The sequence below is a fragment of the Borostomias antarcticus genome (genome assembly GCF_949987555.1).
Source record: "Borostomias antarcticus genome assembly, chromosome: 10".
Classification (NCBI taxonomy): domain Eukaryota; kingdom Metazoa; phylum Chordata; class Actinopteri; order Stomiiformes; family Stomiidae; genus Borostomias; species Borostomias antarcticus.
Genome location: NC_140243.1, coordinates 17,803,979 through 17,857,662, shown reverse-complemented (window position 1 = coordinate 17,857,662; position 53,684 = coordinate 17,803,979). Strand labels below are relative to the sequence as shown.

The window sequence follows — 53,684 nt, the reverse complement described above, 5'->3', positions numbered from 1 at the left end:
AAGGGATTACTTTCAATTACTTTTGGATTAATTTTAAATAAAACACGTTATTTAGCCAGATAAAACATGTTTTTGGTTGATGGTAAATGGTGCTTATGAGATTTTTTTTTTTTTTAAAGACCTGCTACTCGTGAACTACGGACCATTTCACACAAAAAGCAACCATACTTAATAGGCAACATCCGTGGCTCTGAGGTGAGTCGTTTATATTTGAGATTGGTGCATTTATGAAGAAGTATTTTTGTGCAGTGTTAGCCCGAAAACGGGGGGCATGAGCACTGTGTGTTACGGGTACAGACTGGCTAGCTAACGTTCGGCTAGCCAAGTCCACTTTCTTGACATCAAGCAAGCTAGCTAGCTAGCCACAAGCTATCTAGAAACAACGAGTGATGCCCTCTCTTACGTTAGATCAAATGTAATATATGCGAGGGCAAACTATTCGGCAACATTACAGGGCTTATGTCTATTATTAGCTAACTGGAGCTAAACAGCAGTTGCTCAGCGCTCAGAGGAGAATGTAGTGCTAGACTTCTTACGTTAAGTGTTAACGCACTCACTGTTTTCCCAGTGCTAGCTCATATATGGAATAACGCTGAAGGGCACTATTGAGTGAGTGAATATATGCTGAATGAGCGCTTAGGTCTGGTTTTCTGGCTGAACATTAGTGCTATGCTATAGCGCTAGCTGTCAGCTACGGTGGAAATAGCTAGTGCTAGCTTAACGTTTGACATTACCTGCAAATGCTTTTTCAAGTTCGACGCAGAGTCCTTGGTCGTCGAGAGGGCTGCTGGCATGCATAGCTTGCACTTCACTATGATGTTGTTGTCCTTCTCAGATTGAAAAATAAAACATTTTCGGAATGTCCAGCCTTTGAAGGCACACTCTGGTGATGCTGCTGGCATGCTGCTCTGGCAGCAGTGGAGCACGTGCACGTGGTTACTTAGGGGAGAATCGTTGGCGCGCAGTATGCGCATACACGTTTCCGGCATGCCCTGGGTGGGAATCGAACCGTAGGCTATATGTAGTTATTTTTTTTACAATTGATGAGGGGGCAGGGGGTGATTGTAATCACGCCTGTAATCTCCGTTACTAAGCAAATGTAACTTTAATCTAGATACAGTTTCTGCTTTTTGTAGTCTGATTACGTAACAACGTTACATGTAGGCCTAATTCGTTAGGCTACTCCCCAACCCTGGCTGCCATACATACACGCTTACAGTATGTGGCAGGCAGCACCAGAGCTGGGATGGGGTTGGCTGGATAGGGACAGCTGGTGACACAGAGTGGGAAGGAGCTTAACACTAGGAAGACAGGGGGCCTCTCCAGGAGTCATGGGGAGCCATATGGAAGACATTAGCTGAGGAGCTATTCTCCGGGACCTGATACAGGGTGGCCTGCAGGAGAGTGGATTCGCCTCTGTCTAAACAGCGCCTTTCCCAATGGATATGTGAGGGCATCTCCCAGCCTTATGAGACTGTGGGTCATCCTCTGCCTGGGGATGTTCAGGCACACTCTACGAGGGGTGTGGCGTTGTCCTTGTCATCTGTCTCATGGCATCTTCTTTGCTGGGCATGCCAGCGGGAGTCAGTGTCGGACATGATGGGTCTTTTGGCCTGAGACGAGACCGTTGGGTGAGTGAGGTCCGTCTCTGTCCCTTTTTGGGTGTGGGTGAGGCTCGGACGGGTTTTCCGGGCTGAGTGCAGCAAGTTAGGGCCAGTGCTTGGGATGTTTTATGTTAACAAAAACAGAGTAACCTTTAGAACCTTCCCCGGGTAACACATCAACATCAACCACACTTGCTCGTGCAACATACTAGCAAAATAATGACCTCAAGTTTTAAAGTAATTTGACCTGGATCTTGATCTAAATGTGCTATACTTTTCTCATATACTGTATAACATTACATCACATTAGCCTACTGCATTTATTGTAGGCCTACTCTAATAAATATTTTCAATAATATGCATTTGTGTAGGCTGTTTTTATGAGGATGGGATATCTTTAGCAGGGTACTTGAGAATTATCCTTACTTCCCCTATGAAACACTATATTCAAAACACTCATCTTTTAGAGGTTCACACAACTGCATCTCAAATGGGTTTTGTATTCAGACTGACGTTCCACAGCTTTGAACCCTCCTTTTTGCCTAGTTGCCCACTGTATGTAATGACGTATCTACACCAGTAGACGGCACTACAGCATCACATCAGACAGAGTGCCAGGTCTATTACACAGCCACTGCTCATATCCCATACACTTCATGAATATGGCCAATAGGATTTTTGGGGGTCATCCCTATGTTCCCTGGGTCCTATGTTCCCCGGCTCCTATGTTCCCCCCGAAAAAGGTCCCATGTTCCCTCGGTCATATGTTCCCCCGAAAAAGGGTCCTCTGTTCCCCGGGTCCTATGTTCCCAGGTCCAAAAAAGGGTCCTATGTTCCCCAGTCCAAAAAAGGGTCCTGTGTTCCCCGTTTGTGACTTTATTATTATTATTATTATTATTGGCCTATTTTAGTATTATTTGTGTTAATATTTCTGTTGTTATTATAGGCCTAATTTATTTTTACTGCTCGACTTTAATGTGTGCATATGAACCATAGTTTAATTAAGAGATGAGTTTGGTTACAATAAAAGCCTATATTTTGGATTGATTATTGACAGATAGCCTATCTCTCCTGTATTTCTTTGATTTGTTTGAAAAAAAAAAAATCATGTGTACAGTAGACACAGATATGCAATATGTATGTCTCATTGAAGATGCACATATCATGGCATGATGATGATAGATTTACTGAAACTTTTTGGTAAAGTGGTAAGTTGTCAGAATGTTTGGAAATGATGTACACTTTAAAATAAATACAATTACAATTAACAAAGTACAATTGCAGAAACAATGGCATTTCATCGGTAGGATAGCATCAAAATCAATTAATTTACACCAAAGTAGGAAGTAAATGGCAATACACTTGAAAACCAAACATCTCTCCTTTTTTTAAGCAAAAGAAAAAAAAAAGTCTGTGTTGCGAATCGCGTCCTTCCTTTATAGTATGCCAAAAATGGATGTAGTGGTTCCCAATCATGGATGTATTGGTCCCAATACATAGTATGCCACATGCAGTATGACAAAAACACCAGGATGTCCTCTCAGTGGAGGGCATTATGTGCTGCAGTCTGCTCTTGTCTTTGTCTGTTGCAGCGGAGGAGCAGGTGGTGATGGAGGAGGTGAGGATGGACTCGATGAAGGTGTAGAAGAGTACCATCATTGCCACAAACTTCAGGAGCTTGACAGACTGGTGGCTGGAGGTGCAGCTGTTCGTGTGCAGGGAGAAGAGTAGAGAGGAAAAAACACAGCCTTGAGGGCAGCCTGTGCTGATGGTCCTGGAGTCAGAACACGTGCTTACCCAGTTCCGCGTGCTGCTTCCTGTCAGACAGGAAGTCTGTGATCCACCTGCAGGTGGGGTCAGGACACGCAGCTGGGAGAGCAGGCCCTCCAGAGTGTGCGGGAGGATGGTGTTGAAAGCAGAGCTGAAGTCCACAAACAGGATCCTGGCGTAGGTGCCTGCCGACTCCAGGTGCTGGAGAATGTAGTGAAGGGTCATGTTTACTGCATCGTCCACTGACCTGTTAGCTCTGAAGGTGAACTGCAGGGGGTCCAGGAGAGGGTCTGTGATGGATTTGAGATGCCACAGAACAAGGCACCCAAAAACCTTCATTGCTATAGAGATTAGGGTGACGGTTCTGTAGTCGTTGAGGCCAGTGATCCTTGCTTTCTTGGGGACGGGGATGATGGTGGAGATCTTGAAGCAGGGTGGAACATGACACATGCTAACAGTCGGGTAGGTAGCGATGACAAAAAGTAGATATGCACGTTTGATGAATGTTACTGCCCATGTCATTTTATTGGTGAGATTTGAATGTTAGAGGAGGTAGCACTTGCATTCATAGAAACATTGATATTGATACAGTGTATTCAGTGTGCGGGTTGTGGGTACTGAATGATTAATGAAAACAAAAAAGCAGCAATATTAAGACTACCCACAAGAGCGTGCCATTTCATATACAATAGTTCCGGTCCATGGACAGATACTGAAACATTTAAAGTTGAAAAGGTGTGTAAAGTGAAGGGGGAGGGGGGTCTATTTTGGTATAATTTAATATTTATTAAAGTTTCCTTTAACATGACTATATTAAGTGATTTGATAAAAGTGTGTGTGCTTTGAAAACCTGGATGCGTTTTCCAAAGTGTTGATGGAATGAATGTACTGATCTTTACAAACATACTTTAAAATTAAGTTTGTCTGTATTACCATTCAGTTAGCATGATGGTAAAACCTATTTTAAAAGGAGAGAATGTTTTAAAGTTGATACCATATCTTTAAGCTGCTATGGAAAAACAGTCTCTGCAAGGGTATTGTAGTTAATTTTACACACTCTGGTCATTTTGCTGTTTATAGTAGGCTAATCACATCCAAAGGTAAACACTGATGTACAGAATGCTCTGGGTATGTCTGTGTATCTATGTGTATTTCCGAGGCATAGTTTAGTTTATAGCCTATGGGGGAAGGGTGTGCTTTACGTCAGTGAGTTTGGACTAGTGACATCCTGTGGACCTGAAGCCGTGCCTGGCTGGCTGCTGTTCACTTTTTTTTTCTCAGGACCTTAAGGGTCTTTTTATTCACCCCACAGTGAGACACACAGTAGAGCACGAGTGAGCGGCAAGCACAACACACACATGCTTTTCTTTAGGTGTCGCCAGTGGAAATTGTTCCCTGTGTTTCCCCCCCCCCCCCACCCTAGCTGTCCTCCTCCAGGGGCAGCCAGGAGCAGTGGACCGCCATCGTTCATGGAGCCCGGGGACCAAGTCCAAGTGCTCAGTCCAAGTCCTGGTCAGGGGCCGGACTGAAGAGCGTCTGTTCTTCTGTATGTTTTTCGTATTGGATTCTTTGGGAGAAAACCCTTGCAAACACGGGGAGAACATGTAAACTGCACAGAAAGTCCTGGAGACCTTGCTGTGAAGCGACAGTTCTAGGTACTGCGCCACCGTGCCGCACCTGAGTGATTTTGGGGTTCAGTGCCCTGCTCAAGGACACTTCAGCACACTGCCGGGAGCGGGGACCGAAACGGGGACCTTACGATCCCCGGCCGACCGCTCTACCTCCCGAGCTACGTGCCACATACCTGCAGTTTGAACCATAATACTGTGTGGAAATCAAGAAGCTTGCGTAAGGGAAGTGCACTTAAGTGAACTGAATATGACCTTGAGGAACCGCCTGACTGATGGTAAAACGAGCCTACTGTATATAATATTATTTTCTCTCCCCCTGATAAGGCTGTCTCATACTGGCTCAGGATGCCTCAGTGAGACAGGCCAAATCTCCCATTTCTCTGCAAAAAGGCACTGTGCACATACAGTGTTGTCTTAAAAGCCCAGCAATAAGCATAATAATAGGCAGACTTTTAACTCATCTCTCCCAAACTGTAACGTTGCTGCTGCTGCTTCAGGTTTCCGTGACACCCACCCAAAAAGTTCAAACAAGTCTTAAAGCTACATGAGATATCTCGGCACTTTGGCGGCCCCTCTGGTCGTGATAAAATCGGCACTGCGTTTTAAGAACCACACTTCCCACAATTCCCCACTCACTCGCTGTAATGATGGGGGAAAAAATGTACTTGCGCACTGGATCGGTATTGGGATTGATCAAGGGCGAGTGTGAAATAGGAGCCACGAACTCAGCGGGTTATCCGAGATGCGGCAGCAGCGGCCAAAGCTCCTGCTGGCGGGGAGTGAAGCTTTTCAACTCGCCTGTCACTGGCTCCCTGGAGGAATTTAGCCTGGCTGCAATAACGTTATCGCGAACGGAATGAATACCATCTACTAGCAAACAAAACATGTTCAGCTATAATTAACCTGTTAAAACTAAGATGCCTGGATAAAAAAAAATGTCTCCAATGGATATATTTGACAAAAACAGGTTAATATGCAAGCCGGTTTTCATTGCTAAATCAAAAGCCGGCCCCTAGGCCTCCTCTCTGTACAGTACCTGGTATGTGAGCAATTTCTCATGACTGATGCAGGACAAGTGAGAAAAGCACGTGATCAGCGGGTTGCCTGGTGGTTCAGCTATGGGGCTGTGGACCTGCTTTCCCTCTCCCTAGTGCCTCTCTCTCTCTCCCTTCTATCTTCTAACCAGGTCCAGTGGATCCCCCACTGTCACCAGCAGACCTCCCGAAGTCCGATAGATACCCCCGTGTCTGCTGTGGATGTCGTAGCATGTCCGTAGAATGTTCTGTCTCCTATGATGCTTTTAGCCTCTCTTACTCTGAAATGTAATTTAATGTAATGTATTGCTTTATAAATGTTCTTACCCGGTAGACAAACATACTCCTGGAGCTTGCTCGATCGCCTTGTTGAGAGGGGTCAGGGAAGAATTTTTACAGCTCACTTATCTGGCCCCCGGGTGATACTGTTTTTTTGCTTCCCTCTGGAATATGTAGAGAGTGGGTCGTATGCCCACCTCCCTTGTTCTCTGGAAAGCGCATTGTGTTGCCTCTGGGTATGAAATGCGCTATACAAATAAAGCTTTGATTGATTGATTGATTGACATACTGTATCACACCCCATCTTTTTTGTCCCTGACTTAGGAAAAAAAAAAAAATCCTTGTTTTCCATCTGAGACAACTTGCTGTTACCGGACAGTGTGGGGGCTTTCCTCCATAATGCCGCAACAGTACCCACAAGGAGTCTCCACTTCTTGACCTTGGGCCGGGAGTCAGGAACGGAGGCCAGGCCACAGGCACGGACTCCAAACCTCAGCCTTCGAACACCAGGCCTGAGAGAGTCAGGTTGGGACACAGATGCATGTGTTTTGTCCATACAACTACCAGTCTGCAGTCTTCTCTGTGGTGCTTATTTTAGGTATTAACAAGTTAACTATTAGTCGACAAAGCTTACTGAGGATCTTCATTAGATGCTCAAATCGCCCTGTGCACAATTTTTCATTTAAAATGTTGATGTTGTATTTAGATAGATATATTCTTTATTGTCCTTTACAGGAAATTCATTTTCATGTCTGTAGAGCGCTACACAATATATCTGTCTGATATGTCCGAGGTTTGGTTCCCACCTCTAACCAGGCTTGTGATGAATAGTATTACCAAATTGGTACCACACTGTATCTCTGTTTCGGGAGCGATCAGCAGTCATAACACTATTGGTTCACAAGCCTTGTTAAAGTTTTTTTTTTTCTTAAATTTTTTAATGATTCATCTACATAAATATGTTTTCTATAGCACATTAATTCGTGGTTTTGATAGAATCCACAGGAAAAAACCATCATAGAAGTGTAAATTATTCATGTTGAAGTCAGCAGAACCTACATTTTTGTAAATTCCTCCTCCAGAGCCAAACATGCAGTGACTCCTCAGTGAGGCATGAGGAGTGATCCGGGAGAAGCTCTCCTCACACATGCCTGGGTCGGCCCACGTCTGAGAAGGTTCCGCGCTGGAGTCGTGACTGCGGCAGAGGGTAAGCCAGAGCTCTATGTCAAGTGGACACCCAGGCTAAACCAAGCCCCGACACAGACCAGAGGAGTGCCTCGCTGGGATTATGACTAAACCATCGGAATGCATACCCTGGTGTTACACCACTCTCTTTTACTCGTGAGCATGACTGTCTGGTGCCACGTTTTCCCTAGGAAACGCTCACATGTCACTCAAGCCTTTTTACATTTTTTACCCCAAGCCTAAAAAAACCCTGGTTGCAACAACGCACTGTATATTTTGTTTACCAGTTGCGTGCGGTATAATCATGATGTATGGAGTCCGGTCGGAGACGAGCAGCATCTACATTCCACCAGATAACACAAGACAAATCCCTAAACTGTTACTTTGGTTTTGCGTCTGTCGGCCACTCAGCCATTCACAGCATGATCTTCTTCTTCGGTGACTCCTTTTTTTCAGATCTCCCTCTGTAGTTACTGTCATTTCCACACAAATAATCAGACCTGTACTGTACTCTCCTTTTTACATTTCACCGCATTAAATACCTGTATGATGTGTAGGCCTACATGGCGGCTAAATCTGACTTGACTTCCTACTCTCTTTCTCTGTTCTTAACTGTTTGTCCAGGGGTTAGATCTTTCTTTCTCTGGTCTTATGTTCTTAACTGTTTGTCCAGGGGTTTGATCAGGGAGAACGTACAGTAGGTGACCACTGTTTGCCGAGGTGACAGGAGAGCGAGAGAGAGAGAGAAAGAGAGAGAGAGAGAGAGAGAGAGCGAGAGAGGGATAGAGAGAGAGAGAGAGAGAGAGAGAGCGAGAGAGAGAGAGAGAGAGAGAGAGAGAGAGAGAGAGAGAGAGAGAGAAGGCCAGACGGGAGTTCCTGCCAACCCAGGGTTTCCCACAAGCCAACTTCCCTTGTCTTCCCCGAGCCTGACCCATTCTTTATTGTCCTCAGTGGAACATTGGCTTGGCAACCAACGCGGCCAAAACCCCACGGTAATCTCTGTGCCATCGCTCACCGTGATGTATGAATCCATCTGCAGAACACATCCACTGTGGAAAGAAAGAACGCGCTTTCTGATTGGCCATACATCAGCCACTGACAGTGCAGCGTCATTGCTGATGACTTAGCTGCAGACTCATGCCTTCCTAGTCACACTCACTCTGTCTTTGTGGTTTTACCTGAGCTCTCTATGGGACAAAAGAAGGGATTGTGCTAGAGTGGGCTGGATGCCCCCCATGAAGCCTCGCTTATAAGGTCACGATGATGAACAAGCTGTCACTCACCATTCAAGTTTGGATAAAGTTCAGGAAGAGTCGTCTTGTGTGACTCAACATAGCTCTTCTCTCACTTGACCTTTTTTCAGTCATAATCATTAGATTTCTTAGATTTGGCAAAAAAAAAAAAAGTAAGACATTGCTGATAACACTGCATTGCTTACAAGTATCTGATAACAACATGACATCTTGTCTGTTGGTCTCAGTTTCAGAGACCTGATGTAGTTCACCCATATAATGCTTGTGTGTGCATGCTGAGTGAGTCACACATTGGGTGTTGTTACCCACCCCATGCGTTCTGACCGGTGTGTGTGTGTGTGTGTGTGTGTGTGAGAGAGAAATGACAGCTGTCCTCAAAGCACCGCTAGCCTGCCAAATCTCTCTTTGCTTGCGTCGCACAAGTCTGTCAGCTGGTGTCATCACAGCAGATTCCGTGCCCGGCCCCTTGGCCTGGCTTCAGGAGCCTTCAGGGCCTACGTTATGACCCCTGCATTCATTGGTTTGTTTTGAGGGTCCTGTAACGCCATCTGCCTGACTAATCCTGAGGTGTGCTGGTCTAGACGCCGCAGTGGGCGTGGCAGGGCATGGATTTGCTGTGAGCCTCGGAGGCAGCTGTTTGAGACCTGATCACGTTACTCAGATTGTGTCACTCACCACTGGTCGTTTGGCATTAGGGAGGAGGGAAAAGTACTGTTTTGGTTTCACCGACTGGTCACGATGACGCCGGTCATGCGCAGAATGACGCGCATGTCCTCAATGACAGGTTCAAAGCTAGCGTCAGTCTTTGCCCCATGGTGTTTTTCTGAAAGTGTTGTGGTATTGATGCAATTCATTTAATGACAATGTAGATGCTGTACCACTATAATACAGTGGCCAGCCAGGTTATTAGCATTAGCGGTAAATGGCTTATGATATTACTGTAGCAAGAGGCACCGTCTTGAGTTTGTGGTCAATTCTGAGTCTCTCCACCTGACTTATACATCTTTGACATTTGACTAAGCTCTATGACTGCTTCATGCCCAGCAGTGTATATATCTGTCTCAAACTAGTTATGTAGAGGCATAGAAATGCATCAGTGTAGTTTTATGCATTACTGTGTGACTTCAATTAAGTGACTCCAGAATAGACCTTTGCTTGAAGTAGAAAGTTCCAGTGAAAACAAGAAAAAAAATTAAGCTTAGAATCGGGAAACTAAAATAAAACATATTAAATTGTGACATTCAACAAACAACCAAGCTCTGAGAATCAAATTAGGGTATACATTTGACAAGGTTTAATTGCTTAATTGATGCCTGGAGGGCTGCATATGTACCGTTGTACCCTTGAGCAAGGCACTTGACCTCAACGCTATCTCACAACATCCAGAGGGGAGCCAGTCATGCTCGACTTCAGACTTAGACTTAGACTCGGGAGATTCTCCCCGCCCCAATCAGTGGCAAAGAGACACTCTCCCTCACAGCGTCCGGGGCTTGGCGCTGCCCAAGACGACTGTGATTGGCTTAAAGAAATACAACGTCTCCCATATCTCCAAATGCAATGAGTGCAGCCAGACCTTTCTCCAGCACTGGCACAGTGCAAACAAAGTGTGGAGACACAGTAGGTCTGACTATGCAAGACAACGCACGACTGAACCGATGGTTGAGATGGAAGCGCAGAAGACAATTCCACCCTGGGGGGATTAATACAGTAGAACAAAACAAACAGAAACAAAGAAAGGGCCCTGTAAAAGTTTTTCTTAGGTTTATAGGTGTTTTAAAAGGCTGCTATAAAATCAATACGTGCATTTTAGAATCAACGTAAAAGTGTTCAACCTCGCATGATCTGTATTACCATCGGTGGCACGTCACCTTAGTTATAGGGTTAGGGTTAGGCTTTTTCTTTCAGTCGTTTTAACCGGCGTTAACTGTATGGAGTTTGATAGCTCTCTCAGTAACCAGGGCTCCTAATGCTCCTGGACAAGCCTGTCTGTGGGTGCAGAGAAGACATGTGGGAACAATATGGAGTCTATGATCCTCGCCCCTCACTGCTGCCTTTATGGACCCCGCTTCCTGCAAGACCTCAGGATCCCAGCTGGAATTAGTGTTATTCTACACCAGCCCTCCCTCTCACTCCCGCCCACTTTTATGAGCTTTATAGCAGTTATAACCTTTAATGATGAGGCAATTATTTATTTTGTGCCACGCACGTGAAGTGTGATGAGTGTAGTGTAACTATTTAGTGGGATTCATTTTATATGTGTGGGAGTGGGGAATTAACCGGTCTATAAAACAGGCCGCTGACCTCTTCAGTTTGTTTTTTGAACAAAGATACAGTGTGTCCAGTAACTTTTATTAACATACCAGATTCAGGACTATTGATAAATATATAAAAAGAAAAACAAACGTATTTTAGGCTGCTCTTTTGCAAAGGAATTCTGTTTCTGGGGAAAGTACAGTACATGTGGTGGTGCAGTATGACGAAAAACTAACATCCAGATTTGTCCCATCTGAGCTGCCATTCCTTTCCTCCACATCAGCGCAAATTAGAGATTAGGACAACAAACTGGCAGGCAGCCTGAATGACACAGTCTTGCGTTTGAATAAGAGAGAAACTGATGTCCAGTAACGCCATGGTTACTTTTGTTATTCTAGTTAACCTCACTGCCTAAATATGCATCAGTAACTAGCTGGCTGTCATGTTATCTTAACATTCAGCCAAACTGTATATGTAAAGTCAAAATGTTGATGTCTTTTGTCCGAGTAGAAATATTATTGGTCCTTTTAGCATGAATGAGTGTGTGAGAACTGAGTTTTGATGCTATTTGTAAATGTTTAGCGATTAAGCTAGCCGAACACGTCACTTGAGTATGAAGCCAATGAAAATGTGTTTTCTTCTCTGGCTGAGTTTTCCCAGGCTGATTCGGCTTGGCAGAGAGAAAAACGTCTACAAATTCAAGGAAAGTGAGAGTAGCAGGAGCGAGTTAAACTCTTCATGTTGTGGTAAGAACATAGGATGGGATGTTCAGTTTGCACTTGCAGGTTGTGGCTGGACTCGACTGGCATTCAGGTTTGTCCCCTTTGATGGGGCCAAATCCCATTTCATACACCTCCAACACTGATGGCGAGAACAGCTGATGTTCATGTTAGATGTGAGGTCATGAAAGATGGCAGTTGTCACAAGGGGATTGACTTTTCAGACCCAGGATTAATGAGGTTATCAACCCTGAATCTTTCATTGTTTGTCTCAATGTGTAAACATTTCTAAACAGTATTTGGGTAGTAGCATCTGGCTAGTTGAACATTCTGTTCAGATAAGTGCTTGAAAAATGTTTTAATGGCAGAACGTCCGTGATTCTGCAGTGCACGTGTTACAGTACAGCGCAGCGTGCACAGTGGGCTACGTGCGCCTCTGTGTCTCTTGTGGCGCCGAACCAAAACCTCCTCGTCTTTGTGAGATGGCTCATATGGGCCTGTGCTAACCCTTCCTGGCACCCCTCACCTCCCTAACGGACTCCGTTTCCCATAAATCTGAGGGGCCGTGTGTGCAACTGACCCCCCAGTGAAAGTGCCATGGAGCAGCTCCAGATGTTCAGATCCTCCTCCCTCTTCTTTCGCTCTCTCTCTCTCTATCCCACACTCTTTCTCTCCTACTTCCACTAGTCCTCCCCTCCCCCCCTCCATGTGCGACTTTTCCATTTCCTTTTTTGGTGAAAAAATCCGAAAGGCAGGGGGAGGGGGGGGAAGACATAGAGCGATGCCGGCAGGAGAGCGTATTTGGCGGTCTGTTTGTTATTGGCCTTCATCAGGGCGATGAAATGCTCCAGTCAGCATAAACACACACGTACACCCCCACACACTCATATATATATATATATATATATATATATATGTGTGTGTGTGTGTGTATACACACACACACACACACACACACACATACTGTACACACACACACACACACACACACACACACACACGTGCTGTACACACACACACACACACACACACAAAAGTCTGCATAGCTTAAGTAAGAGAGCTTGAGGGATGCACCATGGCTACTATAAGAATAGCATTCACAGTAATTAGATTTACTACAGACTAGAGGATATTCACTAGAGGATATTCATTTTGTTGTCTGAACATACTGATTTTCTAAGTATAGTCAAATAAATGCACTTTAATACAGAACAACATACTGTACATACATTCAAATTAGATTTATTTGGTAAGACTTCTTAAACAAATATGAATGCACAATTTAAGATAATCAATTTTAAACTGATTTGATTTTTTTTTTCCATCACATGAATGGCCTACTGTTTCTCTCTACATATTTCTTAATATCATAAAAAGCACATTCGCCAACTCTGACTTGCCAGCATCAAAGCTCAAATAATGATAGAACAGCATTTTTTTTAGAGTTTTCATATAGTGTATGTGACATCCTATAATAACAATAAAAAACAAGAACATAAATTGCAACAATCAAAATATTTGAGACGAGATATAAAAGACACACATGCATAGACCATGGCTTAAAGCTGTTCTGCTTCTTTGGGGCTAGCCCATTCATTCTCACACATCTGAGAAGCTCTACTAACATAAAGATTAAATATAACAACAGAAGAGATCAGGGTGTGAATACGTTCTGAAGATGTCATTAATTCATGGGTAAGTGTCAACATGGAAAAGGTAAACAAAAGGTTTTAGGAGTGGTTGGTGTGTTGCTGTATTGCCCTGTGTGTGATACTGTACACGCTTGACCTTGGTGTAATGTACTGTACTGTAGTGAGGTATGTGTAGTATAACGATAGAAGGGATTATTTATATCCATAGTGCAAACGATTATGCTATGTTTATGCTACATAAACATAATGGTTTTCCCAAGTATAAACTACAGGACCGGACATTTCCATTCTCTGGTTGTCTTTTTCTCTGTTTGTTTTGTGGTTTATTTCAGGCTTCTTTCGGGTTATTTTTAAGGTTTTTCTTCCCTTTTGGAAGCCAGTTCTTTCTGGAGCAACGTCTGGAAGCTTAATACATTTTATATGACAAAACCTAAAGCGTGAAGCAAATAGTGATTTGAAACAAGTAAGGGCAAACAATAAGGATAAAGGCAACATTCAATATGCACAATGCAGATAAAACAGGATTTTTACGCACTCAACCATTCTATACTTTCCACAACATGCAAACAATGCAGTAAATATCAGTTTTCTGTGGCTGATCTTAAAAGATTCACTTTCATTAGTAGTGATTCATTCATACACAATGTAAGGGTTTGCAAGCAGTTAGCGTGTATTTTTTCTTTTGTTTGATATTACATACAGTACCGTATACTGTGTGTATATTATCTTGAAGGCACTATTTTGGCAAGAGAAAGAAACAATGTCCTTTATATAAATCTTTGAAGTACAGTTTGTAGGTGTTCAATGGTCCCCACACGTTTCAATCCCTGCCTCTTAAATCCATTCATCTATGGTAGCCAAGTGGAAACTCAGGGACATTGAATCTTCAAATTTCCATGATTGGACAACGTTTTCTTTGACAGATCCCAATCTTTGACTGCTCCCGAAATGACCCCTCTAAGTCGCAAATAATCGTTTTCCTAAAACAATTTGACCCAAATGAAGGCTACAGGTGAAGGAGGTGTGTGTCTGTTGGGTAATGGGAATGGAGGGCTCATGATGACTGTTCTTTGGCTGGAGTAGCCTGATACCTAGATCTCGACTTTACAGAAAAAAGAAAACACTATGGAGAATGAGGGCCAACGGGTAAGCAGTGTGTGTGTGTGTGTGTGTGTGTGTGTGTGTGTGTGTGTGTGTGTGTGTATGTGTATGTGTGTGTGTGTGTGTGTGTTTGTCTGTCTGGCTTTGTGTAGACATGACTTGAGAGGGCCAATGATAACAGCCTTAACATTAATGGGGCTCCTGCAGTTGTTAGGCGAAGAAGTCAGATGAGGGAGCTGGGGGGGGGGGGGGGGACAGGTGAAGGGCGTGTACAGGGGGGAGAGGAAGGGGCACTCCTATAGGCTGTTGCATTCGCGGCACAGGATCTTGTCGCCGTTGGGGAAGAAGCCGGCGCCCACCAGAGACACGGAGCACTGTGTGCAGGCGAAGCACGTCTGGTGCCACTGACGCTCCTCAAAAGAGATGTACTTCCCCCCGCCAAAACCTGGAACACACAAGGGGACACATCCCTCAACAGGAGCTCACAGCTGACAGCTTCCAAGAGAGCAACTACAGTCACTATCCTTAGCTCACCTTTCTGGCCCCCGGGTGAAAAGTTTTTTTTGCTTCCCGATGGAATATGTAGGGGCTGGGCCTATTGCTCTCTGTAAAGCGCATTGTGTTGCCTCTGTGTATGAAATGTGCTATACAAATAAAGTTTGATTTGATTTGACTATTCAAACTCTTTTTCTAGGATCAAACTGAGAAACAGAGTCTCTCGGTCGGCAAACTGATGCCGATGAATTCACTTCACAAGATTCTACTCAAAAAAGTAAAAAGGCGAAAAATCCATATTAAACAACAAAAGACAACGAATCGCCCTGTCCCCTTGGAGGACGATAAGATAAGACGATAGGATGATAGGAAAATCTAAATCAACAAACATGGTTCAACGTTTCCACTCAAGTGACGTGGCGAGTAGCGGTGGCGTCGGCCTACCTGTGATGGGCTTGCTGCAGGCCTCGCACTTCTTGGCGTAGAGGCTGCCGAAGCACTTGAGGCAGTAGGGGCTGTCGTCACGCGAGGTGAAATGCTGGCCGGCGAGCTGCACCTTGCAGCCGGTGCACACAAAACACTCCTTGTGCCAGGGCTCGTCCCGATAGGTCACCCCGCCTTTAGCCAAGGCCTGAGGAGTAGGAGCGGGAAGGGTCAAAGGTTATCGAAACACCTGTCTTGTTCAAAGCAACGATTCCCCGAAAAAAAACATCAATTCGTCTCAAGATCTTCCTGCCAAGGAAGACGCCCTGCACAACATGTTCTCTGAACCTGATGTGGTTCTGTGAAAATTGTTGACATTTCAACCCCTCCTCCCCCCCCTCTCTCTCCCTCGTTCTGCCGTGCTGACCTGTTTGCAGCGCGTGCAACGCGGGGCGAACTTGTTCTCGTAGCAGGGCACGCAGTAGTGTTCGTCTTTATCGGGGATGAAGGACTTGGAGCCGATGGGCTGCTCACAGCTGTGGCAAATGAAGCAGCCCTCATGCCACGTGGAACCGCCGTACTCCAACTTCCTGGTGCCTGGGTGGGTGAGGTGGATGTGTGTGTGTGTGTGTGTGGGGGGGGGGAGGTGGTGGGTGGGGGTCATAATAACGTGGGTAGAAAATAAGTTTGGGGAAGAAAAAGAGAGAAACAGAAGTCTGAGGACGAGAAATAACAGAACGGGCTGAAGTGTGTGTTGAATGACAACAGACGGCGATAACAGCAACAGAATGTCACCGTTGAGGAAAATAATTGCTGAGGGGAAAAACCGAGTGAGAACAAATCCAAGATCCCGCCTCTCAACAGAGCACAACACTTCAACGCCTGGATGGATATCCCTGGCAACTGGTGCCATTTCAGCACCCTATCAGATCAGTTCTGGATAAGCAAGAGAGCTGCTGAGGCTTCCATTGAAATTGGCGAGAGAAACACTGTGGCCTTTCCCAACATGGCTGTGTGCAGCTTGGTAAACTACTTGAGCTTATCACCTGATTATAAACTGAGAAGACAGTGAGTGATTGAGTGTGTGTGTGTGTGTGTGTGTGTGTGTGTGTGTGTGTGTGTGTGTGTGTGAAGGAGGCAGGGAGATGGGCGTGGTGAGACAATGCTTTAAGGTTGGGGAAAACTTCAAAGAACTAGAAACCTGAGCCTTACCAAGTTGAGCTTGATAGCACACAACCTACTTGGAGACATTGCTGACAGGGCACATGCTTAGCACATCACTGTTACTGATAGCTGTGTCCTACTGCCCTAGTGTCCTACTGCCCTAGAACATGCAATTAGGGCAGGCAGTTTTCCTGACTATGTAGTCTCGCGATGCCAGACTTTGATATCTCCGCCACCGAAAGTCTGGAGACATCTCCATTGAATATTGTTGCTAGAACAGCACCAAAAACCGACGCTACCAATCAGAGACACTGCCTACACACCCTCCAATAGAGTGAAGGACCCGCCTTATCAGAAATGATGTCCTCCAAACAGACTGGAATGGAGAATCAAATCAAAACAAAACATTTTAGCGACCACTTTTAGCGACAAAATCTGGACGAATGTCTTCAGCAGTTGAGCGCAGTGTTTAGAGACTTTGTGAGTCTACTGGCCATGTGACCTCACCAGGAAAAACCCTCAACTTTGATCTGCTCTGACATAGGCGATTCTTAAGGCCAATTTTTACTTTGTCGCCGACACTTTTGTTGCACAGCTGTGATTGGATAGCTAGATAGAAGGCACGTTCATTGCCATGGATCAATCAGCCACCCGTCTGCAAGTTACCATGGAGGTGATCAGACACCTTGCTGAAGTAAAAAGAGCACCGAGTCCAAGGCACTCTTCTTAGTCAAATTAAAAGAAGCTTTAATAAAGTGACTTACATATTAAATAAAGTATAAGTATAAATGCTAAATGTCGGTCAACATTTTTTTTCTTCTGTCGACAGACATTTGTCGTATGACACTTGTCGACTGAGTATAAATTAAGCTTTACACTTTATCACGCCGCCTTCTCACATATGAGGAGGACCACGTCTGTACAAGGCACACCATGCCTTTCCTGGAATCATTTGCTCAGTTTACGACTTCGTTTTTTGGCCGCTGCAGCGGTGCTGAAATAGTTTACGGGCTTATCACTTATTATCATCAGACAGCTGGCGGACGGCCAGCTCGGAGGATCTGGCTCACAGACAACAAGTCAGGCAGACTGGCAATTACTCTGTCACATTCAGACCTGGCACTGACTCACTGACTATCTCTCTCTCTCTCTCTCTCTCTCTCTCTCTCTCTCTCTCTCCTGCTCTCACTCTTACTCTCTCCCTCTCAATCTGTCTCTTGTTCTCTCTTTGACACTTTCTCTATTTCTTTCTTCCTTAACTCTCCCTCTCTCTCCATCTTTCTGTCTCTCCCTCTGCCTTCTATTATCTCACTCTCTCTCCCTTTTTTTTCCGTCAGGTCCATTTTACTCTTGAGCCTAGCGGCGCATCTTGTTCACGCGTGTCCCGCATGGAGAAAGAAGGGGCGTGTCCTCCGTTACCTGGCATGACGGTCTTATCGCAGGCCACGCACTTGGAGGAGAACTCGTTGCAGTAGCAGTCGTTGCACAGCAGCGCCTCCTCCTGGCTGGTGAAGGGCTCGTCCGCCAGCGAGCGGTCACAGCGGAAGCAGCGGAAGCAGTGCTCGTGGTAGTGGCGGTCCTCGTAGAATAGCTCCTGGTAGAGTAGCACACAGGGGGTGGGTCAGCGTGCTGTCTGTATATCACGCGCATGCAGAGTATTACGCTACGTATTTAGGTCATTGAGATCTGTGACATGTCTTGTCGGCCATCCGGGGATTTTCGTTGATGACTGTAGGTTCATTACAGCCACATGGGGGTCTGGAGAGGGAGAGAGAGAGTGTATGTGTGTGTGTATGTGTGTGTGTGTGTGTGTGTGTGTGTGAGAGAGTGAGTGAGTCCAATCTATCTATCTATCTATCTATCTACAGTATCCATCCATCCATCCATCCATCCACCCACCCATCATCCATCCATCCATCCATCCATCCATCCATCCATCCATCCATCCATCCATCCATCCATCCATCCATCCATCCACCCACCCACCCATCCATCCATCCATCCATCCATCCATCCATCCATCCATCCATCCATCCATCCATCCACCCACCCACCCACCCATCCATCCATCCATCCATCCATCCATCCATCCATCCATCCATCCACCCACCCACCCATCCATCCATCCATCCATCCCTCCATCCATCTGGGTGTGTACAGTCTTAGACTCTAGCCTGGTCTATCCTACAGTCCCCTCCCGTCCCTGCGCTCTGCCAGCTAACGCCCGTCTTAAATGATCCACCCCGTGTTTGTGTTTTTCATCAAGGGGAGATTAAAACTAACTTGATTGTGGTGAAGAGGGAGACGTTTCCTCATGGAGCATTTTGAGGTTTGAGACAAATTATTGCCCAATGTAGATCTGGTGGAAATCATCTGTAATTGTGTGTTAAATTATCCCATGCTGTGAGCTACCTCACAGATTAGATTGGCTACGCCTCATTTAACTTACAAAGTACAACATTAAGAAGACAGAGTGGCTGTAACATTCATTTTACCTCACACTATACAGTATATACACACATATATCATATCCATTATTTAGATGTTAGTTAATCCACTATTGTCCTCCCAATTGGCTGCCTTACCCGGGCATCATGAGCAATGAGCTCCTTGCACTCATCGCAGGTGTTGGCGAACAGAGTGTCATAGCAGGGGATGCAGTAGGGGCTGTCATCTGCTTGGATGTACTTCCTGCCGTACAGGGACTCCTTGCAGTTGTCACAGTCGAAGCGATCGTTCATGGTGACTTTTTCTAGGCCTGCGATAGGAGAAAGGAGCGGATGTAAGCATTCAGTCATCACTGGAGGTCTCGGCAGATCAAATTCGCAAAAATGCGAAGGGTCTGGAAGTTATCGGTTCATTTTTTATTTCCAGTGGCCGTTATCGACAGTTGGAGACCAAAAGGCCTCTGGATGCAATTGGATAGACCTGCAACCAATCAGCAACGAAACATGGGGTAGTCATCATATCAAGTGGGTACAATCATATTAAAACCTCCCCGTGTTAGATTAACGGTTATGATTGGCTCGGTCGGGAACAGACCGGGTGGAAATCTGTCTGAACAGGAGCGTTACCAGACTGATCTGTGGAGAGAGACAGAATGTGAGCTCATGTGATCAGGACGGCGATGCCAGGCCAGAAAAAAGGCAGGAGGAGAGAATAAATATCCACCCCTCTCTGTCAAACCCAGAGCGAAGGTTTTCCTGCAGGTTTATGTTAACGTACGTTAATACCCACAGCTTGTTTGACGTGCGGCGCTCTACCGCTGTAAGTAGAGCTGGAGTGGAGCTCAGACACAAAGTGAGACAGACAGGGAGAGGGAGGGACAGGGGGAGAGACGTGACTTTCATGAGTGGTCGTACAAAACGCCTATTAACTTTTATAGCCGTTCAATGAAAGCGAGATGCAGAGAAAGAGAGAGAGTGAGACAGAGAGAGAGGGAGAGGGAGAGAAAGACAGTGTGTGTGTGAGAGAGAGAGAGAGAGAGAGAGAGGAAAAGTGTGTGTAAGGAAGAAAGCGAAAGAGAGAGCAGGCAAGAGAGGAAGAAAGAGAGAGAGAGAGAGAGTGAGAGAGAGAGAGAGAGAGAGAGCGAGCACTAGATTAATCTGTCACTTCGGGGCTTTATTTACAACACTATCAACCCCTCCAAATCTACACGCTCAGATGAAAGAGATCAGACAGAATCAAACACCCAGAGGCAAGCGACCCCCCCCCCCCCCCCAAACCCCCATGCCCAAGTGGAAAGATGGCATCACGGCGCTGGAAGCACAGACATTTGCACGCTTCTCCTGTAAATATTTATGAGGTAAATATTTATGTATGTGTGAGGTGCACAGACCACCAACGGAGACGGCGAGCTCAGCAGCAGAGAACAGGGAGACGGAGACCGACCACAGAGCTGCCAAAGCATTCTAACAGACGTACGCGTTGTCAAACAGTACATACTACGAACATGCTTGAATTAAACATTATGGACACATGCAAACCTACTCTACTGTAAGTATCCTTTTTTTTTTACAGCGACACTGGGATTGTACCCTTTATCTAACACCATAACGTAAACAAGAGGACACAATAATATTGTCAGACCATTATGGCAACAATATCAAGTTCCCAAAACATTACAGCGTGACTGGAGGAAAGGACTGTGATAAGTGATCTTGCCTTCCTTCTGGCAGAGCAAACAGCAGCCCGCCATTCCCACCTCCGAGGAATAATAATCATATCGGATGAAATAATGAACCAGCTATCAGACTTTAGACTCTGATTGTGCTGCCTGTCTTACATGAACGCACATGTTATGCGCGCTCGCTCGCACACACGCACACACACAGGCACACACACATACACAGGCATGCGCACGCACACACACACACACACACACACACACACAGCGTAATCACACAGGAAACATGATCAAAGTAAACAGCAGCCCTAGACGCTCATATTTCACGTCTCTCGGCTCTTTGTGAGAAAATGCTCTTAATCAGCTGGGGTGTGAGAGGCTGAAGATAAAAAGAGCTCACCTGCTTCCAGCGTTCATAAATAACCTGCCACCCTGCCTCTGCTAAGACCACACCACTTACTCTTGTTTAGGAGATCCACTTTCAACCCTCCCTTTAATTGAGTCGAGACATAAATTAGGGAGTGTAACTGCTAGGGAGACCTGTGGCCCTTATGTTTGCCCTGGCTCACATCACCATAGCTCTTCGTCTGATGAGGGAAGCGATACCAGCATCCGCCAAGGAGACCAGAGACTCCCCTCGCGTCGCATCCGCCACCGGAGGCTGGCTGTCAGCACAGGACAACCAGAGACCGGCTGGCTGTCGGCGTAGAACACCTTATATGGCAGAGGATTTCACCTGGCAAACTTCCAGGGTCCAATGCTCCTCCGTCGTATTAGTCAAGGTAAATGCTCGGCCCTTAACGAGAGCCTGCCTTGGACCCCGTCTTACCTCAAGAGCCAGGTATGTGTTATGCTCGGGTTGCCAGGTTGGTAAAGGGGAAGAGACATGACTCACATTCACTCAAGGCAAAGGTTCATAGCTACGATGTCAGTCATGACAGAAAAGTACAACATGGAACAGCTGTTTATTGCCCTTTGCTGGCTCATTTGTATTGGCTTGCAAACAAACTATAAAAAACGATGACTAAACAGCACTTAAGGGTAGATTAAAAACATGCACAGCTGAAGAAAAGCCCAAACAATATTGTGTGTGATATGTCAAAACATCCCATGGAGACTATCGGTTTCTGTACCTGGATTGGATCATCCAGGGAGTTCAAACGGCCCTCTCCGTTCCTCTCAGCTCAGACCGTGCCAGCCCTGGCGTTGCCTTCCTTCCTAACTACAAGTGTATTTATGGTCTCTGGAGAGCCGTGGGCTGCAGCTAGAATAACTAGCTTGCCGGCAATCACTTACAGTACCATTAGGTAGCAGCTAGCTAGCCTGGGATGGGAACATTACACTAGCGAGGACTCCAAAGCCTGATAATAAACATGTACTGCTTTGAAAGGAAAAGTTCCCTGTTTCGACTTTCGGTCTCGTAGCATTTCGGATGTCAGATGTGATCATGTTGAGCGGTCTGCTGTAGACGGCGTGAATGGGGAAATGAGGTCCCGATGGCAGGCGCAGGAACCACGCTCTCACAGAGACCAGCGTGACGTCAGCGTGCCTGACCCCCAAACCTTGGCGGAGAGACCTGGCTGAACTCAGAAACAGAGAACACGTAGGTCGACCGTCCCTTCCCAGACAAGCCCCTCCTCCCTAAAAGAGGTGAAACAGTGGTCAATGGAGAGGAGAAGGGAGCTGAGAGAGAGAGAGACGGAAAGAAAGACAGAGAGGTTGTGTTTAGAGGGGTAAGGTTCGGAACTGTCTCTCAGTGAACCACACTCGACCCACAGGGGTCCATTCCACAGTGCTTTTCTCCCGGTGTATCCTGAGTTCCCAGACGAGATCCACCTCTTCATGCTCAAGGATCCAGACCCAGTGACTAAGAACCCCAGCTCTCTGTTAACAACATTCACAAATATTGGAGTAGTGACCGACCCACAATCCCCTGGGAGCGCGTGGGCTTCAAGGAAAGCGTACAACACCCATTCAAGGACAATGACCCTACAAGTCTGTTTACAACCCCCTATTCTTAGGATAGGACGGATTCTCTGGTATCTTCATGTAATCTGCACTATAACAATCCTCTGGGAATTCTTAACTGCCTGAAAAGATATCTAGCTAGCTGAATGGAATTGTATCCCGATACCGTAATTGCTTCACTATGTACAGTAGGTCAAACTGAGTGACTTCTCAGAAATGTCTCTCTCCCTTGCTCTTTTACTGTAACTCCTTCGAGCCTGTCAGTTGGCAAAGTGTGATTCTTCGCAGCCGGTGAGACCGCAGAGAGACATAGAGGTCAGTGAGGCCAGCGTCGTCGTCACAAGCCTCCCTCTTGGCACATACTGAGGACACTAAGCAGAGGGACGACCCTGGGTAGGCCAGCTCCCGCGGGCTGGTCCCACAGGCCCGTTAATCCCCTTGCCCAAACTGGGCTCACGCTCCGGTTCACTCCAAATGAACTGACTGCACTCCCCGCTGGGAACCGAGCTCGCTCCTCTTCCCCCCCTGTCCCGCCGGCCAATCAGAAGATAGATAGGCTTGTAAAATGTCTGTTTTGGTAAAGCCAGACAAAGCTGTAGACAGTAGGTTACATCAGCATAGGAGACAGCCCCCTTGACTGTAGCAAGTAGCGGCCGGCAATGCTGCGCCAGCGAATTATGACGTAACCCGTCCATGCTAATACACTCCCAGCCGCTGGCACGCCAAATACCGAGAGAAAGACTGTTGTGCAGAATCGTCAACGAGAAGCCATTTGAAAGTCAAGGGGAAAGGGTGAAACATCATACTATGTTACAAGAGTTGTGTTAAAACCCCCCAAAAAGACATCTCTTCGGGGCGGAAAAATGAGCCGCTGCTTGTCATTTCTCCTCAGCTGTAATCGTCTGTTGGAGATTACTGTGGATCAGAGCCTGGGTGAGTCAGTGCTATAGTCAGTACTACTGGAGCTGAGCTGAGGCAAACACGACAGGGCCGCTCAGGAGAATTAGACATAGACACCGCCCTGCACTGTGTACTTTACCCAACAGGTGTTCAGTGTAGGGCTCAGGCTTTTGTTAGCCTCTGTATACTTTGCGACTGAGCACACAAACACACACTGATACGAGACAGACTGCAACACACACACACGCATGCACGCACACAAACACACACAAACAGATATGCACACCTGGTCAGCACCCTCAGCACCCTACTATGGAATAGCCGATGGACCTCGATCGGCAGGAAGGTGGCGTTCTTAGTCGGTAACTCTGGCCTATGGTGAAGTTTGAAAGTAGGTCTGAAGAAGGGCTTGTAGCCCAGAATGTCACCTTGGTGTCAATAAAAAATCCTGGGAGCATATTTCTGGTGTTCAGACTCTACTTTTCCTGATGAGTTTGTTTTTCTGTCTAGCGCCCAGTTTTAAACATTTTGGATGTGCGTGCCTTGGTCCATTTTCTGAAGTTTGAAAGTCACACAAGCACACGCACTCTCTCTCACACACACACACACACACACACACACACACACACACACACACACACACACACACACACACACACACACACACACACACACACACACACACACACACACACACACACACACACACAAGGTGCTCCTACTGCCAGCTGTTACTAGTCCTCTACCCGGACCATTCCTCTGTTCTTCTATTGTACTTCAACCAACCAACAGAAACCACAAAAACTGGTCCAACAGTGTCCACCCTGATAAGAAGACCACTGAACCCAGGAGTGGAAAACGTTGCATCACACTGCCAAAGGTGCCTGTGGAAAATGGACATTCAAATATTTTTGCATAGTGAATTGTAGGCTTACAAGCACAGTGCAAACTATGTTTAGAACGTTTCCATCCGACCATGTAGAATTAAGATGATAAGGATCGGAAAATAAACTACTGTCAAAACGTCAAAATGCACTTGCGTGTTACAAGAGCCCTTTTGGAACCTAGCCACCGGTTACCGTGCCGTGTTTTGGTCAGCAGACAGCGTATTAATACCTCATGGCAGTTCTGCTGCATCTATATATACACTGTGTTTATAGGGTTGACGCATCAACAGACGCCTATCTACACATGTTTATAAGGGCACAGGCTTTCATTGTGGATGCCTGAATGTACCATGTGTGTGCTTCATGCAAAGCAGAGGCACTGAGACCTACAGTACAGGCACATCTTCTGCACCAGGGTTCATCCAGCCTGGGAGGAGCTTCGGATGGCCTGTTCCGCTGAATCCCAGTAGGAGCTCCACAGCTCCCCTCCCTCTCACTGTAGTGCCGACACCTCTCCAGCTGGTGGTGTGAGTGGTTGAGACGGGGAATGCAACCACAGCAGTTCCCTAGAACGTTGTACCGGTACGCTACAGTATGTATGTCTGCTAGTGTGTGTGTGTGTGTGGGGGCGGGGGGACACTAGGGCAACAGAGGTGACAGAAAGAGAGAGATAAGAAAACGAGACCAAATCAAACAGGGAGACAAAGGGAGAGAGAGAGAGTGAGAGAGGTGACATTTAGAGGGAAAATGAAATTTGGAGTGGGTTCTGAAACCTAGGACATGTCTTAAATCAAAGCGGGGGGAAAGTGAAACGCTGGGTTTGGGATAAACACATACCACCACATTGTGCTCTGTCTGCTGTCTGGACGTCTTCCAGACAGAGTAAAGCTCCCTGGCTGGCTACGAGACAGGGGAAAATACAGCGCTGGACACTCGAGTATATCATTTGAGGCATGGCCCGGTTGAGCACATCAAAAATAAAGCACGGTGTCAAAAAAGCACTTGAGAAAAGTTAATTTGTGTTCTTACCCAATGGGAGTTTGTGGGGGGAGAGGGTATCCCTGTCTTATTTACCTTATGTCTCAGGCTTTGTCCACTGAACAAGACTTTCCACTCAGTGACTAATGCAAATGTCAGTGGCCCAGAGTTGCACAAGACTGTTTCAGTGGTCCAGAACCCCTGTTTGTGTCAGAATGTTATAGGGATGCCATTCCCTTTAGTTTAGCGATGTCAAACAAGGGCAACGTCCGTTGATAGGAAGACATGCTGGATCAACATTCTCAAGGGCTAGACACTCCATAAAATAAACATGACATGACAAAACACAGCATGGGGTCAGGGTGGCTGGATATGTTCCTGGCCACAGCCATGACCCAGGACATCGTGAAGCGCTCGGTTGAACATTCTGGACTAGATGGGTTCAGGATGAAGCCAAAATACGATCAAACTAGGATAAAGTCTACTTGTTACATCTGTTTGCACTCATTGGTTGCTGTTCTTGTGGGCTTCGATCGCATCAGATAAGGAACCTCCAGTAACATGAGGGAAAGGAGTGAGCCAATGAGTGTTATCAGCAGAGGCAAAGGAAATGGTTCATGAAACACCCTCTTCCACAAACACACAGTCTCACTGTAACAAGCTGGAATCAACACAAACCATCAGACCACAAGGATCCTTTCTGTATCTGATTGGCAATTGGCATGTATATGCACTATGTCATAGGCTTGTGTTCCAGTGAGCATGCTAGCATAGCATAAACAATGAATGACTATGCTTTCTACGTACTGCGCTATGTTGGCCACTGGAGCTCAGTGACTGTGCAATACTCAGTACTCTACAGTGCAGATGCTAGCCTGGCTAAGTACAATGCCATGTCCTTAAACATGAGCCTCTAACCCTCGCCCAGCACGGCATCGTTTTTAAGGGTCAGGGCAGCGTCGAGTGACCTGTGGCCAAGCAGCGCCGTTTACACCCGCCAGGGTCGGCGTGAGGGGCGCCACGGATCGTACGCTAAATAAAAGCAGGTTTCGGTCTGAGCATTGCCACTTCCTTGAGCTTGAGTAGGAGCAGGAGGGGGGTCCAGGCGGGGGAGCTACGGTGCCCGAGGGTGATGGACCCTCCTGGGGGCTCGCACATGTACACAAGTCTGGAGGTGTGTAGCCTCTCGGCCTCACACAGACTGGGGCTGGACTTGGGCAGGGAGGGCTGTGGGCTGCGGACCAGACACCGGGGGACCTAACCCGTCATTGTCCCTGAGCACTTAATCACAGTCTGGGCCGGAGTGGGAGGTGACAGCGAGCTCCACTGAAAGCCAGCGTCGTAAAGATGAAGGAAGCCAAATGAGTACCTGTGTTGGAAAACGTCACGTGGACTTTGTAATTTGTCCCTTCTTGCGGCTTTTAATAAGCACAAGTGTGTAAAGATGTGATTTTAGCTTCTTTTGATATTAGCGTTGATGTTGCGTCTAGTTAAGCTATGCTAGTGCTAATGCCACTCCACAACACTGAGAGGAAAGTCAAGAGGGAAGAGATGCCAGCTCTACAAAACAACTAGAGGAAAATGTCAAAGTAGTGTTAGCTTAAGCGCTAAGGAGGGGTGGGAGACAAACCAGCTGGCTTTTCAAGTCAAAAGTGGAGCTTAACTGTATTTCTGATAGATTTTGTGGTGATTTAGTGCATATCAATGCACCTCAGTGAAAAGGCAAAACACAGGTCTCATAGATAATTATAGACTTACTGACCTCTGCGAAGGCCAAAGAGACAATTGCCTGATGTAATCATATTCAGATGATTCTTGGCAGGCAGGAAGAGGACACAGCTTCTCGAGAGGGTGTTCGTGAATGATAAGCTAAAGAAAAGCCAAAATGCATCTAGCTCCCTGCCCCCCCCCCTCCTCCCCCCTCCTCCTCCCCCCCCTCTGCGATCATGACTCTACCCCAACTTGCCATAACGCTCCATCCGACTCAAAACAATAACATCACAATTACGCAAAATCATATACACAGCTTTTTTTTAACCACCACGAAGGACAATTTTGGATTTGGAAAATAAATCTGGGTCATCACTGTGGATGGTCAAAAGACTACATTTTTGGCCTACATTCGTCTTCCTTTGACTTGAAAAAAAAAATGGCTGCCATACATTATAGTTCCACATCTGGTTTGCATCGGGAGAAGTATGCGGTCAACTGCAGCATGCCAGTGGAGGTTTGAGAGAGTCACCGCCTGGAGAATGCAGGAAGGCCTGCCTTTTCTTCCCTGCGCTGGTATTTGCCGGTAAATGTTTAGATGGTAGTGGGATCAGCAGGGAGGGAGAGGGAGAGAGAGGCTGATACATTTGCTGATGAAAAGTCAGGTTTAGAACGGTCAGCACCGTGGGGGGGGGGGGGGGGGGTATGGGAGGTAAAGGAGTATAAAGACACCGGAGATGAGAAAATGTGATATTTAGACATCTGATTCAACGGGAGGATAAACATATTGGTTTCACAGCTTGAGACAGAGCGAGGGTAAAGACCAAGGGGTAAGAAAGAGAGACGGTCACTGCAAGAGGTCTCCATCGAAACCCTGAGAGACATGACTGGTGGGGGGTTGGTGTATGTGAGGTGTGTCTGGGGGGTATGGGCGGGGGGGGGGGCACTGTATACGTGAGAGGCGGAGTGTATTATTCCTCTTTGAACAAACAAACATGGCCCTAAATCCCGGGAGCCCTGACGCTCCCCCGCTTCCCACTGACCGCAAACGGCAGATTTATGACCAAATATGGTCGTCCTCGTCACTGTCCTCCCCTCTTCCTGTCGCGATCTGCCTTGTGATCCAAGGGACCCTGCATCTCTTTGAAAACCGATCCCCAGTAAACTCTACAGGCACTGCAGAGTGAAGACTCGGCTCAACGCTGCCCTATTCTCTTCGCTGAGGTGGAATCGGAAAGAAGAACCCTCTAGCAAACAACAGTGTCAGCTGGGGGAGAGGTACGACCTAGGCAGAGTTGATATTGTCACCCCGCCAGTGTAGATATTCAACATCCGTTGAACTCCCTCTGCGACCCCCCCCCCCCGAAGACTAGTGTAACAGTCCCCTAAAGAAAGAATTTTCAGCTCAATAAGGTGCTGTTTGGAACACCCAAGGGTTCTTTCTGACCTGAAAACATTGGAACCTTTCTTCAGAGGGTTATTATATTCTTAGACACGGCCCCATATACTGTAGCACCCCTTTTTTTTTTTTTAAGAGTGTATGTCCCAACATGAACCTGAAAATATACAGAGTTCCTATATTGTCTCTAATCTCACCGGAAGAGAATGTGCGGTATGTTCAGTCAGGTCGGAGTGCTCTCACTCGCTTGGCGAATGATTCAAAGGCTCAACCTTGCAACTGTGGAGGGATGACCGTGTTTGCAGAACACAAGTCCTCAGAGGGAGTTCTACGGATGTTGAATATCTACACTGGCGGGGTGACAATATCAACTTTCTGCCTTGGTTGTACCTCTCCCCCAGCTGACACTGTTGTTTGCACCCACATCCAGACGCAACAACCGCGGAGGTCAGCCCTGTTATGTCTGCAGCCGTTACAAAAAAAACCAATGATTTCTGAGACGCAAACGGATTAAAATGACAGTGGATTGAAAATAAGCATGGAGCGGTTTTGGCTGTTCTCAAGGATGGGAGACAGTGCAACTCCATTCATCAGTAGCCAGTCCATTATGGAAGGTGGTGAAAGAATCATGGTGTCTCTTATCCTTCTTTTCCAGAACTGTGGACTTCCTTTCTCCGGCGACAGACAATGCCAACACCGTTCATCCTGGTTTCTAGGGATCTGAGTGAGCCCATGCTACTGCAAACCTATTTGCCTACAAAATCACAGTATAGTCTTTAAAGCAATATCTAGTTCCCGAAGAGATCAAACATTACATAAATGGACTGCACTTATATAGCGCTTTTCCACCTGAGCGGCACTCAAAGCGCTTTACAAGGGCCTCTCATTCACCCATTCACACACCAATGGCGGCAGCTGCCATGCAAGGTGCTAACCTGCTCATTGGGAGCAATTTGGCGTTAGGTGTCTTGCTCAAGGACACTTCGACATGTGGACAGTCGGAGCTGGGATCCGAACCACTGACCCTTCGATCACTGAACGACCCACTCTACCAACTGAGCTACAGTCGCCCGACAACATAGACCAGACAAAATTCTATACTACAGAGCATTAGAGTGGATAGCCGAGTAAGCGTAATCCTTATGGAAAAAAAAAAAGGAAAAAAAAATAATCGGCAGTGGGTTTGAAGTCCTCTGGTGCCCTAACCACCGTCTGCATTGGGTTAATGGCTATGTCCAGCCCACAGGAAGCAGACGACCAAGGCTGGGCCCACAGATCCAACATGGCCGCTCTAGACCGGCTGGTCTCCTGCAGGTGGTCTCTCCCGGTGCTGCTGACTCAGCGCCGCTACGCGCGGGCATTGAGGAGCCGGGCTTGGGTTTCAGCGGCCGCACACTCAGCGATCTGAGCACCCCTTGATGACCACACACACACACACACACACACACACACACACAGACAGACACACACACACGTTTTGCACACCACAACTGCAAGCAATTATTCCCCATGCACACATGGCCACTCGCTCGTGGCTGCTGTGGTGCCATCTGATCCGTAGGGTAATACACCAGTTCATTCAGTTCATCTGCTGGTGCCCGATGGTGCCAGTTCACTCAGTTCATCTGTGGGTCACTCACAGATCAGACTTCTACGCAGATCTTTGTGGCAAACCAGGTATAATTTTAGGGTATTTCTTGAACATCACAACTGGCCCAGGTTTCTCACTGTATCCCTATATTCTCTCTAGCCAAGAAACCTTTGAAGATAATCTTTCTCTCTCTCTGGCTCTGCGCTCGGCGACTGGCGGGGTGGAGGATATATTTTCAGTTGGGTGTGTTATTGTGTTCGTTTGTTCGTTATTTAGCAGGATTATACAAAAATTACCAGAGTGATTTTCACAAAACTCGGTGGAGGGTTGTAGCATGGGCCAACTTAGAACCCATTACATTTTGGAGAGGATCAGAATCACCAGGTGGATACACGAAGTCAAAGGAAACAAAATTTGGCCATAGTTGTACCATTTCCCTTGACTTCATCCTTACGTCTTCTGACAGGTTTGCCGTATGTAGTGATCTGTAGTCCCGGGTTTGCATCCTCATGAAGATGTTTTTGGTTTTTTTAGAGAATGTTGGCTCTTTTTTACAATAAGGAGTCAAATCGGCTTTAGATATCAACTTAGTTTATTTGCTGTTTAAGCAATCAATATTAGGCTATCATGTTTCTATGCATCTAACTTACCTACAGTACAGTAGACTAGTTTAAGAAGTGGTGTTGACAAGAGCTAAGTGGGTTTGCTTACCTACCGAGCTAACGTTAGCACTACTTGGCTCATGACAGTCATTTTATCATTTTGCTGTCAGGTCAACTTAAGTCAGCACGGTAGCAATCAAGTTAACTTCAGTTATCTGTGTAGTTTGCCACACCAATATACGCTACCCTGTAAAGTTTAGAAATGACTAAATGCAAACGATGTCAATTGCAGCCTATAAGCCAATGTTTAGCCAGTGTATACTGTACTGTGTATTAGTGAACCACATATGGAACTGCGTCCTATGCGCGCTCCGTGCGTAATGGTGAGCTTCTCGGAGTTAGCTAGATGGATGCGGTGTAAAGTGGGCTAATGCCTTTTATTAGGTTGCACAATAGAAAGCAATATTTTACCCCACCTGAAGCCTAGATAAGAATGACAGCTGTTAATGGTTGTAGATATAGCCATGTCATTACTGTATCTGAATGCAATATATATATATATATATATATATATATATATATATATATTACACCATGTTTATGCTGTCATACTGTACATAGTTGTAACTATTGTTATTCTTAATATTTTCATGTTATCTTTAAATGAGTACTAACCATAAGAACCACAAGGCCCACTGTGTCAACACCAACAGCCTTAAGGTGTTTGGCTGGGCGTGTGTGCCAACCTTCAGGTCACCTGCCAAATACACTGGTATGTATATTTGATATCTGACTACATAATACTTTTTGTTTGTGGCTTTATTTGTATCATTTCCACTATCAAAGCAAACCATACACTCATAAGAGAGGGTGCAGATATAAGTGATAATAAAATCAGACTTCATGATGTAATAACAGGTAATGAACTTTGAATGCAACTAACAGGGCATTATATGTGTGTGTGTGTGTGTGTGTGTGTGTGTGTGTGTGTGTGTGTGTGTGTGTGTGTGTGTGTGTGTGTGCATGCGTGTATGTGTTAGCTGCTTGGTGTTGACTCCCTACTAAGTCAGACTGGACAGCCCTTGAAGAAGGTGAACCCCGACTCAGAGGAGACAGAGGACATGCTGGAGGATGTGGATGAGGGCGAGGAAGAAGACGAGGGCTTTGAGGAACACCTGACCTTACTGGGTCAAGTCTGCTCCATGACCCGAGCTTCCCTGTCTCCTCCCTGCCTGGTCCCTCTGAACCCCTCTCCTCCTCCCTGCCTGGTCCCTCCTCTGAACCCCTCTCCTCCTCCCTGCCTGGTCCCTCTGAACCCCTCTCCTCCTCCCTGCCTGGTCCCTCTGAACCCCTCTCCTCCTCCCTGCCTGGTCCCTCCTCTAAACCCCTCTCCTCCTCCTCCCTGCCTGGTCCCTCCTCTAAACCCCTCTCCTCCTCCTCCCTGCCTGGTCCCTCCTCTGAACCCCTCTCCTCCTCCCTGCCTGGTCCCTCCTCTGAACCCCTCTCCTCCTCCCTGCCTGGTCCCTCTGAACCCCTCTCCTCCTCCTCCCTGCCTGGTCCCTCCTCTGAACCCCTCTCCTCCTCCCTGCCTGGTCCCTCTGAACCCCTCTCCTCCTCCTCCCTGCCTGGTCCCTCCTCTGAACCCCTCCTCCTCCCTGCCTGGTCCCTCCTCTGAACTCCTCCTCCTCCCTGCCTGGTCCCTCCTCTGAACCCCTCTCCTCCTCCCTGCCTGGTCCCTCCTCTGAACCCCTCCTCCTCCCTGGCTGGTCCCTCCTCTGAACTCCTCCTCCTCCCTGCGTGGTCCCTCCTCTGAACCCCTCCTCCTCCCTGGCTGCTGCGCTATGGAAATACATAATTATGTGTAAAGAAACAAAATCAGTGTATTTGCATTTCGTCCCATTGTTCACCGTCCTCAAATGTTGTTTCCTATCTCTGTTTTTTTCAGGCTGTGGATGATTTCTGGTGTACCAGGCTTGAGTTGACGACTTGGTAGAGTATCTGGTGGAGTGGGGAAACCAGACCCCTCTGGCCCTAACTAACCCCTCTGGCCCTATCTAACCCCTCTGGTCCTAACTAACCCCTCTGGCCCTAACTAACCCCTCTGGCCCTAACTAACCCCTCTGGCCCTAACTAACCCCTCTGGTCCTAACTAACCCCTCTGGCCCTAACTAACCCCTCTGGCCCTAACTAACCTCTCTGACGTGTTGTTAAAAACAAATTATTTTAGTTTTACTACAATAATGGCTGATTGAAAATACAAGTTTGGTCATATAAAACATAGAGGGGCGAATTCACTAAAGGATTGCGCAGCTTTTCCTGACGCAAAGCCTGTGCAAATAAGTCAAAAATGATGTTTGCTATTCACAAAGCCCTCGCAAAGGGTGAAATACGGTGTTAACTGCGTTGCGTTCGTCATTGCGTTTCTCTGCGCCGGTGTTATTAGCTCATATTTAAATTAGGTAATATGGGTGGAGAATGTTCCCCTTTCTATGCAAATGAACATTATTGCAAAACCCGCCCAATTCACAAAGATCGGCGCAAATTGCCTCACGCAGTTAAAGTGAAATTATTTGCGTTTTCAGAGACGTGGTGGTATTTAAGCGCAAGGGGTGTCATGGCCAGCCTTTCCATTGATCATGGCAGCAGTGATTGTTGCGAGGCGAATTCGGAATCGCAATGCCAGGCATGTTGTTCGTGAGAGAATATTTAGAAGAAGGTCACTTTTTGATTTAACACTAGAACCACCGCGGTAGCTGTTTGGACACCAGAGCGCGCAGCTCTTCAGCCAACTGGAGGATGAAGTCGCGTCTGGGGAGGCTCAGTTGACTATGCGTCTCTCCACCCGTCCCCAGCGAGTCCAAGCTCCCCCAATGAATAATTCGATTAATACATCACTAATATAATGTTCAACAATCAGTAATGTAAACACATTTCTGGCAACAATGGGACTCGATCCGGGACTCTTGGATTCAACTTTACTGTCATATAAATGTGACAGGTAGGGCACTAGCCTCTCCTAACTAGGGCTCCCTGTGGGTCCTAGCACCCTAGCCGTCATATAAATATATATAGAAATAGAAGTAAACTTTTAAAAATAATTTATGATATACGTCAACATTTAAAAACTTTGGTGACGGAGGATGAGGCCATAAAAATCCCATTTCCCCTTTTCTTCTCCTCCCTTCTCTCTGAGCAGCTCCTTTCTAGTTAACCTTGCGAGAGACAGCGACAGAGAGACAAGGAGAGACCAAAAAAAAACATTATGCATGTCTGAAAAAGGCTATAGGGAGCCTGCCAAGTGGGAAAGGACTGGATGAATCACTGTTAGAAGTTATTTCCAGTATATATATGCAGATTTCAGTCTGTTAGAAGTTATTTCCAGTATATATATGCAGATTTCAGTCTGTTAGAAGTTATTTTCAGTATATATATGCAGATTTCAGTCTGTTAGAAGTTATTTCCAGTATATATATGCAGATTTCAGTCTGTTAGAAGTTATTTCCAGTATATATACGCAGATTTCAGTCTGTTAGAAGTTATTTCCAGTATATATACGCAGATTTCAGTCTGTTAGAAGTTATTTCCAGTATATATATGCAGATTTCAGTCTGTTAGAAGTTATTTCCAGTATATATACGCAGATTTCAATCTGTTAGAAGTTATTTCCAGTATATATACGCAGATTTCAGTCTGTTAGAAGTTATTTCCAGTATATATACGCAGATTTCAGTCTGTTAGAAGTTATTTCCAGTATATATACGCAGATTTCAATCTGTTAGAAGTTATTTCCAGTATATATACGCAGATTTCAGTCTGTTAGAAGTTATTTCCAGTATATATACGCAGGTTTCAAATTTCCCTTCTCAGGCACATCTCCCTGGCAACGTGTAAACAGTGCCCTCGTTCCCCGGCACCATAAAACATTTGGCGCTGACATGTACCTCTCTGGCTCCATCCCTCCCCCTCGGGTTCAAGGAGGGCCCATCTCAGTGATCACGAGGGGATGTTGTGACAATGACAGATATGTTGACAGAGTCACTCTTCCAATATGCTACACCCAGAAGAGGGGGTGGTGGGCTGTCAAGACATTCAAACGTGAACTTGGGATCAATATGTCATCCTAAATGATGACGCAAATGATCCTAGGCTGACTATTTCCCAACGAGGAAGGGGTAATTGCAGGCTGCTTTGCCTCAGTGTCAGTGGTGAGATTCAGCTGGAAGTCGGGCTGTTACTGCCCAGAATAAAACTCATGCTCTACTTTTTGGGAAAGTGAGCGAACCACAAAGCACTGGGTCAATTGGATGTCTGCAAGTTACAGTAACAGTCAAACATATTAACCACACTGTAAACCTCCTCACTGTACATGACCAGGGAGTAAAAAACGTCTGGTGTGATAATGTGATTATACAAACAACATTTCTATGTAGAGACAAGTCACATTTTCCTGAGTTGACCAGGTTCTCATATGTCTCAGATTGCTATTTTCCAGTCATAAAAACCTAATGACCATTTCCTTGGTTGGTGTTGGTTGTCGGGCCAAATGAAGGGTTAATTTCCTGCTGGATGTTGACCCCAATGACCAGAATGGGGATGACAACAATGTGGGGGAGTCAGTCAGAGTGAACACTGTGAGCTTCTTCCTGTTCGCCCCAAGCAGAGATATCTCTGGGATGTCTCACAGACTGCACACACACACACACACACACACACACACGCACACACACGCACACACACACACACACACACGCATGCACAGAAAAGGACACAAGGAGAAACAGACACATGCAATGTAAACATGCTTACACAGACATGCAAGTACCCACAGACACAGAGAATTCCACACACACACACACACACACACACACACACACGCGCGCACACACACGCACACACACGCATGCACGCACAGAAAAGGACACAAGGAGAAACAGACACATGCAATGTAAACATGCTTACACAGACATGCAAGTACCCACAGACACAGAGAATTCCACACACACACACACACACACACGCACACACACGCGCACACACACACACACGCGCACACACACACACACACACACACACGCACACATGCACACGCACACGCACACACACACACACATACAGGCGTGCAAACACATACACACGTGACTGCATACACACCGTAAAGCCGAAACTGAAGAAAGACAGGGGGCTCAAAGACATGAAAATAAACATGACGGCAGCAAGGCCAGCCTGGGGGACAATGGGTGACTTGTGCAGGAAGAGCAGACATGGTGAGCAGCTGCATACACACACACACGCACGCACACACACGCACACGCGCGCACGCACACACGCGCACACACACACAAACATACACACACGCACGCACGCACACAAGCACACACACACACACACACACACACACACACACACACACACACACACACACACACACACACACATACGCAAAACAGCAGTTTGTTTAAGTCCCTTTGTGGGGACTTCCCATTGAGTGTAATTACTGCTCATATTTACAATCCCCCGGTCGCTACCCTCATAAATGAACCTGATAACATCAAACTATTTAATTTATTTAGGAAATTACTTTCAAACAAAGTGGTCGGATCCAATTAAGGACACTGAGTGCATGGTGAGTCCAAACAGAATAGGAATCAGGACCTAACAAGAGCCAAGTCTGCACTGCCTGGTCACAGTGCTTCTGCTAGATTTGGAAATGTCAAATGTGTCGGGGATATAATTCAGTACTCAAGGCCCCTGCAGCATAATTAATACATAAATGGACTTACAGTATATACTGTATATAACAAATCACAAAAACACTCACATAATGCACACAGATGTACAAATGAGTGCCCCCCCCACACACACACACACACTCACACTCACTCACACACACACACACACACACACACACACACGCACACACACTCACACACACACACACACACACTGTACCACACACTTAGAAATGGGATCTCAAGAATTCAGTATTATGGAGAGAATGAGGAAAGCTCTCTTCTTGTGCCGGAACGTTGTTCTCTCCTGACCTGGTTTTTACGATCCCCTATGGAGCCGTCAAAGAGGGACCACGACCCTCATTCTCTTTCTCTCCCTCCCTCATCCCCTTCTCTCCTTCTCTTTGACCTTCATATTGGATACTGGAGCGAGAGAGAGAGAGAGAGTCACGTGTCTATTGGAAGCCTGGCTGCTTGTTTCCTTGTTAGACGAAGGCCAAACGCATGCTGATTAATGGCCGCAGAACCAGGAAGTGCATATATGAGCGGTGCTACAGCGGAGGTCGGTGACCCGCGGGTCGGTTCTTTCCCCCTCCGCGCCGCGGGGAGAACAGGCCGGCCTCGCGACGCAGAGGGCCGGCCGCGCGGCTGGAATGAGCTCACTTCAAAGGTGTCCATAAATCAAGCTGCCATGGGGAGGACCCCCGCCCCCCCCCGGTACGCCCCTCCCCCAACCCCTCCACCCCCCTCTCCCCTCCCCCAACCCCTCCATCCCTCCTTCCCTGTCGTCCTTCAGCCTAAGGCTGCATTTACGGCGGTGGAGGTGAGACAGTTCTGCGCCCGACAGCTGATAGTTTTCCATTCGGTTACCGGGTTCAGTTCTGACCCTCACTTTGGACCCGGTCGCACATTCTTTCTTGTCACTCTACATGTTTCTTCCATAACAGTGGAGAGATGGTTCTGATCGTCTGGTCCCGACATGGAACGGCCCACTCCAGTGTCGAAGAAATGTAGAAGGGCTGCTTAAAATAAATACAGACTGAACCATTGGGATAAGGAAACCATGATTACCATTGTCATTTCAAAGAATACACACTCCCCGAAGTGAATGGGGAAATCCCATTGGATTTACCTATGGCAATGAATATTATCGTGTGGGAGAGCGGCGAGTTCAGAAATCTGATTGGGAGTTTTTCGACTTTGCCGGAGGAGCACTGCAATCCGTCAGGCCCTTATCTCTCCCTGTCACGCGCGATCTCTTTATCAAGCGGCCATGCAAAACACAATTCATCTTCTCCACCTAATTCATTACAAGTGATAAAATGCAAAGTCCCCGGTCCAGCTGTTAAATACGGAGAAACGTAAGCACAGGTGCCTTGGCGGACGCAGATAGCGGAGTTGAATTATGTAGCTCCCCGAACCGACATGTCTATCTCTCTCAATCGATCAGCCACAGTCCTCCTCCGCCCCCCCCCACCCCCACCTTCGACCCCAGGCCTATATTGGACCTATATTGGACTCCTCAACAGGGCATATAGGAATGACCTAAAGATGTGCGTTTGTGAGGATTAGAAGCCCCAGATCCAGCGTGTGAGTGGGGATGAGTCTACGCGCAGAGAGAGACCAGGAGAGAGACGCGCAGACTGGAACAGACATCGCACAGTCAGAGGTTCTAGTAGGGCTCTCCGCGAAACGCTCCATCACTCACAGAAAAGCTGTCACACGAACGCGCACGTGAACACGGTCCTGACCAGCGGACTGCAGGGCACCTCAGCGTCACGCTGGGAGAGCCCGAGACACACCCCGCACAGATTCTAGTACAAAGTCTTACCTGGAATACAAAAGATATGTGGCACAGACACCCGCATAAGATCTCGCACACACACACACGCACACACACACATACACGCACACACACACACACACACACACACACAGTCGCGCACAAATATACAGTCTTGCGCGCAAAAGGGCACGCTTTCGCGCACGCGACAAACACGCAGTGTAAGCGTCGCGCCGAACTGCGCCCACGTCCAGAAGACATGACCGCAACGCGGCGTGGCCGGAGACCGCCGTCGGCCGTACGTCGGACGGCACCTTTTCATCCGGCGCCGCCGTTTTCCTGCTTTTTCAGCGATCGTGAAACCCAAAACACTTTTCGTTTACCAGCTCCGCGAAAGAGGGCGAAGGGGCGAGGCATGGATGAGGGATGAAGGATGAGGGCAGTTGGGGGGGGGGGGGGGGGGCGGAATACTTCTGGGGTGAAGTCATGGTGTTAGTGTCACTGGCTCTACGCTGCGCTTTCCTAACCGTCTGGCCCCCATTCCTCTCATTGAGTTAATTTCCATTGCCTCGCGCTTGTGCGGTTGTGTTTGATGCTGGATGCCTAGGTCCCTTAAAGCACGGAGTCAATTGCTAACGTATGGCACAATCTCACAACAAGAAGGAGACAAACAAGTAATAATGTTTGCCAGACTCGGGAGGAAAAGGCTGGATGTGTAGAAAATGTTTGGTGTTGAGTTCGGTGGAGAGGGGAAATCAGAGGTGGCTTCTCCTGCCCCCCAGGTCACAGAGAGACAGAGGAGCCATGTGCTTCTACTACTGTTAACCCCCCAGCCAACAGAGATGCATTATGGGAACATTAGCCTGTTTCAACCACACAACAAAGGCCGAACAGTGACAGCGCTCCAGGAATACCACATCCCGAATGTTAAGTACCAGAATGGAACGCAGCTGGTGTTTTCAAGGTTTCACTCACAACCAAGGGTCCTTTAAACCTTTGTGGTCAGCAGGGTCAGAGTGATGGGATCAGGGGCGGCGGGGTCAAGGTTGAGGCTCCCCCGGCCATAAAGAAGCAGTCGTTTGAGGTTTTGAAGGGATGATGTCATCCTCCTTTATATGTGAACATGTCACTCACAGAAGAAGAGAGAATGTTTAGACTGATCTGTCTCTTAGGAGTTGCGAAAAGTCAAAGATTGCCAACGGAAGAAGCACTGATCAAAACCAAAGACGCCTGGAAGTACAAGAGCAATGTGCTAAACAACAGCGGAAGCAACAACAACAACACAACAACACGGCCCTCTCGCATCCGGCGCCTGGGAGACATCTGTCCTGGTGAATATGCTGGATGTCAACACTCTGATCCCTCCTCTGGGTTGAGTTACGTTCATTCACTGCAGACATCCTGGGCTCAAATATTGGGTAAGACAAGCTCAGTTCAAACAAAGAACTTCAAAACGCAAAGGCACGGGTCGCCAGCCCCCACCCCCCCCACCCCCCCTCTCTGGCTTTGCATGTGTAAAGTGGGTGGAATTCTTCCAGCCCAGCGCCCGAACCAGAGGCGATAGTCAAAAGCGCTGGTATGCAGAGAGAGAGAGAGAGAGAGAGAGAGAGAGAGAGAGAGAGAGAGAGACGTACACAGTAGTGACTTGCGTTGGTCTCTGTGACGGCTCGCTGACAGATGCGCCTACAGGCACTAACGGTGCGCTCAGGCCACACCTCTCTCCATCTCCTCCTCCCTCCAGTCCCCCCCCCCCCTCCTCGTCTCCTCCACCGATAGAAGGAGCCAGAAAAATCCTCCCTGGCTTCCTATCGTCCCGGCCGCCTGCTGTAAATCACCTCCATCTTCCCCGCGACGAGCGGAGCGGGCGTCCTTTTATAGCCAAGCCAAGGGCACTTTCTCCCATTTATGGCTCCTCAAACGCGGGAGGAGGAGTGGCCAGGGTCCCCTCGGAGGTGAGAGACCCCAGGAGGACGAGGGAGGTGACAACAACATTCTCTTCATCCAACCCCCCCCCCACCCCATCCTCCTCGCTATGGCTTCACAGAACGCCCCCGCTCCGATTCGACCTGCCCCGCCGTGCCAGCGGTCGCCTGGGCACTGCCAAGCCGCGGCTCTGTTGTGTATACACACGCGGGGTGGACCGCCTGTCATATACACCGAGATTGATGGTCCGGAGAGTGACACTCACTCTCCACACCTCCGCGGATGATACAAGAGTCTGGCCTGTCTCAGCCTGCCTGCTCCCTCTCCTCAACCAGGCCCCAGCGAGGAGGGAGGGAGAGGGAGAGAGTTAAGGAGGGGAGAGAGAGCAGGAGAAGGGAGTGGAGGGGGAGGATTGGAGGTAGGGAGAGATAGAGAGGGAGAGGGAGAGAGAGAGAGGGGGAGAGAGAGAGAGAGAAAGAGAGAGAGGGTAAGGAGTGGAGAGAGAGCAGGAGAGGGGAGTGGAGGGGGAGGATTGGAGGTAGGGAGAGAGGGAGAGAGAGAGGGAGAGAAAGAGAGAGAGTTAAGGAGTGGAGAGAGAGTGGGAGAGTGGAGTGGAGGGGGAGGATTGGAGGTAGGGAGAGAGAGAGAGAGAGAGCGGGAGAGGGGAGTGGAGGGGGAGGATTGGAGGTAGGGAGAGATGGAGAGAGAGAGAGAGGGAGAGAAAGAGAGAGAGTTAAGGAGTGGAGAGAGAGTGGGAGTGGAGGGGGAGGATTGGAGGTAGGGAGAGAGAGAGAGAGTTAAGGAGTGGAGAGAGAGTGGGAGAGGGGAGTGGAGGGGGAGGATTGGAGGTAGGGAGAGAGGGGAGTGGAGGATTGGAGGTAGGGAGAGAGAGAGACATGACTGTCAGTGATTCGCTGATAAGGAGTCACATTCTTGATCGCTCACCAGTTTCATCATGCGTAGCCGGGATTTGCCAGTGTTTACTCAAAGAGGGGAGAGCTCTCACTCACAGCTGTGCTCCAAATAAACACCCTTATAAATTCAACCGAGAAGAGAAGAATACACATATCTAATCAGAACAGCTTTTAACACATTCCTCCCAACGTGTCCTGTAGGGTCGGATGGGGTAAGTCAATTCACAGCAGGGGCCAGAGAGGATGGACACACACACACACACACGCACACACACGCGTACACACGCGTACACACACACACACACACACACACACACACACACACACACACACACACACACACACACACACACACACACAGACAGTACCTTTCAGCCTCCTGAGGTAAGCTGGTGAGCTGAGGGTTGTTATAGCAGCTAATCAAAAAAGCCCTTGGAAATAATCAACCAACATAGACAGCACACACACACACACACACACACACACACACACACACATTCCACTGATTACTCCTCATCTGCCATGACGTCACAGTCATTTTGCTTCATTCTTTGCAGATGTGGAAGCCAAGCTCATTAAGTGTTGGGGAGTAATCAGCCCTAATACCTCTGTCTCCTCAACGCTTAGCTCAGTCGGCCTGTGTTCAGTCGAGGTGGGCAGCCTTATAAAGACACAGCCACCGCAGAAGTGCTGGTACTGGCGCTGATGGCATCATGGAACAAACAACACGTGGCCAAATTGCTCCTTAAAACGTAAGTGTTATGACAAGTCCCGTTAGCATGTTGTCGTGGACAGCTGCCTCTGCCCACGCTCTCTGAGAGCCAAAGTGTTCTGAGGGTGCCAGCCTGGTCCAGGGTCTCGGTGGAAGCCTGTTCTCTATCACACAGTGTTGGGGACTGCACACCACATGGCCTCAGAGTAATGACCAATTAAGCCGACTGGCCTTTTGTTCAGAAACCAAAAAAGGGCAAGGAGAAGGCTACACCACTCCCACCAAACAACCGTCCATTCTGTGTCCTAAACAGAGCGGAGGTGTAAATCTAAAGGGAGAATGAAAGACAGGACTGGTAGACAACAGAATACTCACTGGTTATTACTGGTTATAACTCACGCCAGTGGGGGGCAGCAAGCGTGTCCCACAGATGTGGTTTTGGAGGCCACCTTTGTTGAGTGCACAATACAGAAAATCTGTTCTGCTCATCTGATCACAGAAGGGCATGAGCACGTCTTCCTGGCTACAGTGGCTCAAAGGGTCCAAACCTCTGACCTTAAGATGACACTGGGAACATCTCCAGGGATGGGCTCAATAAGGTCACGCGCTCTTAATCCAAGATATGGTGCTACGATTCGTTATGAAAAGTAGGACAAGGGCCTTTGTATGTGACTGTAAGTGTTGTGGAAGGGTGCAATTACACACCCCTCACTGTAGAAATTTGCCTTGGCCAACATTCTTTCCCCCAAGTGCCTCTGTTAACCGTATAGGCTATCCTATGATTTAGCCATTAGCCACATCCCAACATTATCATTACTGTACATATGAATTCATAATACACATCACATTACCATTTGTATTAAAACACTGCAATTTGTTCTTAAACTAAAACAGTTTCTGCCTCCACTCGGCACTATGCGATGTGACATGTTAGGTCAGTTTTGGAGGCTTGTTTAGCTGACAAAATATTCCGAGCAATCATTTTTGCTAATAGATTCCATTTGCTCAACATGTTTAGATGTAGCCTTCCGTTGACCTGACATGTTCTTTTGGAGGTGCCAGCGTTCTGGGTAGATTCTATTGGTAGTGCGTGTGGGAGACGCGGATAATTGTAAACGATTCTGAGGGAAGGCACCTTCAAAGATAGGCCTGACAGTACAACTTTAGCCTGGGAGGTTCAATGGTGTGACTAGTCAACATTAGCTTTACAGCTACAGAAGTTCTGGAGCGTATACAGTTCTGGAGCCAGGCTTGGCTAGCTGTAGGTTTTCCATTAAAATGAATAATGCTGGTCTAACAGGGTAGGGTTAGTCACCAGAGTTGGTAGGCACTTAGCGTTTGCATTGCAACATCTCCTGCCTTTCCTCCTCCTCCCCCTCCCCCCCCCCCTCCTCCTCCTCCACCTCCTCTTGCTGTAAGCCAAGATGCAGAGTCATGGCTGACTCACACAGCAGGCAACATCCTCAGTACGGTACATGACTGTGGCGGATGACGAGGAGGTGAATAGACAGGAACCACAGGGCAACACCTGTTTCATCATGAGAACTGGCACAGTAACAGTATCAAAACATGCCGATAAAAGACTCAAGAGAAATATGTTTTTATAAGTACAGGGCTGATATGCATTTCAAACCTGGGGTGGGGGTGGATGCGGGAGGGGTGCGGGGCAATAATGTCATTTACATACAGTAGAGAGAAAGGATATGAGGAAAAATAATTATGCTTATTGTATGTATGCATGCAATTATGGAGTATAACACCTTTAACAAGTGCTAAGTATCACCTATAATTGCATACCTTGTACAAGGGAATTGCCCAATCATACATTTCCTTTTAGGAAGCTTGAAAAATGACTGTAATGTCGCCCAAAAAAAAATCAGAATATCTGTGCAAACATAACAAGGCACCCGTAAAGAACAGGATGAAAGAGCTGGGAGAGAGAGGGGGTGAGAGAGGAAGAGAGAGAGAGAGAGAGAGAGAGAGAGGTAGGGAGAGGTAGAGAGAGAGAGAGAGAGAGAGAGAGAGAGACCTTCTTGTGTGACAGCAGACAGAGGAGCACGCCACGGGACGCTAGGGGATCAGGTTTCAACCGTTTATCAACAAAGCAACCGCCAGGAGCAGGAAGCCGCGTGCTCCTCACAATAACAACAATGCACCTGGCCCCCCGGCGCCGGAAACACCGGGTCACTTCCCCCCATTCAGGACCCCAGGACACGGTCCGACCGCCAGCCACGCGCCCACACGGCTTCTTGAAGGCGCCCCACTTACGGCAGGCAGGACAGATGGAGGGGAAACGGGGGTTGGGGGTTTGAGGATGTACATCCGAAACCTGGCTTTGGAAGCAACGCTTGTTCCTTTAGAAGGAGCAACTGTGCATTGTACTCCACAGCCTTTGATGCTCTGAGAACGTTACACTGGTGTGCTGCTTCTTGTGATTTCGGTCCGGCATCAATGCTGCTTCTTTTGAGTGTGCGAGTATTAGGGCTGGGTATCGCTTCGAATTTCAAGAATCGATTCGATTCCGATTCACAAGGTTCAGAATCCATTATCACGATTCAATTCAATATCGATTCGGTTAGTGTTACTAAAACATGTTTTTTTTTTAGCTGTAACCTTAATTACATGACTGCCAAGATATGCAACACATCAACAGGCCTACTACGGCTGGGTATCGATACTGATTTCCAAAAATGAATGAATGAATGAATCATTGAATGAATTAATGAACTATTCATTCCTTCATTTATTCATTCATTCATTAAATAAAAGATCGATTTTGGGATTCATGAATCGATTCTGAATCATTTGATTCAGAATCGATTCAGAATCGATTAATCGTTTTTTTAAACCCAGCCCTAGCGAGTATTGAGGTAAACCCTTCAGAGAGCGACAGAGAACAGAGTCTGTCAGACGGATAGAACTTGGCTAGCGCCCTAAAAAAACAACAACTGAGTAGCAGAAAGACCCTTCATTTAGCATTTCCTTCCTAACCACCTGCAAACACCTGACAGCAGGTTCTCCATCATCAATGGCCCGGGTTCAGAAGATGGCAACCCCACACTCGCACACAACCAGCACAGCCCATTACCGTAGTATAAACCCCTGGCAGAGGCCCAGCCCCCAGTCAGGGGCAAACCTTCAGAAAACACAGACACCTCAGAAGAATGTGATAGTGGTCAAAGCCGGCTGGAGTGGTGCCACTTCAACGCCACAGAAAATGGCAGCGAAGGGGGGACAAAGCAAACAAAAGCATTATAAACCCCATAAGATCTGTCAAGCCACGGATTCCAGACACTAAATATTACATCAAGACTGGCAGCTTTGGGCTTTCGTGGCTCTCGTTTGCTCATTACTGTGAAAAGCAGTCGGTGTAAAAATAACAGAGTATTCCTGTTGGCTCAGCAGGGCGCTCCGGCGCTGCTCCGGCGCTGCTCCTCACAGAAGGAGGTTCTGTTGTGACGGGCAGAGAGCAGACGTCTGTTGTTTTGAAGAGTTGCGTTTGCAACTCAGTCCATATTGCGCTTCAGCTGTGACTTATGGGACGGCATCTGACAGAATGGCGCCTGACCAAACGAGCTTCAGATGCAGTGAAACGGTTTCAATAAGATTCAAACTTGAAGTAAGTACCTGTTGAATCTGACATTCTTCCACAGCTACATAGGCAAGCTAATGCATCTCTTTTCAAGCCTCTGGCAGTTGGTCGGGGCCTCTGACACCTCGATGTGAGAGAGGTTAAGCCAGGCCAACCTGGCCGTTTCAGATATGAGTTACAGGCATTCTGTCCCTGTTTAACATAGATAGCATCAGGTGAGTCAACAACAGTCTCAAGCCGAGACCAGTTAACCACTTTTATCTAGCGTTCATACATGTCTCATTCTGCTGGCCGCCACACAGGCACACCCATGCCAAACAGTCACATGCCCACATCCTATTTCCTCTGGCAGTGAACAGCTTGGACTGATGGGCTTTGATCTGTGATGCCATGACAGTCCACTCAGCTACCTGCCTCCGTGCCAGGATGCTCTGGGCCAATGGACGGGCTAATCCTAATCCTCTTGGCTTTATAGGACACAGAATGCAAATTGTCTACTTCATGGTAGAGTCTACCGTCATAAGATGTTGTTGTATGCACAGTGTTAAACACTGGGTAACTGAAATTTGCATTGGATATTGCAAAATAATACAAACTTTGAATAAACAAGGGGTATTTGATGAGGATGTCAACAGGGCTGGGAGCCACCAGACCTCCTCACTCTTGAGACAGGAAGTTGTCTATCTTTCTCTGCGCTGGTTCTTCTCTCCTGGCGCCCTCTATCGCCTTCCCCAGAGCTGGGAGTCTTACTGAAGTGTGAAGTGTAGAGCATTTTCATATTTTCCCTTAAAATAGTTAGAGCGAGTTGGGGGGGGGGGCAGTTAAGCCTGGCAAGAACAGGGGAGGCCTTTCCAATTCGTTTTATAGTTCTGCACCCTACAATCAATGTGGTTAAAGCACAACAGCTATCGAATGCATACTGAAGCACAGTGTTATGAAACAATAACAAAAGACAAGGAGAGTTTAAAAAACAATGTTAATATTGCATTTCAGTGACTTATACCTAGGCTAAACGTAAAAATAAGTGAACACGTCGTATGGGATCATCTAATCAGTCACACACGTTGGATAACTTTGACAACCTGCCTTGACTAATAGCTCTATCATGAATACTTGTTGCTTTGCCATACAGAAAAACAATTGTGGCAATGTCACTGACTGTTCTGTTTAGTCGTTTTAGTATCATATTTCATAAAGCTATGTGAGCTGTATGATTTCAAAGTTCCGAGCACATTGCGTTAATGGATTATTGTATCATTCATTTATTTACACTATGGACTCCATCAAATACCTCCATTTTCCTTTAATTTTCCCTGAATTTGAAAAGTCAAATAAACCTGTAAATGTCAATCACAATTCTGGCTTTAAAATGCTGTTTTCACCAAACAACAAGGGATAGCCTACTTTTAAGAGGCTTTTTAATAGTGTTAATTGTAAATAGAGAAAGTCGAAAGTGTCAAAGTGGATCCGATATGTTACATGTTGTCCTGAATGAACTAACGATAGAAAGGTGCGCTTACCCGAAGTTATATCTGCAGTTGAATGTACCTGACAATCGAAGCCCGTCACCTCTCGTTCTCTGTCAGTCGACATTCAAATGATGATGATTGCAGCCGGGTCTGCACGTCGCTACTCCAATAGTAGATGCACGTCACCTACTGTACAACTTTAGTGTTCCGATTCAGTGTGCCCAAGCTTCAGTGACGAAGAGCGATACAGTCTACCGGCTACTTTTGTCCTGTCTGCTGAGGAAGTTAGTGGTGAGTCACAAGATCCCGCCCCAATATTCAGAGGAGAAAAAAAAACTCCCACAAACTTCAAACGGGTGTGCTATAGGCTAGATGAGAGCAGGAATGAGAGCTGGAGAATTCTGTATTTTCTTATTATCAAAGTCACATCTTGAGACTTTCTAAAGCTGAAATTAACTTACCAATTCATTGTGGATACCTGCTGTACAATGACTTGAAAGGCTACAAAGACAATACAATATTCAGTAGATTTTGCCAACAGTATTGTTAGACCTATGTGCTCTATGTGTAGTCATTTTGCTGATACAATAAGGGTGCCTACCACTACAAAGCAGTGCCACACTCGAGAATCAATGTTGTGACATAATTTAATTACTATGGGCAGGGTTACAAGTTTCCATTTTTCTTCTGCATATTATCTTGCCACCTTTCAAAGCATGCTTGCCCTGCCGAGTTATACTGTAGCCTTGCCAAGTCTCACTAGGATCTTGAATGCTCCCTCTTCTCATGCCTCTCATCTTGACAGTGAATCAGCATTAGGGACAAATCTCCATGTGAGAATCAACAACTGTTGTTTGTCCTCAAGGTAATATCACACAGCTACTGAGAGATAATAACTATTGATCTAGCTGTGTTGATACAATCCCCATCCCACACGATAGCATTGTTCTAGAGAGGTGTGTTTTGATCATGACATCTTTCTTCCATGAGTAGCTACACACACACACACACTCTGATGCCAGGTTCAACATTCATGCTTGTGCTCTCAGTCCAAACTGCTGACAGCATGTTGTACTTCATTTTACCAAAGCCTCTGTCAAGGAAAAGATGGACATGCTAAGGCAAAAAGTTTATAATAAGCTTTTACTGCAATATGGAATAGTTTTGAGTAGCCTACTACATGGGTCTCACAAGGAGCTTGTGGAAGGAAAAGGTTTAGAGTGCTGTCTCGGAAGCATGGAAGCATAGATGAAGAGAAAAAAAAACTGTAGTTGTCAACAATAGTTTGATAAAACATTGTCATTTAGACACAGTTCTTGCCAAGAGTGGATGTTTTGGATTGGATAACTTTTAGTGCAGTAGCATTCATATCTACCAGTAAAGACTTGTTATTGTCTTAAACTTTCCCTCAAACTTTGCCTTATGTCACTGTCTTAAACTTCAAGTATATTTTGAGCGGGCGCTTGTAAATTCTAATTTTACACACAGAGGCTAGGCCCATCAGGCCCAGCAAAACAAACCAGAGGATAGAGACCTCTGTGCATTATGAGAGCAGTGACCTTGACAGGTCTCTTCCTATAGGCCCACACGCTTAACCCCGATGCAGAGAATCTCTCTGTCTGCTTGGAAAACAGACCAAACAAGGGGGTAATTAAAGGTTAATTGGCAGCGAGCTTGATCAGAGATTTCCTAATGATAATTCTGTACTGGGACAATGTTGTGCGGACATGATGACCATAAGAAAGTAGTTGTCATGTGGAGATACTTTCTCCCCACTTGATCAGTTAAATCAATTTCATTCAGGACTGAACTTAGAAGAGGATGTGAGACACTACAACAGTCATTTTGTGGCAAATACAAATGACTTTGCATATAGTCTCTTAGGCACACGTCTCTTTTCATTCGCTGCAGTTCTGTTTTCACATCTGCTGAAGAGAGCTAGTTATAATGGACATCCGTGAATGAGGTGGCTGTCCATACAGATGTATTTTTGAAAATATGTAAGTGGTAGCTTGCGATGTCTAAAAATACAAGGCGGGATACTCACTGAGCTACCGGGGGAAAGGCGAGGGGAGACCTTGCCCTTGTCTAAACCCCCTCCTCCCAGCCAACACCGCCTCACCTCTGTGGGTGTCCTTAATAAAACAGGTAATCCTGTAATATACGCCACAAACTCAAGCTGGGAAAATGAGCTCCAGACATACAGTTAATTGCAGATGCTTTACGCTTCCCAGGAATTTTGTGGTGAAGGAGTGAGGTGGGAGTCTGGTCCGGAGGAGCGCTCTTGGCTGCCTGGTTCTCGCGGGGTCAGGGGGAGAGATGGGGGATCTACAAGATCTACAAGATCTAGAATACAGCATTATAGCGTTAGGGATTGTTGTAATGCCATAATTGTACTTACATTGTTATAAGTAAGTTAAGTAAGCCTTTTGAGAACCAATGTTTCTCGGGCCTAGTGGCCCATAGGGCAGGAGCCCATCTCCTGTTTCTGTAGCGTGAGGCAGCTTGATGTACAAGAACACTCGCTGGACATGATGCTAGTATGTTGCATTGTTATAATTAACCTTTATTTATACAGCTAAGTCAATTAAGGACAGTTTCTTGTACAGTGGTGGCCTTTAGTTGACCATTGATTGCATCCTGACCCCACTGAGTCACATGACCATTGAAACCCACCCTGTCTTACCAATTTGGGGGATGGATGGAGTTGGAAAAGATGAGAGGATGAGACTCCAGACAAAAACGTTTGACCCGGTTTGCCTGCTGCATATAGAAATCCCGAGCCACGGTCAGGAGTCACATGCCATCGTCCTGAGCAAAGCCTCTGTCCTGCAGTATTAGGTCACCCGTGTTATTTTAGCAGGGCCATATTAAAAAATCAAACAGCCATAGATCTGCAGCACCAGGGCATTTCTCCATCCCCTGACCCCCGATGAACCCTCCACCTCCCCCTATTCAGTCCTCCAACTCACCGGCATCTACTGGTTATGACTCACTGAATCCCAGTGTACTATTAACCCCTGTAGGGGCTCAGCAGGCCCCTCGTTTGTAATGATGAACACACATGAATTAAACAGTATGGAGTGTGGTCAAGCGGAGTGCAGACAGTCTTAGCCCATAAATCCTGACTACTGTCTGTGTTTTGGTAGTTAGACTCATGTTAGTGGGCGAGCGGATCACGTGTTTGTAGGGCCTCTCTGGGATCAGGGTCATTAGACATCAGACTGATAAACAAGGCAGTGACATAATGTGGAAACAGTGATCCCATTCAGGGTTTCCTCACCCACAGAACATTCTGCACGCCAGGCAAATCTCACACATATAAAACAAATTCCTTGTGGTCATGGAGGATAGTGAGACGTTGAAAAAGAAAATCTGCTTTAGTGGAATATTGTTCTTCCTCCTTGGGATTTTTCCCCCCCCACATTCCCAAAATGTTGGAAGTCTGGACGAGATTAGTGCCCTGGTGCCACTGTGGCTTTGTCTCATCCCTCCCCAGGATGTTGGATCAGAACGTGGAGAGAGCCATGGGACTCCCCAGGGGAGGGTTTTGACCCCACCATCCTCTTCACACAGCCGCGAAACCACTTCACTGATTTTCTATATGCGACAAAGCACGCCGGCCCCAGGAGTATCAATACTGCACAGCCAACAGTAACTTCTTTGTGTGCGAGGACATGGAGTGTGTTTTCTCTAACATGGCTCTGTTCGTGCTCCATACCTCGTATGTTTTGACACGTTTAAGGGCCTTTTTCCATGTTTCCCAACTTCATATCCGGAAAACCGCAATGGGAATGTGAACATGAGAGGGTGAGAAATACTCTTCAGATCCACACAGGTGCCCATTAGCTAAAGACTGGTCACTGATGTTTGTTGCGGAGGTTATTTGAAACTGACAGTCTGGATATGAATCAAAAGGGTCTGGACTCCAGCAGGAAACATAAAGAGTAATTGTGTGATCACCAACAGAGTAACCTAAAACATGAACTCAACAGTGCAGAGACCCATGATCCAGACTACCCCACACAAACCATATTATCCTCTTATATTTTTAAAGTCTGATTCTTGTACCCGCTGAGCACATTCACCTGTAGGCCTACTTGTAACATGGTGTTTTGGGGTGTAGGTCTGATATGTCACTCACATGACAGGGTTGAGAACTGGATAAAATAATTGCACATCATGTTTGCAGAATGTATGCATGCTAAGGAACCTATAGCCTACTGTTATACACTTGTTTATTTGCACTCTTGTACATTTAGATTACTGTATATTTGGTAGGCCTATCTATTGTAAATCTGTTTTCTAACTTTCTATCTTACTCCGTTGTCTTTTGATGTTGTAACAGTGCAATTTCCCATCGGGGGTCAGTAGCTTAACTGCTCTTGGTATGTGCAACACTGCCATCTGCTGTTTATTCAATAATGCAACAATTTAGCGTCAGCGTATGCTGATGTGAACAATTGCAATTACCAGGGCCATATTATTCTACAGTGTACCTATTACTAAACATACATTTTGTTTCGTTGAAATAATCTGTCCAATGATACATTTTTGGAAAATCTATTGCAGCAAACCATGGAGGACGCCTACACTACAACAACTCTTTATTTTAAAAAAAAATATTTTTCAAAATAAGAGCACCTGCTGAAATGTGTCAACGTGTGATTTCATATAAAGATACTTTCTTTATACTTACTTTACTTTCTGCCTTTATCTTTCTACACCATTCTTCACTGGCATTCCTTATCTTCCCCTGTCACCCTCCCTTTGATCGCCCTACCCCTTCTTCTCACTTTCTCACTCGCTTAATGACTGTCATCAATCTACTTGAATATGAGCAATAATCAGATTTATGTATTTTAATTACTTGATAAATGGTGATGTGAAATAAGATGCCAAACGTGCACTGAGGAGCCGGACACTCACCAGAACAGAGAGACGGAGCTGCCACCCCTCTAGAAAAACCAGATGACAGGAGAGAGACGGAGCAGAGAGACCAGTGGAGAGAGACCAGTGGAGAGAGCCTGCAGAGATGGCCAGAGGAGACAAGCCTGTTGAACCATGACACAGCTGAAGGTGAGAACCTACCAAACCCAGTGCCAATGTGCACCAGTCAGGAGTATATGAGATGAGAACTGTGGTGATGAGGGTCAGGTTAGGGAAATCCACAAGTGTGGCAGGAAGAACATAAGAAAAGGACAATATGTTAGCCATATTCGAATTGCAATGAATAGTGGGTAATCTATGATGTTAACTCTCATCCAAGGTCTGTGTCTGTGAAGGTCAAACCCCATGGATGGAGGAAGGAGCCCAGGAGAGAGGACCGGACCCTGATTCCTGATCTGACACACCGAGAGAGAAAAGGTGGAAACCAGACTTGCTGATAGATAGATACTAGATAGATAGATAGATAGATAGATAGATAGATAGATAGACAGGTTGGTTTACATACATTAGTTAATTCTTCTTATTTTTAGTTGTTTTTCTGTCGTATTTGGGAGAAGTGCGTTGTTTTTCATGTCCTTTATTTTGAAATTCCTTGCATGAACGCCACCGGATATGAGTTTGGTTCCTAGGGTCACACCATGAAGCTACCCACGTGGCTCCGTTCAGGAAACGTTCTTCTGGAAGTGGCTGAGAGCTTCTTGGCTAACGTTAGCTTGTGTTGAGGCAGTTGTTGACAGTTGATTTAATACAGTTATCAGAACTATAAATCATTACCGGCAGTCCGGTATTGTTTGTTACAGTTTGCCGACATGTCGTCGTTTAGAAAAGCCTTGAAATCCCAGCAGCGAAACCACAAAGAAAGATCTCAGGTGAGTAATTGGGCTGTTTTGTATACTGCGTTATCTAGAATAGTTAGCTAGCTAGCTAGCCGCCTAACCAGCTGGGAATTTGATTCAAGATTCAACATAAGTTTATTGCCATGTACATGGTTTACACATACTGTACTAGGAATTTGTCCAGGTCGATGGTGCATACACTGATGGAGGCGACATTAGACAGGGTGCAGGGCAGGACTGACATGTTTGGCTCTCTGGCTGCTATCCTAGTTGACTAGCTAGCTAGCGCCAATGAGCTAGAGGTTTCCAGCTCACATTCACATTTTCTTTTATTCAGCCTGGTTTTAGGAAACATTTGGGATTTCTGGAGAAGAAGAAGGACTACAAACTTCGTGCTGAGTGAGTAGTTGACTGCCTCAGTTCATCATCATGAATATATTTCCGTGGACAATCATGTTTAGTTTTTTTGTGGGTTATAATGACCTATCATTAATAGCAGCAAACTAGCCCCAAGTCCCTGCAAATGCTTTTCTGTATCAATTCATGTCCACAAGGACAGCGTCTGTCAACAGTAGGGGCTAGTAGTAGCACACCTAAATGTTATGAGAGAAGGATGGTTTGAGCTTTGTTTTTTCACCTTCAGTGACTACCATAAGAAGCAGAACACTCTCGCAGCCTTGCGGAAGAAGGCTTTGGACAAGAACCCAGATGAGTTCTACTTTAAGATGATCAGCTCTCAGCTGAAGGTAAAGCATCAGTCCTGCAAGTGAACAAACATCCAAAGATGTGTTAGATTGATCAATCTATCTATCTATCTATCTATCTATCTATCTATCTATCTATCTATCTATCTATCTATATATCTGTCTACAGTCAGACTGCTTGTGCTTTCTTAGTATTCTAGAATGTAAACCCTACTTCTTTCCGTGTTCCGTGCGTTGCAGGATGACGTGCATGTGGCGAACAAGGGCAAAGGGGATGAGGAGATGACCGAGGAGCAGAAGAAAGTGATGAGGACCCAGGACCTCAGATATGTGGAGATGAAGAGGATG

General features: G+C 46.6%; 2 protein-coding genes across 2 annotated transcripts in view; one reads left to right on the top strand and one right to left on the bottom strand.

Annotated features, from left to right (window-relative positions):
- Positions 1-14,777: 14,777 nt before the first annotated feature.
- fhl3a (four and a half LIM domains 3a) lies at positions 14,778-46,970 on the bottom strand (the record flags this gene model as incomplete). The annotated part of the gene is made up of 6 exons (XM_084444113.1): positions 14,778-14,926; positions 15,421-15,607; positions 15,827-15,996; positions 17,983-18,157; positions 19,149-19,321; positions 46,898-46,970. The coding sequence occupies 6 exons, from the start codon at positions 46,968-46,970 to the stop codon at positions 14,778-14,780; spliced, it is 927 nt and encodes a 308-aa protein (XP_084300239.1).
- Positions 46,971-52,479: 5,509 nt separating this feature from the next.
- utp11 (UTP11 small subunit processome component) overlaps positions 52,480-53,684 on the top strand; it is a 3,971-nt gene continuing 2,766 nt past the window's right edge. Inside the window, exons 1-4 of the mRNA XM_084444114.1 lie at positions 52,480-52,665; positions 52,970-53,031; positions 53,276-53,378; positions 53,577-53,684. The exon at positions 53,577-53,684 is cut by the window's right edge and continues 12 nt beyond it. Coding sequence (XP_084300240.1) covers positions 52,606-52,665; positions 52,970-53,031; positions 53,276-53,378; positions 53,577-53,684 — 333 coding nt within the window. The 5' untranslated portion in view covers positions 52,480-52,605. The remainder of the gene's footprint in view (positions 52,666-52,969; positions 53,032-53,275; positions 53,379-53,576) is intronic.